At 44.6% G+C, this 72089-nt stretch overlaps 1 protein-coding gene across 1 annotated transcript; it reads left to right on the forward strand.

Annotated features, from left to right (window-relative positions):
* Positions 1–27936: 27936 nt before the first annotated feature.
* ADM (adrenomedullin) lies at positions 27937–30716 on the forward strand. The gene is made up of 4 exons (XM_075567088.1): positions 27937–27977; positions 28497–28607; positions 28801–28941; positions 29266–30716. Exons 2-4 carry the CDS (start codon positions 28510–28512, stop codon positions 29660–29662), a joined length of 636 nt encoding a protein of 211 aa, XP_075423203.1. The 5' UTR covers positions 27937–27977; positions 28497–28509; the 3' UTR covers positions 29663–30716.
* Positions 30717–72089: the final 41373 nt, after the last annotated feature.

The raw sequence follows: 72089 nt of genomic DNA on the forward strand, positions 1-72089 counted from the left end.
AAAATCTATTATATCAACAATTCTTCTAGTGTTGTCGGCCGCTTGTCTACCTCTAATGAAGCCAACTTGATCCGGGTGGATGAGCCCTGGCAGGATTACATTTAATCTATTGGCCAGCAATTTAGCGTAGATTTTTACATCTGTGTTAATTAATGATATTGGCCGGTAACTTTGGCAGCTAGTGGGATCCTTGTCCTCTTTATGGATTACCGAGATTGACGCCTGGAGCATCTGTCCCGGGAAGTGCTCTCCTGCTAATACTCCATTAAACAGCTGGAGCATGTGTGGAGCTAAGACTCCGATAAATTTTTTATAGTACAGGTTGGAGAACCCATCCGGGCCTGGGGCTTTTGATGCTTTTAGGTTTTTTACAACCGCCTCAAGTTCTTCCCTTGTGAAGTCTCTTTGAAGAGCCTCTCGCTCCCTTCTGTTTACTTGTGGCAAGACTGCGTCTGCTAGGAATTTCTGTAGATTACTACTTGTCCTAGCATTGTGAACTACCTTCTCTCCATTATATAGCTGTTCGTAGAATTTCGCAAACTCCCCTACTATGACTTTAGGGTTTGAGGAACTCTGGCCTCCTGCGGTCGTAATAGATTGAATGTTAAAATTTGGTTTCCTATTACGGAGTCTGGTGGCTAGCATAGTGTCCGGTTTGTTAGCTTTCTCATAGAACTTCCTCTGTGTCCAACTCATGTCCTTCTCCGCTCGGGAAGTAAGGAGGAGGTTTAGCTGAATTCTAACATCCTTCAACTCCCTCAGATCAACATCTCTACCTGTCCGGTTATGTAGAATAGAGAGCTCATGTAACCTGTGATAAAGCTGGGATAATTTGGCTTCCTTTTTCTTTTTCCTATTTGCCGCTATGCCGATTAATACCCCCCTAATCGTGGCCTTATGAGCCTCCCATAACAGTGATTGGGATTCCACACTGCCACTATTTATCCGGAAATACTCTGATATTTCAGATTTCACTTTGTTTTGGATCTCCGGGATTTTGATTATTGATTCATTTAGCTTCCAGTTTGCTCCTGGGCTGGCATTACTCAATTGGATGCATCTTAGCTCTACCGATGCATGGTCCGACCAAGTAATATCATGTATGCTTGTGTCGGAAATTTGTGGGACCATCCTGCCCGATACAAAGAAGTGGTCAATCCTACTGTAGCTGTCATGTGGGTGGGAATAGAAAGAATAACTGCGGTCTCCCTGGTGCTGCTCTCTCCATATGTCCACCAGGCTAGTCTGTTTGAGGCCTTTCAGTAATGAGATATTCCCTTCTTTCTTATTATTTTTTTGGGACGTAGATCTGTCTACCTTTGCATTCATGACTGTGTTAAAGTCGCCCCCTAGAATTATTTGTCCCTCAGCCCATACCTGCAGCTTCTGGAAGAATGTGTTGTAGAAGTCTAGCTGACCTTCATTTGGTGCGTATATACACGCTAATGTCATTCTGACCTGCTTAAGGAGCCCGACCAGCACCAGATACCTTCCCTTTGGGTCCCTTTTGATCTTTTCAACCTGGAAGGGGGTGTGATTTTGGAATAGGATAGCTACCCCTTTCTTTTTCTCTGCCCCTGATGCTAAAAAGAACTTACGAAAGCTAGAATCAAGAAATTTCGGATTATTACGCGAGCTGAAGTGAGTCTCCTGTAGGAAGACCACGTCAGCCCCTCTCCTCTTGAATTCAGTGAAAGCGACTCTCCGCTTACGTGGACTGTTGAGCCCTTTGGCGTTTTGTGAGATAAAAATTACCTCCATTTTATGTAGTAGTGTCTGTGTGGACCTAAAATGTAAGCCGGTCTGATCTTACCCCAGACCCTGGACATGTTCTGTTCATGGACTCTGTGGTGTAGACTCCCGAAGCGCCTATTCAACCCGCCGCCTGTTGGGACTGGAGAGGGAAAAAGAAATAACATGAGGGGGGAATACACACATGTAACACATAAATACGTCATGAGAACCGTATTGGTCTTAAGAGACCTCGGGTTCAATGCCCGGAGGAGAGATTTTCTCCCTGGACCCTCCTCCCCCTTGGTCCCTCTCTGTGGCTTCCAGAACTCGCCACAGATCTCCGGGTCAGAACCAGGTAGGTGGGATATGACCCCCCTCCTGGCGAAGACGCACATGCCTGCAGGCAGAGTGGTGGCTGCACCCCTCCCCGCCGGCCGCTCTGTGCGTTACAAAACCTAGCAACTATCTTCTCTTCTATCTATTTTATTAACTCTTATTAACCCAAACTTAATCTTTTAGCTACCTTGAGCTCTAATCGTGAGCTCTTCTCTTTTAACTAAGACTGAAACTACAACTTCACACCCTGCGTTCTGCCTGCCCTTTCAACCGCTGACTGCTTCTACCTCCCCTCATCTATACCTCCCTGTTTCCGGGCTCGGGTACTCTCTCCCCCTCCCTCTAGGATCCTGCCCAGACCCTCGTTGCCGCATTTCTGTTATCTCTCCTGGGAGACCTCCATTTGCGTCGCTCCAGTACCCCTCTGTGCTCACTCCTGTTCCTTTGTCCTCTATCTACTCTATGCTATATATACTCTGTATATGATACTTTGCCACTATACTATGCTTTGTTTATGGCTATTATGCCTTTCTATGCTATCTTCTCCCCTTCGTCTCCTGCCACTAATGGGGGCCTGCGCTACCTCTTCCCCCCCCCTCCCCCCTCCCCCCTCCCGCTCAGGTGTGTCCCCTCCTCGAGCGGCCAGGCAACCTTCTTCTGCACCGCTGTGTCTTTTCTGCGGGGTTCCGCCTGTCCTGTGATCGCTTCCCTGGCGGAGGAGCTCGCGTGCCCCCGCCAGAGGAGATCGCTGCACCTCCCGCTGGTCGCCTCTCATCTGACGTCATCCTGGCGTCCGCCATGGCTCTTAGCCGCGCCTCTCCTCCAACTCTCGCGCTAGCGGGATCCATGACGTCACCGGTGTGGGCGTGTTGGTCTCATTCCGCGGCGGACTGCCAAGACGAGAGGGCTGGATCGGGGGAGGCTCCCTGGGCGGGTCCAGCCGGCAGAGCAGATTTTCCCGCCGAAATCCCCGCCGCCATTGTAGATCTCGCGCCCTTCCGTCCTTCTTCCTCATCAGTAGGTCCATATCCGCCATTTTGGGGACCCATGCGCTGCGGCCATCTGCTGAATGCTGTCAACTTCGGACTCGGGACAACTCTGGAACCTCGGCAGTCTCACGGTAGGGGGATGTCTGGTGTAGTCTGTGTGGCAGGGTGTGTTTAAACTGCGCAACGGGCGCAACTGCAGCTCTCAAACTTTGTAGTGTCTCTCCTTTACGGGCTTTTCCCTCTTCCCCCCTCCTTGCTGATTCTCCTCTCCGGTGTGGGAGAGGTGCCCTGCTTTCCTGGCGGGGAGTCCGTCCTCTTCCCCTGCTGGGCTCCCTCCGCTCCATTGTCCTGTGTTCCCCGCACTCCCAGTTTTTTAAGGAAGGCTGCCCCTTCTGAGGGGTGCTTGAGCACCTGCGGTCTGCCGTTTTTAATGGCTACTAGGGCGAATGGGAATGCCCAGCGGTAGCGCACCTCATTGTCCCTTAGGGCCTTGGTTATGTGCCCCACTGCTCTCCGTCTGGCCAGTGTCAGCGGGGACAGATCCTGGAAGATCAAAAGGGTAATCCCCTCGAAGGTAATGTGTGGGGTGGCACGGGCTATTCTGCTCACCTCTTCTTTGACAGAAAAGTAGTGGAGCCGGAGGATCACATCCCTAGGGGGGTTAGAGGGCACGGGTCTGGATCGTAAGGCCCTATGGCATCTGTCCATCCTAAAGTCTGAGGCCGGGCTGCCTGGTAATATTGAGGCCATCCAGCGGGATAGTAAAGCTTCTGGGTCCAGGATTTCTTCTGGGATCCCCCGAACTCTGAGGTTGTTTCTTCTATCCCTATTCTCCCCGTCCTCTTGTCTGGCTTCCAGCTCTGCCACTCTCTGTTCCAGCGCTTGTACCCGGGAGTTTGTCTCCTTGTGGGCAGTTGAGCTAACGTCCATGCGCTCCTCCAGGTCGTTGGTCCTCGTCCCTATCTGTACCAGATCATGTCTGAGCCCCTCCACCTCTCCTCTGAAGAAAGATTTGAGATCGACTAATAGCCTTGATATTTCTTTTTTAATGACTTTTGTTTGTTCTGCTGCCGCTCTGGAGCCCTCTGCATCCTGGGCTGAGTCTGAATCAGATACTGCCGACATCTCTGCAGTCCCTGCCTTGCTTTGGCCTGTGAAGTAGGCCCTGACATCTGACTTGCGCCGAGTCTTTTGTCTTGTAGCTGCCATCCTTTTTTGGGGTTTATTATCTTAACTGGGAAGGGTTTAGACAGCCGTCGCTATGTTTTTTTTCTCGAAAATGCTGGTTTTGCTATTGTTTAATTGCTTTATTGTGCCGGCGGTTGGAGGAGCTGTGTGTCTATGCAGCCATCCTCAACCAGCCGCGCATGCGCATCCACGTCAATGCTTTTAATGGTTGTGTTGACGATATTTTTAATAATTAATGTCTTTGTTGGTTACTGTTACAATTAATTCCTTGTTGTTTTATTAATGAATTGGTTTGATTGGTTACTGTTACAATTAATTCCTTGTTGTTTTATTAATGAATTGCTTTGATTGGTTACTGGTTTAATTAATTCCTTGTTGAGCTGGTTAGTGCTTTTATTAATTACATTTGTTGGCTACTGTTTTTATTTAGTGAATTGGGGTGTTTAGGTTTTTTTGAATGTTTTATTATTGTGTGTTTTGTGCATAAGTGTATTGTGATTAGGTGGCCATTGTGTGCTATAGTGGCATATCATGCCCATATTATTATATGGGTATGATGTACTACTATAACAATCAGTGGGTACAGGGTGGGTATAGTGGGTCCGGGGAGGGTGGTTAGGCCTCCCGGTGGGTATCGGGGCAGGGTGGGTTAACCCCTTAATTACTGTAGCGGTTATTAACCGCTAAGGGGATTAAGGGGCTAGGGCACATTAGATATTAGATATTATCCTGACAAGGACGCCCTTCATATTGCAGGGGTAAGTAGAACTTAGTATTTAGTTACTTGATTTATGTATGCTGGCTAATGTTGTGTTTAATAATGGGCAGATAATCTATTATCCATATCTGGATAATAGTTATTTTGCCCATTACAGTACTGTATGTGTTTGGTGGGGGGAGGGGGGTGTATTTATTTAAGTGCAGGACATGTTTTATTTTTTTTACATACAGGATTGGTACCATAGGGCTGCAGGTACCCATGGAGACCACCTGAGGGCCCACGGGTACCACTCGAGGACCCCCGGATGCCCACGGGTACCAACTGCGGACCCACAGGAGACACCTGCGGGGAAGAACCCGGGGGCCCTGCGGACCAGCAGAGACCACCCGAGGGCCCCAGACCCCCGTGGGAACCACCCAAGGGCCCCAGACACCTGGAGGGATGACCCAGACACCCGCAGGACCACCCGTGGACCCCATTGGGGCCCATGGAGACCTGCGGAGACCACCCTGAGGCCCACGGCGCCTAGCAGGGACCACCCGGAGACCCGCAGATACCCGTGGGTACCCCCCGGGGTGCACTGTGGGGCCTGCGGACACCCGTCGGCGACCACCGGGGACCCCGTCGGCCTGGGGTATTAATCCTGTGTGTAAAATAATAAATCATGGTTTTATGGGGGGCACAGGGGGTGGGTGGAGTATTGGTGCTTACTACAGTAAATATTTTTACATTTAAATTGTATTCCTAGTGCTTATGAGCAGGGTGTCTCGGGAGCAGAACAGTGTTGGTTTCAGGTCCGGGGACCCCCTACTTCCTGAGATACAGGCCCCAGTATGGGGTGCCGGTATCCCTCTGCTTTGTTTACATCCCACGTGGATTTTAACATGGAGGAGATACCGGCACCCCATACCAGGGCCTGTAACTGGGGAAGTAGGGGGTCCCCGAGGCTGAAATCAACTTTGTTCATCTCAGGAGACCCCCTGCTCACGCACACTATGAATAAAAATAAAATGTAAGCAGCTTCATTACCTTAGCAGCTATCCGCTAAGGTAATGATTTTTTATTGGGGGGGGTGTTTGATACCAGTGTGAGGGAGCAGGGGTCTCCTGAGTTGAACAAAGTTGATTTCAGCCTCGGGGACTGCCTACTTCCTGAGATACAGGCCCCGGTATCTGGTGCTGGTATCCCTCTGCTTTGTTTATATCCCACGGTCACGTGACCCACTGGATTTTAACATAGGGATACCGGCACCCAATAACGGGACCTGTATCTCGGGAAGTAGGGGGTCCCCTGACCTGAAACCATTGTGGTTCAGCTCCGTAGACCCCCTGCTACATTACTGTAATGTTAGAATTTTAATAAAACCCCCACGATCGCCTGTGAGAGGCGCGCAGTTAGAGTGACTGATTCAGCCTATCTCTTACTGCGCGTCTATTACAGAAAGGCAGACCTATCTGTGTTACTCCGATGGGCCATTAGTCTGCAACTGACAATCTCGGGTCCACCACTCAGCGTAACGCGGGATGTACCCAGGTAAATGTTCGAATAATGGCCGCTGCATCTGTAATATGGGAATATATATGGCCTGCAACCTTCTAAAGGTTGATGAATACATTGTTACAGCCGCACTCGAACTATGCCTCAGCGTACTTAGATGATGTGATAATTCATAGTCCCGATTGGGACTCACATCTACAAAAGGTTGAGGCAGTGTTGAGAACCTTTCAGGAGGCGGATCTTAGCCAACCCAGCTAAATGTTCAGTCGGCTTGGCAGAAGCAAACTATGTTGGCTATGTTGTGTGAAAGGGGACTGTAAAATCCCAGCTCAATAAAGTTGAAACCATTGAGAATTGGCCCCGTCCCCTTAAAAAAACAAACAGGTTAGGACATTTCTAGGCATTGTAGGTTACTACAGGCGATTTATACCCCATTTTGCAACCCGGGCTGCACAGCTTTCAGATTTAGTAAAAACAAGGGCACCCGATGTGGTAAAATGGAGCAGTGGTGCGGAGACCGCATTTTTAGACCTACGTACAGCGCTCTGTAGTCACCCAGTCTTGGTAGCCCCGGATTTTACAAAATATTTTTTTCTGCAAACGGACACCTCCGAAGTAGGTCTCGAAGCAGTCCTTTCCCAGTTTGTTGGACTTGAGGAACACCTCTTAGAAAAAGAATGTTTTTAGCCGTTAAGTGGGCAAAGGATACTTTAAAGTATTACCAATTAGGCAGATCTTTTACCCTCATTACAGACCATGCACCTTTACAGTGGATGCATAGAAACAAAGAAAAGAATTCTAGGGTTACCCGCTGGTTTCTGTCATTACAACCCTTCAATTTCACAGTGCAGCATCGGCCAGGCATACTGCATGGTAATGCGGACGCACTTTCTAGTGTGCACAGTCTCGGTGCACGGGCCGCTCCACACGGTAATGTTACGCTGGGGAGGGGGATATGTGACAGAGTCATAGACTTATGCTGTCCCAATGGAATAAAGCTCCCAGGTAAGGAGCCAAGTGCTATTACCAAATATTGTTGGTCTAGTCTAGCTTAGCTAACCAGCTGGGTAGATAGGCTTAACCTAGTTTAGTTAGCTTCCCTAACGGGTATAGCTTTTTGTTTATGTTTTGCTTTACTTAAAGGGACAGAGCACCCATTGTTTTTGTTATATTTTTTGAAAAATAAATCCACCCGTATATAATTTCACCAGAAGAATTGTGTTGTCTCCTCACTAACCACGGTCATCCTGCCACACTATATATATATATATATATATATATATATATATATATATATATATATATATATATATATATATATATATATATATAATATATTATATATATATATATATATATTGGAACTCCTTAGGCTCCCGGATGCCAGCAGTCTTGGCTTCTAATAAATGTTTTTCCAAAATGGATAAAAATTGTCCTGTTGGATCACTATCTAGACCAGGGGTGTGCAAACTGGGGGGCGCTAGATTATCCAGGGGGGGGCGCAGGGGTTGCAGAGGCCCCGCGCTCTTCCCCTCAAGGCATTTAAATGAATGCCGGGGGAGCGCGTGAGGCCTCTGCAACTTCACTTACCTTGTCTTTGGCGACGCGTCACCATGGAAACGTGGCATCAAATGACGCCGCAGGGTCATGTGATGTCACATTGTCATGGCAACGTGATGTCACGTGACCCCGCTGCGTCTTTTGATGCCGAGCGCCAGAGACAAGGTAAGGGAAGGGGGGCGCGAGCAGGGAGGGAAGCAGGCAAGGGGCGCAGCAAGGAAAGATTGCACACCCCTGATCTAGACAATGATAAGAAATGGTATCACCTATTAGGCGTTGCACTTTCAAGTAGTCCATGCAATTCTGCAACACTGTGCCACCTCCTTTGTCCGCTTGCTGGATGATCAGATTCCTGTTGTTGTTCAATTCTTTCAGTGCCTGTCTCTCCAAGCGGGTCAAGTTATCATTAATGACATAATATCTGTTATTACTGCATAGACGTTGGAATTCTTTTTCTACAAGTTTGCCAAAAAGCTCAATATATGGTCCCCGTGACTCATAAGGATAAAAGATCGATTTAGATTTGAACTCTGTATGAGTTCACTCCCTATCACTTTCTTCAAATAAATTTATCAGATCTTGTATGGTATCATCATTCTTTCCCAAAGTGTTAGAACCTGAATTACTTCTTAGATTTTGAATACTTCTCTTAATTTCATCCTCATCGAAATTGAAGAGTTTTGAAATATTTTGCTCTACTTCTATAAGATCCGGTATCTCTGATGATCTTGTCCTAAAATTAGGCTCTCTTAAGATTGTATCCACATTATGTTCACCCATATTTAGCCCAGATAGATCTAATTTAGGTGCAGTTTTAACAAAATGTCTGTTAAGCATCATTTTATGCAATTTTTTTGTAGATCTATGTACAAATTAAATTCACTTGGTTAATTCACGTTGGGACCTGAGACCATGGCAGATATATATATATATATATTAAGTACATAGTTTGCATAATTCAGGAGTGGTGGAAGAAGATAGATATGATAGCAATTGAGTAACAGGTTAATATTAACTCATTGAAAGTACCTTGTGGAGGAGAAAGGTGAGTTGGCTAGAGTAGCTGTGTGTATTAACCCTGGTTGTATATCTAAGTCACTATAAGGCTAAGGCCCCGCTCCCTCCGTCATTGCGCCAGCACTGCAGACAGGCGGGGCGCTGACAGACACAGGCCGCGATATGCGGTCTGTAGGGAGCGGGAGCCGGGGCTGGAGTGGGAGAAAGGGGGGCGTGGTTTAAGCGGGGGGGCGTGGTTTAAGCGGAGGGACCCGCTACCCCCCCCCCTCCACGGGCTCGGGCTGCAGCAGGGAGCTGCTGCGGACTGCCCTAGGTGTGTGATCGACTGGGCTTGTACAGACAGCACTGGGAGAGGGACACTGTATCCGGCTGCAGCAGGAGACTAACTCACACGCTGACACTCATGCACTCACACACAGGCAGGCACACACATACACAAACACAGACAGGCACACACATACACACACAGGCACACACAGGCACAGACAGGCACTCACGCTGCTTTCCCTCCACACTCTCCTCCCCGCTCCCCGAAGCCTCCCCTCCTCCCGAAGCCTCCCCTCCTCATTGGCTCACAGCCACACCACGTGACGCGTCGACGCTAGGAATTACAATTCTCTTGAATCCCCTAGCGGCTGACGCGTCACAGCGTGTAGTGAGCTGTGCAGCCAGGGGGGACCGGGACCGGCTCGGGAGGATTCCCCTGCTGGTGGGGAACTCTCGTGCAGCCGCCCGCGCCGCAGGGCGCAGCGGGTCCCAGGCCTAAGGAATCTGTCTGGACACATAAGATGGCTGCCGACAGGAAATGACCTTTCACCCTCACTGAAGCTACCGTCGCCATCTTGCTTCCTGGCAATTCCTGCTCCTCACTTCCTGACAGGAAGTCAGCGTCTCTCTGGCCCTCATTGCCAGCAGTGGCTTCTGGCCTTTATTAGCAGGCAGTTGCTCCCTTCAGTGCTCGTGCGAAGTACTCTGTACCTTGTTCTGCTTGAGCCCTGTCCTTGCCGCTGTATTTACCTGATCATGCTTGACCTCTGCCTGTACCTGACCACCCCTGCCTCGACCGCGGAATTGGACTTGGCTATCCCTGCTTGCTGCCTACCTCGACCCCGAAATTGGACTTGACTATCCCTGCATCTCAGGCCTCAGATCCCAGGCCAAGGTCGGTGTACTACTCCCTACCTCTGCCCCGCGGGTTCGTATCCTGTATTGCAGTCAGCAATGTACAGTCACGTGCCAATCTGTGTGCTGTTCGTGACAAATTGAATATGGGGACGAATTGAGGGGAGATCTTGTTCATTTGAGGGAACTTTGTGAACGTGAAAAGTGTGCCATCTAGAGAACTGTGTATTAACCTGTGTCCTGTATGCATGTCACATGCTCACAGGTGTGCCGAATGTGACAAGTGGTGGCATAGCTGTGAGATAACAATTTTTATCAATATCAGAGTTTTTTAGTGGCTTGCGTTTATGCCTTTGGGACAAACAAATCACCAAGAAGTGACTGCACTTTGTGAGTCTTGTGAGAGATCACAGCTCAGTACCCCAAAGCTATCGCTTAGTGCTATATTTTTATAAAATATACAAGCAGACAGTTTTGTACCCTTCGACCTTTTTTATTTTTGAGTAAGTGTAGTGAACATGGCGGCTATATACTGATGCCAGACGAAAAAGGCGCTTAGGACTCGGTGTGAGGGTGTGATTTCCAAAATCTGGGTAAAAGTAAAGAGGAGCTGATCCAAATGTTGCAGGAGGATAATAGAGAGCAAGATGCTACACTGGGCCAGGATGACCACAGCAATAGAACTGAAGGCGGCTTTGCCCTGGAGATTGCCCACAATTCAAGGAACCCAGGAAAGTCATGTTCTGAAGACTCCAGCAGTTCTCAGCCTGCCCTGGATATGTACAGGCAAACTACCCTCAAGTACCTGGGACTAGTAGATGATGCAATGCGGTTGCAGCACATCAGCCAGTTCCAAAAGTGTGAGACTGAGAGAGTAAGAGAAAGACAGGATAGAAGTGATAGAAACAACTAGTGGTCTATAAAGTGTTAAGGGGAAAAGCCCTGAAGATACAAGTGATTAAAGCAACTAGTGTTGATTGGGTTAATAGAGGGAAAAATCCTTGAGGTTATGATGGAGGGAGTTGCAGCTAGTCAAAAATAGATGGCTGTGGACGGCTTCCCTACTGCAACATATGTCCTCTGCAGTGAGATGATGCCGTAACTACCTGCCCGTGGGACCAGCAGCGGGTGCCTTATTCACCAGAGCCCTTTCTCTCTCTCTCTTGTATCGTGACCGTGACTGCCTGCCTATTCGAGACCTGGAGTGGGTGCTTTCCCTATCGGAATAGTTGTTCTTCTAAATTCGGGCACTTACTTACCTTTTGCTCACCGCCACCTTGGCGGTTTCATCTATGAGGCTCATACCATTCCAGTGATGCTCATGTTACTCCGGTAACCTCATGTCATTGAGGGTTTCTATACCTGCTTGTATTTAATATATTATAGTTGTATTGATATTCCTACTACTTTTATACTAAAGTTTTTTTTTTCTCATGAGAGTTTGCGCTTGTCTTTTCTATTCCCAGCTGGAACTTGCCAAGCTCCAGGGGGCATCGCCAGTGCCAAGAAGCAGAGAGTCAAGCCCTTCCAAACCCAGTATGGAGCATTTCCCAAGCCTGGGAAAAGATAGGGACCTGGAATCTTTCCTGAACAACCTGAAGGCAGCATCAGTTGCCACATGAACAGTGGGCAACATATTTTATGCCAAAATAGAATGAAAAAGCCCCACGTTTATTCACTGATCTTCCTGCATACCTTGACAAAGATTATGAGACAATCAAAGCATATTTTTTTTTACAGGTTTTTCTATTGGATGTGTATTTTTCTTTTTTCTTTGCACATTGACTGATAATATATTAATCAGTACCCCTTTAGGGTACAGATCAATACATTATTAGGCCAATAATTTGTTTTTAATTTCTTGCTTTGTATTGATGGTGATTTTTTCTATGTATGTTTATTATGTGGATGTAATTGTTTGCCATATTGCTGCTTTATTTTTTTTTAAAAATTGGCGATTGATTTTTGTTTTTAATTAAGGATGTCTTGTGTTGGCTAATACTTTTAATGGTTGTGTTGCCGATATTTTTTTAATAATTAATGTCTTTGTTGGTTACTGTTGTTTTATTAATGAATTGCTTTGATTGCTTACTGGTTTAATTAATTCCTTGTTGAGCTGGTTAGTGCTTTTATTAATTACATTTGTTGGCTACTGTTTTTATTTAGTGAATTGGGGTGTTTCAGTGTTTTTGAATATTTTATTATTGTGTGTTTTGTGCATAAATGTATTGTGATTAGGTGCCCATTGTGTGCTATAGTGGCTTATCATGCCTATATTATTATATGGGTATGATGTACTATTATAACAATCAATGGGTACAGGGTGGGTATAGTGGGTCCGGGGAGGGAGGTTAGGCGTCCCAGGTGGTTATCGGGGCAGGGTGGGTTTGCCCTTTAATTACTGTAGCGGTTATTATCTGCTAAGGTGATTAAGGGGTTAGGGGACATTAGATTGTATTTGCTATGTATTTTTCTTGCAATGGAGGACAGGGATCTTTACCGGATCCTGATGAGGATGCCCTTCATATTGCAGGGGTAAGTAGAACTGTATTTATTTACTTGATTTATGTATGCTGGCTAATGTTGTGTTTAATAATTGGCAGATAATCTATTATCCATATCTGGATAATAGTTTTTGCCCATTACTGTATGTGTTTGGAGGGGGGGAGGTGGGGTGTATTTATTTAAGTGTAGGACATGTTTTATTTTTTTACATACAGGATTGGTACCGCAAGGCTGCGGGAACCCATGGAAACCACCTGAGGACCCTCGGATGCCCACGGGTACCACCCGAGGAAACCCGGACGCCCACGGGTACCAACTGCGGACCCACGGGGAACACCTGCGAGGAAGAACAAGGGGCCCCAGACAGCTGCAGGGACCACCCGAGGGCCCCAGACCCCCGTGGGAACCACCCGAGGGCCCCAGACACATGTGGGGATGACTCGGGCACCCGCAGACACCCGCAGGACCACCCGTGGACCCCATTGGGGCCCACTGTGACCCACAGGGACCACCTGGAGGCCCACGGTGCCTAGCGGGGACCACCTGGAGACCCCTAGACACCCGTGGCTACCCCTGAGGGTGCACTGTGGGGCCTGCAGACACCCGTCGGGACCCCCATCGGCCTGGGGTATTAATCCTGTTTGTAAAATAATAAATCATGGTTTTATGGGGGGCACAGGGGGTGGGTGGGGTATTGGTGCTTACTACAGTTAATATTTTTACATTTAAATTGTATTCTTAGTGTAGATGAGAAACTGTACATAATACAGTTGTACCTCCCTATAGACGTTTGCTGCAGGTAAAAAGCTAGGCCTTACATATAGAAAAGCAAAAAGAACGATTCCTGCGCTCCTACCAATTAGGCTAAGATAAAATAATAATCTCATTAAAAAGGGTATTTTGTTAAACCCTTTGGCCAAAGCATTTGTAAGCCTGCATGCCACGTCAAGGCATACCCGTATGCAAGTACCTAATATATATGTATGTATGTAATAGTTGTCCCATGGACTGGTGAAAAAAGCTTGAAAGTCCTGAAGGGGTTAAATAAAGCATGAGCTTATGTGAGTAGTGCAACTAAAATCTGGCTAGAGCCAGTATCATAGTTACCTTACTATAGAGGCAAACTGGGTGCACAATTTCCCTTGTGTGAATATAATACAACTTACACATATTTCTCTCTGTCAGCCTTATACATTCACCTACCATTCAATAGAGGGTGATGTCCAGACTGACACTGGGGTGTATTATACCTGCACTAATTGGAAAATTGGTAGGGGCTAAGTAACTGCTATGTAAAGCAGATGAGCCAATAAACCTACCCCTATGACGTTTCAGAGATACTATATTTAAAATGCCCCTTTGGAGTATGCAGCAAGGAACAGGATTGCCTAATATTTGTGAGAAACTGTACAAAATACCGCGCTCCTCCCTATAGAAGTTTGCTGCAGGTAAAAAGATAGGCCTTACATATAGAAAAACAAAAAGAACGATTCCTGCGCTCCTACCAATTGTAGATGAGCAGGAGGTCTCCTGAGCTGAACAAAGTTGATTTCAGCCTAGGAGACCCCCTTCTTCCCGAGTTACAGACCCCGATATGGGGTGCCGGTGGGGCTTTTCTCGTGTATCCTGATCCAGGGTTACCCTTAACCCTTGAGGTGGGCGCTTCTGATGTCGGGGCCGGAGCAGTGTTGTCCCAAAGGAAGATTCCGCAAGCTAAGTTACACCCTTGTGTCTTAGTTTCCAAGAAGTTCTCACCCGCCGAACAGAATTACGACGTTGGCAACCGGGAAATGTTGGCCATCAAAATGGCCTTGGAGGAATGGAGACATTTTACTCGAGGGCACTGAAAATCCTGTTATTATTCTCATGGATCATAAGAATCTCCTCTACATTGAAGGTGCACGTCGCTTGGGGTCACGACAAGCCCGATGGTCACTTTTTTTTCTCTCTTTAATTTAATTATTTCATATCTACCAGGGTCAAAAAATGTGAAGGCAGATGCTCTCTCTCGTCAATTTCTTATTAAAGACAAGGCTGAGGACCGAGAAGAGACCATACTTCCCCCATCATGTATAATCTCCGCTAATACTTTTGACTCTTTGGAAGACATCGTGCAAGGTCAGTCTGATATTCCGGAGTGCCTCGAAGTTCCAGAGGGACGCCTTTATACCGCACCAGCGTATCGCAGAAAGGTGCTGGAATGGGGTCATTCATCTAAAAGTTCCGGACACCCAGGTACAAGGAGAACTATTGACTTTCTGGAATGGACCTTTTGGTGGCCCGGGGTACGTAAGGACATAAAAGAATTTGTCACAGCATGTTTGACATGTGCCCAAAACAAGACTCCCCGTAACAGGCCATCAGGGTTACTGCAACCCCTCCCGATTCCGGATTGCCCATAGACTCATCTTTCCATGAATTTCATAGTGGAATTACCCGTATCAAAAGGCAGGAATACCATTCTGGTCGGGGTCGACCGGTTTTCCAGCAGGCCCATTTCATTCCCATCAAGGGTCTACCCAATGCCCTCAAATTATCGGAAATATTCGTCAAGGAGGTGTTCAGTCTTCATGGGATGCCCCAAGTTATTGTGTCGGATCGAGGCTCTCAATTTATCTCTATATTTTGGCGGGCCTTTTGCAAACAACTAGCGATCTCTCTTCACTTCTCTTCCTGATATCATCCTCAGACTAATGGCCAGACTGAGCGGACAAATTAATCACGGAACAGTTCATCCGTTGCTTCATTTCGGCTACCCAGGACAACTGGACTGATCTCTTACCCTGGGTCGAATTTTTCAACAACAATCTTCGTAATGAGTCGACCCGTTACGCAGGGGTGGGGAACGTCCGGCCCGCGGGCCGTGTAAGGCCCGCAAAATCATTTGGTCCAGCCCCCAAGAAGCAAGCCTGCAAGAATGGTTTAAAAAAAAAAAAAAAAAACTCCCCCTCTCCTGATTGGCTGCCCGTGCTGTCACTCTTCCAAGATTTTTTTTTTAGCCCGCCTCTTCCTACAGCACTGCCCCCTCCCTTCTCTCCTCCAGTAATGCCGGGCTCCTTAGGCTCCGCCCCTCTGTCCCTCCCTTTAGGCTCCGCGGGCCTGCCAGTCTCTCAGCAGCACTGGCTACCTATGCTGCTCCAGCAGCCCATCCACGGGCCCCAGGTAACCCACATTCCCCCTTATACCCCCCTCCCAGGCACCTTACCCACCCCAAGGGGGGAGAGCCCTTATTTTTGTGTGTGTCACTGTGTGTGTGTATCACTGTGTGTGTGTGTCACTGTGTGTGTGTGTCACTGTGTGTGTGTGTGTGTCTGTCTATGTCACTGTGTGTGTGTGTGTGTGTGTGTGTGTGTGTGTGTGTGTGTGTGTGTGTGTGTGTGTGTGTCTGGCACTGTCACTGTGTGTCTGGCACTGTCACTGTGTGTCTCTGTCTGTGTGTGTGTCACTGTCACTGTGTGTCTGGCACTGTCACTGTGTGTCTCTGTATGTGTCTCACTGTCTCTCTGTGTGTGTGTGTGTGTCACTGTCTCTGTGTGTGTGTGTCACTGTTTCTCTCTGTGTGTGTGTCACTGTCTCTCTCTCTCTGTGTGTCGCTGTGTGTCTCACTGTCTTAGTGTGTGTGTGTCTGTGTGTCTCACTGTCTCTGTGTGTGTCACGGTCACTGTGTGTGTGCGTGTCTCACTGTCACTGCGTGTGTGTGTCACTGTGTGTCACTGTGTGTGTCACTGTCTGTGTGTGGCAGCAGCCGCCTGAGGTGATTAAGGACCTGAGTATCACCAGGGCGGCGCGGGTAAGCAGCGCTCCGGGGGGAGAGGGTATAAGAGGAGTGGGGGATAGAGGGGCGGTATAAGAGGCTTGGGGGATAGAAGAACGAGTCTGCGGTGGGAGAGACACCTCACTACCGCCGCTCCTCCTCCCCACACCGGGCAGCAGTTGTGGACGGCACCGGCTCCGATCCCACCTGCTCCGATCCCCCCTGCTCAGATTCCCCCCCCCCCCCCTTGCGCACTTACACGGTCCTCCTTCTCCCCACACCGAGCAGCAGTTGCGGAGGGCACCTGCGCCGATTTCCCCCCCCCCCCCCCCCGTTCAGATTTCCCTCCCCCTGTGTGTGTCTGAGAGAGTGTGTGTCTGAGAGTCTTGAGAGTGTGTCTGAGAGTCTTGAGAGTGTGTCTGAGAGTCGAGAGTGTGTCTGAGAGTCTTGAGAGTGGGTCTGACAATCTGAGTGATAGTGGGTCTGACAGTCTGAGTGACAGTGGGTCTGACAGTCTGAGTGACAGTGGGTCTGACAGTCTGAGTGACAGTGGGTCTGACAGTCTGAGAGAGAGAGTGGGTCTGAGAGCCTGAGAGAGAGAGTGGGTCTGAGAGCCTGAGAGAGAGAGTGGGTCTGAGAGTCTGATTTCCCTCCCCCCTGCCCGATTTCTGTGTGTGTGTGTGTGTGTGTGTGTGTGTGTGTGTGTGTGTGTGTGTGTGTGTGTGTGTGTGTGTGTGTGTGTGTGTGTGTGTGTGCACGTGTGTGTGTGCGTGTGCGTGCGCACAGACACCAACCCACAGTCAGTCATAGTCACCCACCACCCAAGAGTCAGTCAGTCACCCAAAGAGAAGCAGTTCCAGCCATCACATTAGTGGTGAGTTCATTAAATGTTTCACCAAATATAGCAGGCTAATTTTTAAGTTGATAATTTTGGATGGCCCTCGAATGATTTTATAAATATCAAAATGGCCCTTGGCAGAAAAAAGGTTCCCCACCCCTGCGTTACAACATGTCAATGGGATTAAAAATGCCCAACGTTTGCTAAAAAAAGGGATGAAAATTAATAATTTGGCACAACATTTTTTTTGATTACCATGGAGGCAAGTCTGAGAAGCTCTGTTTCAGAGGCCTGGAAGTGATCTCCCGAGATCCAAGTAGGGGGGGGGGGGGGTGGGGGGTAGGGAGCTAAACCTTCTCCAGAGAGAACAATATTGGATCTACACAATGCATAGTAAAACACCTTTAGACCTGAATGAAATGATAGAACTTAATCCCGTCCTCAAGGAATAAGGAGAAGTGTTTACCCTAAAGAATAAGTAAATGTTGACCCAAGGGTCTTTATTTCCCATGGCCATATGTCAATTGTCCATTTGTGATCCATTGGGCCTTAGATTTTTGTATGTGACATGGTATGTACATCTTTCAATGTGAAGTCTGGATGTGAATTATTATACCATTAAGGAAAATTGTTATTGAATACCAGATTTCTGTAAATATTGTGTATTGGAAACATTTTTTTTTCTTTTAAAATTGCTATGAAGATGTATTCATACTGTATGTGGTTTCCGGTGCTACTAATGTCTATTATATGATATATACATCAATGTATGATATGTTGGGGATTGATTTAGCTCATTATCTGAGCCCTAGCCATATTGCAACCAAAAGATTATGTGGAGCCATTTAGCCCTCTTGAATTCAAGTACAACCAACTGGGTTCCCAGGTGCTAGGAAAATAGATCAATAAATGGGTTATTTGAGTAACCTAGTAATTTGTTTGTTAACATGGATGAACTCATGTTCTGTTCTATAAAGTTATAGTATGCCATTATGATGTATAGCCACAGGATTTGTTAGTGGTTGATCAGACAAAATGTTTAATTATATTTGTCATCAACTTTTGCACAAGTTGTGCTGTGATCTATGTCATTGCACCAAAATATTTGGCTTTATTCTATTTTACCTATGGTGTAATAGAGATCTAAATCAATGATTATTATGGATGGGCAATCTCTGACCTAATGGACTTTGAATAGGGTAATGTCCTTATTAGGACGGGGACCTAATAGTAGGGACCCAAGTGTTCCAATTCACCACACTTCGGGTGGATTTGGAATAGATAATGTTAAGATGGGTATGTTCAGTAGCTAGAGTGTTTCCGCCCTTCTTCCCCCTCCCCTTTTGTTGCATATACTTAGGTAGCGAGTCTCTCGCATTCTCTACACTCTGTGAAAAAATACGGTGCTATGGTATAAGTTCATGTTTGGACTTTAGGATGATCCCATCTTGTTTCATCCCACATTACCCCAGAGCAGTCCGTATTAATACTGTATGGTATTAGTGTGCTACATACTTAGGTAGGTGTTATGTGTTAGTTTGTCCACCATTATTGTATTGTTTTCAGTTCATATGTTATTAGCCCCAGCACCCTAATTCAAATTGTCAGCTAGAGTGTTTCCGCCCTTCTTCTCGCCTTTTGTTGGGTATGTTTTATCAATCATATGCATGCAAGTACAACACCTAATATACATAATTGGTTTAAATATTAATCATAGTTTTGAATTAATTTTTTTAAGTACAATGTGTTTTTTATTGATGTCTATTAATTTTCAATTATGTTATACTTTAATGTTTGTGTATGTCGCCCTGAAGAGCTAATTTTATCCGATTTTGAGCTAACCAATGGGGGGTGGTGTGCGTGTGTGTGTGTGTGTGTTTTTTTGTTATTTTTAAAGGAGGCACTTTACTGTGTGTCCACTTATTTAGAGAATAAAAATTATTTATTGCTGGGAGGACATTGCATTTTCTTTTCTTCATACACAAACATTTTGACAGTAGAAACCCAATTTGTTCGGCACGTTTATACTCTTCATCATGCGCTGTGTAATACAAAGGCTGAGTGACATCACACTGAGCCTTGAGTGACAGCTTTTGAGTGACATTTAATAAGGCTGAGTCCCCAGTGTCACCGTGGCGCACAGAAGGTACGGACCACTATGGGGCCGGCCTCAGTAGCTGCCTGTGCGCCCTGGCACAATGCACGATGGAGCGCTGGCTATTTCATGGCGGTGGGTCTGCCAATGAGGGCGAACCAGCCGCGTGACATCATGGCCTCGCAACCGCCACCCCCCCCCCCCCATCTTTCCCCCTGCAGCTCCAGCACAAACCGCAACCATGCAAGAGCCGCCAGGTGCGCAAGCAGGAGCTGACAGCGGGGCCGTAGCCTAAGGCTGGGGCCATGGTGCCTCCGCCCGTGCGGTGGCGTGCGCGGCCGTGACATCACCCGCTTGAAGTGGGTGCATTTTTTGACCATGGTACCCGTCCATGGGCATGTCTAGGGGCGCGCCAGTGACGTCACGGAGCGGATTTGCCCTCATTGGGCGAACCGCTCATCTGACCGGCCTGTGATGCCAAGAAATCAGTTTGAACTGATTTCTTGCGCAACGTGCGCACCCTTCCGCAGTCTTAAGGCAGTCCTGTTTGCTCAGCGTGCGGAAGCGTCTGCGGTACCATGGCCCCAGCCTAAGTGTTGCTCTGTAGTCCTGTTACTATAAGGCAACCTCACTAAAGGGAGCTCAGGTCTACACAGATGATATTATCATGGACACATTTTACGTCAACCCTTCTGATCCTAATTTCAGGATATTCATATCCAGGCATATCATGCATTTAAAGATGATTCCACATCTTTTAATCTGATACAAACCCTCAATTAGTGCAATCCCACATAGTTGGCCAGTTTAATTTCTTAGGGGCCAATGAATGGGGACCTGTGTCAATCACGTGTTTTCTTTCCCCTTATCCCACTTTCCTTATCAGAGAGCCAATAAAGATGTGGGGAGAGGTTGCACTCTGGCTGTACAAGCGCTTGCTGATCACACAGTGACATCTTGGCAAACGGAGCAGCCAGAGGAAAATCACACCCCCTCCCAAGTCTGACTTTAAAACATAAATTAAAACGTATATGTGTCAGATTTGGGTAAAAAGGGAAAGAAAGACATTGAGTGGCACTGAGACATTGAAAGACATGAAAGACATTGAGTGGCATTGAGAGTTTGAAGCAGGGGAACCAGGTTCAATTCCCGGTGTCGGCTCCGTGTGACCTTGGGCAAGTCACTTTATCTCCCTGTGCCTCAGGCACCAAAAAAACATAGATTGTAAGCTCCACGGGGCAGGGACCTGTGCCTGCAAACATGTCTCTGTAAAGAGCTACGTAAAACTAGCAGCGCTATAAAAAACATGATAAAAAATAAATAAAAAATTACTGTACCTAGATGGGATCCATGTCATTGGAATTGGTTCACTTTGGTCCTTGGAAGGAGTACCCTTTTAAAGCTGCAGTTCAGTCTTTTTTTTTTTTTTTTTTTTATAAATTTATTTTTTTACTTCAATAGTTTTATGTGTGCAATCTCTAATTATCTACAGAACTGTATAGCTGCAGGTCAATTCGTTCTCCATGTATTGATAGGTCGAAATTTGGTGACATAATTAGTGAAGGGATCTGTTTATATTCTGCTTGTCTGTCAGTGGAAGCTCATGAATATTCATGAGCAATCCTGCACTGACAAGTGCTAGAGGGAGGGCAGGGCTGACAAAGGGGTGTGCCAGGGCTTGTGACAGGACATGAAGGGGCAGTGCCTTAGCAAATGGCTGTTAAAATAGAATACAAGAAAATTGGTCTTTCAAAGTTGTTTTTTTAAACACAGAAAATGCTAAAAGTATTTTTTCTTACTACAGAACTGATTTATTAAAAAAAACACACATGCAGGATATTGACTGAACTGCAGCTTTAAACATGTTTTGTGATATAGCGTGTGTTTATTCTTCATCCACAAACTATACTTTGCTCATACATTTCCTCATTGATTATTCTTCATATAGTCACAAATATATATTTGGCTACTATTGTCACAAAGCATCTAAAGCCTTTGGAACACTGCCCTTTGAACTGTAACTGTGTATGTCAAACTTCATTCGTTAGTCATTAAGCGACTGAATTAACTCCAGGTCAAAATGAGAATCCATGTATTCGATTTCTGCTGCTGATACACAATTTCAAGAGGTGAATATCAACTTCTGATCCTATCCACACCCCAGATCCTAGTTAATTATGTTTGAGTGCTGTGATAATCTCGAAATAACGTGTCTCAAACACAATAACCCTCCTCGTATTCCTGCCATTGCTGTCATTCCAATTCCTCATTTTATTATGTTACTGTTTAGTTCCTCAGTTAAACACAGTATTCGTGTATTTATTTTACTTTATCCAGGATTCCAATTCAATCTCCCATTCAGTATCTAAGACATGCCCTCAGCTCTCAGTGTACACATCCTTGCCTGTTCATCCATTACTCATGGTCTCTGCTGTAATGCATATAACCTTAGCAGACGAGTGTGAAAGCCCTCGAGATGTTTTTTTTTCACCAGCACCATGGACACCTCCCAGTTACATAACCTGGAGGGATAATGTTCCTGTGTGTGCAAAAGCAGCACACAGGTAATGAATGATCTGCCTACTGCTATTTATCTAGCTAATTAGCCCTTGCCATTAATTATGTTGTACTTTTGTGCACGTAGCTTTTTTTTTAGACTGCACTAAGCCAGGTACAATTTCCAGCCCTGATGTTGATCCTTGTTTGCAGTTTGCGAGTTACCTGTGACTGATGTGTCTCTTGGTGGAGTTGTGCTGTACGTGAGATACGTGTGTCTGTGCATCCTTGGCTCGTAGAGGTTTATGGTTATTAGTAGATGACGACGCCTGGGATAAAGAACCAAACATAATTTCAACATGAGAGCATAGGCGGAACCTACACGTGGTGTGAAGGAGCAGGAAGCTGCAGTGAAATTATGTTTATATTGTCTGTAATTGTCATAAAGCGCTATCATTTTAAGAAACGATTCAAGCTGCATTTGCATGACTAAGCTAAGGACACAGAGTTTCCTGTTTACAACTACATCTTATGAATGCATCTTAATTGGGTGAGCAATCGTGCTACTAATTAAACAGCAAAGCATACCAAATAAGGGGGCAATTGGTTGCATTTGCTTAAATCTGCTCGTCCTTACAAATACATGTGGTCACGTACTGTACAGTGTACAGCACTAGAGCAGCATACATTCCAAAGGAGCTGGAGAGCCTCCCACTCACACTCTCCAGGACTTAGTCACACTGCTTTCTTCTTCTTCCTGGTGGATGGAAGCCAGAGCACAGCAGTTATACTCACAGATTACATAATGCCCTGCTAGGCTGTATTCCCTTTTATTGACTGTGTGGATACTTCTCATAGGATGCTATGCTGCCAGTTTGCAAGAGAAAATGAAGAGGTAGGATATAGAGCACATATAAGGTTCCCAGAGTGAAAATAATACTGTGTGTGTGTGTGTGTGTGTGTGTGTGTGTGTGTGTGTGTGTGTGTGTATATATATTATAAAAACACATGTGCTCTATATCATAGCTCCTGCATATATCTTGCAATCTGGCAACTATGACCACATCTTGATGTTCATGGAAAGCAATATGATATCATATTGCTTTCCATGAACATCAAGATGTGGTGATAGTTGCCAGATTGCAAGATATATGCAGGAGCTATGATATAGAGCACATGTGTATATATACTGTACATAGCGTTCCATGAACATCAAGTTGTGGTTGCAGTTTTTAGACTCATTGGACAATCTCTTGTGAATATCACAGGACTCGTGTTTATACAGTATGTAATAGTCACGCAATTTACGATATATACTGTTATGTTAGTTGGGCTTTAGAGATTCGCATGCAAAGCAGAGCTGAAGAATAAACCCAAGGCAGGAGGCGGGAAGTCAAGTATTTTATTAGAAAAGTTGTGCCTTTTACATCGACTAACAGTGAATGCACCTTCAGATAACGTCCAGTTAAATTGTAATGCCAGGGCAGCCAAGGATGTGCTAAATGGATCAAGTTTCCTTTATACCACAGCACTGGCAGAGGTAAATGATACATATTCATTAGAAAGCTAATATTCAGATGCCTTCTATACTTTGGCTTCCACCTATTTAATGAGCATGCCTAAATATATGTAATCTGTCATTAAAACAATGAATGCAAGTTTCGGTTCTTTATGCACAGAACACAGTCGAAACCATTACTGGTCTGATTGCATCACGCTGTCTCAATCTGGACGATAATTTACACACAGCAACACATCAGTCTTCTCTCATGTTGGAAGTCAGGCTGGTTCTTGTCTGTTCTCGTGACTGTGAAACAATACATTGGTATGTGCAACTCTATTACTAATGATGATACAGTGCAAAGATCTCCACCATGTGGTTTCAAATCTGGAGGACCCACCTCATTTCTAGGCACTGACATATTGAAATGATTGACAACTCATAATTCAACCTCTTTTTTTTTAATGATCTTTTTTTGTTTAAGGTTTAAAAAAGTGCTACATTTCTCGCAGTCTTAAAAAAACACCCGTATTTCTTCAATGTTCCCTTTTATTCTTTCAGAGGATAGTTCTTCATAAATGAGTCCCATACTGTAGATATTGACATTACTGTTGTATGTCCCTACTACACAGGCATTTCACGTTATGATAAATTTGACACTGCTTGCAGATATTAATTGAATGTAGCTAAAGGCTAATTAAGCTAAATGACGGTACTGTACATACAGAATAAGCTCGTGCAAGAGAAGACTTTAATTACCGAGACCATTATAATACTTACATGCGTTTAATATTTTGATTCTGTGTTCCTGCGCATGATGTTTTAATAATGGACAATGCAAAGCTATTAGAAAAGTAATTTATATATATTTACATTTCTCAATACAGGTTAAAAAACCCTTGTGTTAAGCTACACGTGCACTTCATCACGTTTAACATATATTAAGCTTTATGAAGTAGTGACATGTAGTGTCTTGCAACTAAAGGAGTGGCAGCACTTAAAAGAACTAGTGTTATACTTAGCGTATTACACTTAAGTCACTTGTGGAGTTAGACTAATAGAGCAGACTTGCTTTGCTGAGTGCTATTTATAATGTGACCATGTGATTGACAGCCTAATTAGTCTGGAAGCATGATCAAGTTTAATGCTGATGAGAACTTCCTCTACCATTGCTCAACCATCTTCTGCTTTCGTGCCAGTTTATAATGAATACATTCAATGTATTCTATTATTCGTTAAAACTTGCACTTTTACAGAATTGATTTGAAAAATAAATAAATGTGTACCTGCAAAACTAACATTTCTTCTGAAATGCTGAACAGTATTCCTGTTCCCAGCTGAGAGTAAAAGTTACAAAGTGTTGGTTTATCCAGAGACGAGAGTGCTATACAAGCCACATAACATCCCATCTTTATTCTCTTGAAGAATAAAGACTTTATCTTCCCAGCTTCTCAAACAGCTGGAGTTATTTGGCACCATGACTGATTAATGGCAATCATAGCACTGGGCGTATTTACAGCAAGACACGGTTAATATATAAACATACAAGGACAGAATAGAGCAATTACATGTAGTTTGACCTACAGTACATCAGAAAGCAAAGACCCTGCACAGATCAGTACTCCGTGCAAGGACAGCGCTCGAGTCTCTACAACACCAAGGAGAGGGAGTCAAGCAGAAGCAAGTGATAGAAAGAGAAATTCAGCAGCTAGGGCCATTCATCTATTCCAGCGGCAGAACTGGTGCACAACACAGCACCGGATTTCTCAAGGAAAATAATTCCCATTGGAAATAGTAGAATGTTTCACTTTAAAAAAAATCTGGTGCATTTTTGCAGGAGTTTTGGTCCAGTTTTGCAGCCGGGAACTTTGATTAATAGACATAGATACTCAGCCTGATGCAATAATAGCTCAGATACTGCAGGACTTCTTCACATGGCGTCCTGTGGTGAACACTACTATTAAGGGGCTTCATTGTGGAGCTCTCAAACGGGTATTATGCGAAAGGGTAGTATCATTCTGAGGCACTAGTCCCATAACTAGTTTTAAAGGGAGGATATTGGAAAGTAGGATTTCATTGCAGTGAGCTCACCCTGATGATCCATGTCTGCAATACCCACTGAAAGGAACAATCCATTCAGGCGTTGGGTGGCCATAGGTTCATATCACCCTGAGCATCCAGTTTCATGTGTTTACCTAAATAAAAAGACATTGAGATATTGTGTTTCTCTCGAGTAATATCTCCACGAGGACACTACGATATCCCAACATACAATCATTGACAGTGGCAATGAAATAGGTTGTTACAGAACAGCAGTTCCCAACCTTTATTGCACTGTGACACCCACAGCTTATTTTTAAATAACGGTGACACCCTCATTCCTTTTGTGATAGTTTCCCAAGCTGCAGCAATGTGTTTTTTTTTTATTATTATTTTTAACAGATCTCAGTGTTTTCATTTTCACTGTAACTTCAAATGCAATGGTATTTCCATTTTCTCTATATTATTTGTAAAGTTTAAAGTTACATGTTTGAGTAGTTTTCTAAATGTACTCTTACTCTCTACATTTTTGGGACATGCCTGGCTTTGGGTTATGGCATTCTAGGCTGTTGCCACATCCTCTCTGGTTGAGAATCAATGCAGTATAGAGGACAATAGCTATTTGGGGGAGATACAAACATGCACCAGGACTTCAATAAATATTTTTTATCATCTACCAAATTGTCAGCTATTGAGCAATACCTCCAAAGAATAAAAAAGTAAAGCTTCTTCCATGTACTTTAGTTTTGGCTTGTTCCCAAATCTGTCGGGAGGGAAACTTTTACATCTAGTCCCTAATCTCTGTCCCAATTAGTTCCATTCCAGGGTTTCTGTCCTAGGGGGGTAGACACGTTCCAATGAGTCAACAGAATGCCATGACAGTTACATACTGTATGCAATTTCATAACATTTCAAAATTCCTTTAGAGCGATGCTGATCTTTAGGTAATAAAAAACAGCTCACCAATTATGGGCTAAGAGGTTGGCGATTTACCCACATAGAATAAAAAACACAAAAAATGATGTAAACGGTGAGCCATGCTTGTCCTGTATAGACAAATTACTGTAGGTGTATCAATCCAAGAGGTAAGTAGATTATTTCCATGGTGGGACACATTTCACTGGAGAATGTGAAAGTTCCACATTGATCTTGTATATGAGCTTCCATCGAATGACAGAACTCTGGTAAAGACCTATGTAGACCAAAATATCTCTGGATGTTCATCTCCAAGAGGGTGTCATATTTTGCCAAAAATCAATTAATTTGACCGAAATCCAATAAATTAACCCCATAGTGGCTGATGGTCAAACAAGTAAGGTAATCAACAGGATACAATGATAACATTACCCTTACTACACTAGCGATTACGTGGTTATGTGAGTGAAAAATGATGTACTTCCCAGATATTCATGATTATGGAACTAGATCCTACTCTACTGTTTTACAGGAAACATGCTGCCTTTTAAACCTATAAGGATGTGCTGTACAGTATGAATTTTTAGATCATACACAGACACATAAAAAGCTATCTTTCTATAGGGGACACGATATTAGAGAAGGGTAGAAGAGAAGGAATATGGAAGACAGTAAGAGAAAGTGATGAGTCAAATGTATCATTGTTTAATATTTAATGGTTACAGCTCTAGAACTGGATTACCACTAGTGAGTAAGCAATGCACTAGTTACAACTGGTAGATGTTTGTGGATGTAAAGTTTTTCAACCCTATTTGCACTGTCATCTACATGAATGCTATGTTACATTGTTCACTTTAGCATAACCAAAATTCCTTAAATAAATGATCCCATTACAAGTATTTTGATATATATTATGTATATATAACACACACACACACACACACACACACACACACACACACACACACACACACACACACACACACACACACACACACACACACACACACACACACACACACACACACACCGTCCTTTTCCTACCTTCCTACCAAGATCTAGAACATGTTTATCGTTTTTGCAATTATTTGTAGTTAATCTGCCTCCTTTGCATAAATGTCACCACATTTGTGCTAATAATTCAATACTGTGCTTACAACAAATATGTATCAAGAATAACATTGCTATCAATTGCCAGCCCTTAATTTAGATGTATAGTAAGATGTCCACATCTTGTCATGTACTTTCCTAGACTGTGCCCCCAGATCATGTACTTGTGTGAAAAACAGCCCTTATTAGGCAAAACCCAAGCACAAATAGGCAGGATTTGCAGAAGTACTCTGGGTTTTAAATAAGCAGCTTACTTACTTTCCCATGTTGGGTCGCAACGATCAAAGCTTATTACAGAGAAATCACTACAAACATTTATTTGGGGACTAGAAATCTTAATGAGTGAGGAATTCTAGCTCCTGTCACTCAAACTCAGCCCCGCCCCTCCCGGTGCTCAGCCATAAAAGGCAGCACTCCAGCGCAGAATGTTCAGTGGTTTCCTTACAGAGGCTCATAGAGCATCTCTCCTGTGCACACACAGATACTGACTTTTGTTCACAGGATTAATTTTGATTTTTTTGGAAGAAGATCTGACTTTGTGGATTAGCATCATATCCAGGTATGTTTTATGTTCAGTTACATGGGAGGACATACTGTACCTTTGTGCAGTAATTTCTCAGGAATGCTAGTCTTTCATTCTGCATTGCTTGTATCTTCTGGGCTATTCATGCAGGATATCCCCTTGCACTGAACAAGTGCTAGCAGCAACAGCAGCCTTTGCTGTGAAAGTGCTTCGCAGAAATTATAAATACTGTTGAGTTCTTGTGATATTTAACTGCAAAACCTAGATGGCATAAAAGCAGCAACATGTATATGCTACAAATGCAAAGTTTCATTTTAGTGAGATAACTGGTGTTCTGAGAGTTTCAATGTCTCTGCAAACACATACACAGCAATTGTAGACTTTGTGGTCTTTTTCTGGTATTTGTTCTATTGATAAAGTAATAAGCAAACAACGAAAGACAACTATTGGAACAGAGAGGCCCCTGAAAGTTGTACTAATGATTAAGTGTTAGTGTAGTGGAAATAATAACTCTGAAACCCACTCTAATGACTTTCTTTTGTATTTTTCCACTAGGATCAAGTCCAAAATGGAACTGGCTTACATTGTCCTGCTTCATTTTAGCTATTTGACCTTTCTGGGCTCAGTTGCAGCAAGAATCGACTTTGCTCCAGAGCTGAAAAAAAAGTGAGTATTATATTATTATTATATATTATATTATATTGTGCCGTTGATGTTTTATAAAAAAAAAAAAAAAAGAAAAGTAAATTACAGACCTGTTGGACCAGTTAAGTGACTCTGATATTCCTAGAAATGTTATGCAGTATCAGTTAGGATGTTTGGACGTTTCACTAACCAGACCTGTTCTGTACATTTCCAGATGGGGCTTAAGTGTGAAGAGTCGAGTCAGAAGAGATTTAAAGACGCCTATTGAATCTCATGCACTGGCAGTTGATGCAAGTTCAGGTTCCCCTTTCATCAAGGAAGAGGATGTAAAGGATCTGTTGAACCACCCCAGCAGGTAATTGAAGATTTACATCTGCATGCTTTTAAACGGATTCTCTGTGCATGTACTTCACAATCTAAACATTGTGTATTTCACAACCTAGGGAGCAAGGGTTCCATTGCTTTCACTGTAAGCATTTTCAGAATGAGCCAGTAACTGCATGGATGGTGGGGATGTAGGAGGGGATATCATGGGTGGGTGAAGGATTTTCAAAACCCCTGGCTTACATTTTAGCCCAACTTGTAGTATACAGGACTCTGTCTACAAAAGGGGGGTATGGGGACTGTATGGAAGGGAATCAGCTCTCTCATGGGCTTATTTTTCTGTTCTGCTTTGCAGCACTGATGCACACATTCGTGTGAAGAGATACAGGAACAGCTTGAACAACTTCCACCACTTCCAGTCCATGAGAGTGGGCTGCAGGTTCGGGACCTGCACAGTGCAGAACTTGGCCCATCAGATCTTCCAGTACACTGACAAAGACAAGGACGGCACAGCTCCAGCCAACAAAATCAGCCCACAGGGCTATGGCCGCAGAAGAAGATCAGTACCCGAGCACAAGCTCCTTCTCCCCATTGTGGAGGGTAAAATAGAACCATGGTGGGTCAGCACCAGCAAGGTTAGAAGCCCTAGTGCCCAACCACAGATACCGGACATCAGAACCACATCAAGTCCCAGCCACGACAGGAAAGCCTGGACCAAGAGCAAGATGTGGCAAACCTTGCTCAGGACTTAAAGCAAGGGGCTGGAGATATAGCAAATGGAAGCGTGAAGGGGGGAACCTCTGCTGCCCTGGGTGGCTTATGGTATTCCTGGGGCACACAGCCCATTGGAACCTCAGAGACATGGGGAGGAAAACAGAAGCCGAAGATGCCTTAAAGTATTGGACATTCAAAAAGAAGAATATGGTTTTGAGGGGGAATCAGGCAGTGACATTCCCAACTCTTTGGGCCAACCATCCATCTCCTGGAAGATAAGAGAGGGGCATCTCTTGGACAATGCAGGAGATACTGTTTTGCACTTACTAAGGACTTCTATGTTTAACTCAGCACTGTAGGGACATACACATGAAAAAGAACTGGATAATGTAGGGTGAGTGTTGGGGATGCTGCTTCCTCTTGGACCAGGCATTGCATGCAAGAAGCTTGCACACCTTGTCGAGTCACACCTGTGAGCTCTCACCTGGACCCGGTGCTGGAGGGGGGCTGGGTGTTGCAGAATGTATATCGGGGTGGATCATGCGTTTGGATCTGCCACATGAAGCCTGGCTGAATTGACAACCTCAGTGTTGGGACCCAAGAGGTCCCAGACTCTATAACCTCTTGCTGCACGAAAGGCAGGCAACATAATGTTGGTGGCATCTCCAGCAGCTTGGGCTTAATTCCAATGGCCCCCTACCATGTCGCCTTGTCCCATCAATGCCGGTGGACTTGTTACAAAGAGACTTATGTTCCAGATTGCCCCAAAAGGGCAGCCTCGATGATCTCTTGGTAGTTCCTTGTGAACTGCATCACATACTTGAACTTCAACCCTTAAGTGCAATTTCTGTTTTTAAACTTGTGTGTATAAGGTAAATATCTATATTTAATGCTACTGTTTATGTTTGTGTTGTCTTGAAAGAGTTATTTTTTTACATTATCTATTATATAAGGGCATTGTGTATCTTATTTTATTAAGATGTCAGTTGTCTCCGTGTGATATATCTGTAGCTATTTTTTTTTGTACTTTCCAGTCTTGTGAGAATTATGTATCATTTTATTATTTTATTCAAATGGGTAACATTTTGAACCATAATAATAAAAAAAAATCCACATTCATAACTTTGAGTGATTTGCATGTTTAATATCCACTGAATATTTACCCCTCCTACTTACATTGAAACTTGTGCAATGAAAATGTCACTTTATAATGATATGGAGACTTACTATATGCTGACAAACCCTCTATTCAGAAAAACATGACACGTACCCTAGCCAGGTCTGCCATGTTGAGTCATTTTGGTAATTGCCATTGCTGGACACTAAATTCATAGTTGTATCAGGAGAGGCCCTTTTCAGCTTTCACAAACTGCTTGGAGTATGTTTGCTGGTCTTTGTAGCAGGTAATAGGGCTCATCAATTGAAATAAGGTGTGTGTATATATATATGTATTCAAATGACTGATAAGAAGCAGTCATACTTTTTTTTAATATATTTAGAGGGTAGAATGCCAAAAGTCGAATTCTGCACCATTATTGCCCCACTGGCAGGGAAGGAGTTAATCGCTTCTTAGCCCAACAGAACGTTCTTACAAAGACAATTGGTTTTTAAGCCTCGTGGCACTTATCCAAATAAAGCCGTTTGGAAAATTCCACAGGAAATGTTAGAATGTGCTATGAACAGACACAATGAATACGGACCCGGCTGTCTGTGCAAGTGTTATTCTTCAACGCATTTCAACTGCAGTACAACCCCCCTCTATTGCGCAAGCAGTGGTCAAATGTCTTAATGCAGAGAGACACACACACACACACACACACACACACACACACACACACACACACACACACACACACACACACACACACACACACACACACACACACACACACACACACACACACACACACACACACACACACACACACACACACACACACACACACACACACACACACACACACACACACACACACACACACACACACACACACACACACACTTCCAAGGTTATTTATGGGAAGGAATTCCAGGGCCATAGTTCAGGTTATAGTTAGACGCCAACCAGAATAATGCGGCTGGACCCTTGCTATGAAGTATCACATTTTCCAGAGCAAACTGCTGACTGCTGCATATAAACCTGGTCCTGTGGCGCCACCTATGTGTGGCTGGTGATACAGCCTGGTCAGTATAAGCATGACTGCTGCATATAAACCTGGTCCTGTGGCGCCACCTATGTGTGGCTGGTGATACAGCCTGGTCAGTATAAAAAGATGCAGTCTTTCACTTGTCTGCCAATCCACTTTGCCAACTGCTCCTCCCCTCCAATCCTCTATTACACTTAAATGCATGCAGCTTCTAACATTGCACGTTTTTAGCCAAATAAACGAAGCTTACATTTTTCTCAAGCGTGGGGAAACACCTTTGCGGCATATTATATATGTCAGAAGTCAGATGTGGAGCGAAATTGACGCACAGATCAATCATTGTGTGACACTTAGTCCCACATTAAAGGGTGCAAAGCTTTCTTCACGCCTATTCATTTGAATAGAATTTAGTGCATGTGAACGTGTAGCACCCTTTCATCAGCCAATGTCAAAAGTATCAATGTACCCGTCCAATGATGCTCCATTTGCATTGATTTGGGGAGGGGAACATTTAGGGAAGCATTATATATTTGAGCAATATGTATCAATAAAGCTTATTTAGCAAACTGCAGCACGTGCACGAAACATGCTTCTTACATATGACAGCTTGGAGACGAACATGGTGCACTGCATATTAATAATGTGTGTTTTTTTTTAAATATAAGGCTGACCATCTGCTTATGACCACTGACCCCAGCCTTGTACATGGAACTCTGTAGGCACAATGAGTCACTGTCCCAAGAAGCTTACAATCTAACTGTGCTGCCTAAGGCTGCAACCAGGCAGGGAGCGGGCGCGCTGGCGCTTGTGTGCTGCGCCATGCTCGGCCGGGCGATTAGTGGGCGGCTAGGTGCGTGCTCGTCTGGGGGCGCAGCCACGGCGTCACGGAGCTTGTTCGCCATCATTGGGCGAACCGCTCACGTGACGCGCTTGCGAGCGGCAAAATCAAATTTGCTTGCTCTGCAAGCATCTAAGTGCCGAGCATGCGCAACACACATTGCCTCAATGTGTTTCAGTGCGGCCAGCGTGAGCGCGCCCGCCCGCTTAGCAACACCCTGGCCGAGGCCTAAGGCCTCAGCAAGGGTGGCGCTGAGTGGGTGGGCACGCTCACGCTGGCCGCACTGTGTGTGGCTAGCGTGAGCAAGCGCCTGTGCATGCTCAGCGCTTAGATGCTTGCAGAGCAAGCAAATTTGATTTTGCCGCTCACAATCACGTCACGTGAGCGGTTCCAGCTCCGTGACGTCATGGCCACGCCCCCAGACAAGCGCACCCCTAGCCGGCCACAAATCGCCTGGCGGAGCATGGCGCAGCGCAAGAGCGCCAGCGCGCCCACTCCCTGCCTGGCCGTAGCCTAAGACACATGGATATAGATTGACTTGCCCGATGGAGAGCTGACACAGAGTTTATCCGCACCGCTGAGCCACTCCTTCAGCCCACCTGAACAAACACTTTCTCTGCATTTACACATAACCTCAGGGATCAGGGCTTCCTGGGCTATCTCATGTCTCTTCACCTATACGCACACACACAACCAATCAATGGTGATACAATAATAGGATTTCCTAACAGTGCAATGTACACAACCAAGTACCTGGACATTTTCAGCCACGTTTCTGCAATCTTTGGATTTGAACCCAACTAAACTACTTAAAATGAGTTACCAACAGACTTCTTCTTCCTAAAGATGAGGGTGTTTGTGATAAAAAAAAAATACATTCATCCTGTGTAATAAAGGGACATAGGTCTTCAAAGGTTGATGTTATAATTTAATATACTGTAAGCGTAGCCCTGTTTCCCCCTAAACAAGAAGGCTACCGGTGCTGCTGCTACCAGTTGGTTCACAGAGGACCTAAGCCTCCGCCACTGGGAGCCTGGGGTATACTTATCGTCTCGGTGCAGCGTCTCCGCCGGCGAGGGATCCCAGCGTTGTGGGAGGAGCCCATCTCTGGAACCAATATCCAAAATAATTACACACAGGTATATTATAACAGTGTTTACTAAACACATGAAAATATAGCATCCAACATAACACGGCCCTGCAAGGCCTTCCCCAACCAATAACAGCTCCAGAGGGGAACCCCCAAAATGCTAGAGTACCTGGGCACTTAACCCCGTAGTGTCCACAAGCCAGTCCCTCCCCCCCAAAGAGTATGTGTGTAATAGCGCGCTTCCCTTTGTGTGTTGGGGCCCGTTGGTGCACGTGGATAATACCTCCCTTGTCTCCGTCCAGACCAGGTTAACAAGCAAAGAACTCCGTGGATCCGCGACGTGATTCTGTATCGCGCATCCAACGGTTCCTCTGCTGTGATGATCCTTAGGCTGACGCCTCTGGAGGGGCCTCCAGCTGGATTGTACCCCCTATTATAGAGTCTCTGATACTGTGACTTTATTCTGCTCATAGGCCTCAGACCACACGTCACCATTAGATGAAATGTCCTGCTGCTGATGTCCCTCACTGAAACACTACTGGGGAAGGGTCCCTATCTCAAGGCCTTTCACTGCAGCATACACCATCTATAGTGAATCGGTGTTCTATCTTGGACCTAGGGGGGAATCTGGCCTAGTCCAGTGGAGCACTGCTCCCTGGACATTACCTTAACCCTCCCTGTCCGGATCCCGACTGACTGCGTGTCCCCAAGCGCGCAAAATGTATCTCCTGCTTCGCGCCGTGATCCTAAGGGCCCTATTGGCTGTTCATGCCATGTGATCTGCAGCCCTGGGGCTGCTGGGAATTATAGTCCCTTCCTAGGCATTTCCTATGAGGCTCAGTACTATCTGGCGCTGCGCATGCGCGGCTTCAATGCGCATGCACGACGGATCAAAAATGGCGGTGCCCTCTATTAGGTACCACTGCGGAGCTCTGCTGACCTTCTCGACCCCCCCCGCCGGCGGCACAAACAAAAGGTCAACATGATTTCTTCACTTATTCATGCTAAATAAATTCAATCCCAAACATTACAAAAAGAAATGTTTTTTTTCATTGCACTAATCCTAAATCTGCTACATATTAAACAAAAGCACTTCTAATGCTGAGAATACATAGCGGTATATAGAATATTTTATTTGTGGCTCATATTAAATAATCCTGCCTCCATAATGTCTGTCTTCCCTCCGCTATAGATAACCACGATGTTACTAATAATGTCCCTGCATGTTTGTATTAATGAACATAGGTGTGAGGACGACACCTGAAGAAGCCATGCAGATGGCTCCATTAAAGTTACAACGTGAACAGGTTTAGAAGGCTTCATTGTCCCCTTTGGTGCATCGTGGTCAGATACGTTGTAACATTCTGCACCCACAGGCCATTTCATCCTATGGAAACTGTGATATTCTGTGTTATAACGGGATGTGTGATGTTATCTGAAGACACAACATCACATGCTACATCTCCAGTGCTTAAAATGGTTGAATATATTAAAATGTAGGTGCAAAAAAGGTTAAAAGTTTATAATGTGGAATGAATATTGACAATGAAAATCAGGACTGTGATATAACTATGCCAGGTTATCATCTGTTTAGAAGGAATCGGGGAGAAGTTGCCGTAATGTGTGGATTGGAACAATATAAAGGCTACTTTAATACAAGGTACTGGTGAAAAGACTCAGACATTTTAGTTAAACCTGCCCGCCAGGGCAGGAAGAGGAATTGTACAGGATTTTAATGGAGGACATCACTGATGCCCAGATCCACAAATCCCCATTAAGTCACTTAATGTGACGTTGACCTAACTTAACATTAAGAATAACAGTGTATCTTCAAAGGCCAAAATCGTAAAGTGAAGTCATGTTTTCTCTCACGTAAAGAGGATAGCATCAATTATAACAGACGTTAGTCATAAGGATATGCAAATTATATACAAATGAGTTTTTTTTTAAGAACATGGCATATCCACAGAGGTCAGTTAAGGTTAACGTAGGCACTTAGCGTTACATTAGTTAGGTCATACTGAAACTTATGAAAGACTTTAATCTACAATGCAGGTAAGTATAGCGTTTGGAGTGCTCAAGGAGAAGCAAACAGGACCTCCCAATGAGTTATGAAATAGAAGCAGGAATAATTAATATGTGGATGACACCTATCCAGAGCCGTAAAGAAAAAAGTAATAAGAGTGCCTCCTATCAGGGGACCGGGATCTTCAGTGTTCAGTCTCATCCTGTTGCCGCATTTACGCCTTGTATGTTATGCCACCGGTGTGCCGTTGGTAGGACGGTGCTCGTCTCGAATCAGGAAGCGGAACGGCAGGGCTGAGGTAGGGATGCAAACTAACTGACCAGAGCCCAGGGACAGAGTCCTGTTAGAGTATCCATAGTCGGTAAGCAGGCAGGAAGTCAGGGCTGGCAGCAGTGGTGCAGAATTCAGGGGACAGGCAAAAGGTCAGCAACAGGTAATCCAAAGAACAGGGGAAGCCACCGGGATAGGCAAGCCACACGGAAGGCTCAGGAACAGGGAAGGCCCAGGAACTAGGAAGGCTCAGGAACTAGTGCCCAGGATGGCCAGAAACACAACAAAAAGTATACAATGCTCAGGCAGGGGCTGGAAGTCACTGGCTGCTATTTAAGCCCTGGAACAGGTGCAGCCAATAACAAAGTTCAGGAGGAGGCTTGCCAGCAACCAAGATGTCCACAGCAGCCAGGTAAGGGCAGGATCCAGCCGAAGCCTGGGCTGGAACCCTTACAGTTGGCTACAGACAATTCAAGAGTCTTGAAAAGAAGAACTGACAAAGTACCACCATAGCAAAAGGGCACAGGGATACCAGATTGAATAAATAGCATGTTGGATATTTTTCCAATCATAATAAACAATGGCAGGTGGGTTAAAATTGGAGCAAAGTACTTTGATACATAGGTGCAGGGTGACAATGCCTCAGTTGAGAGTCAAAATTGTCTTGATACATAGACCCCTTAGTTTATTGCAGTGCTGACTTATCAGTGATGGGAAAATAACTTGGAGGTATAGGTAAGAGTGTGGCAACAACAATTTGATGCTGAAAACGGCAAAATCACCCATAAAAATCCAGAGGTAGAATGTATGATTAATGACACTGCCATGTCAACCACCATAAAGGGAAGGGGCCTGGGAGTTATTATTTCAGGCAAGCAATGTGAATAAGTAAAGGGGCAAGCGAGCAGCATGCTACAGTATGTTGTAAAGAGAGAGTAGATCATTGGTAAGACCTCACCTAGAGTACTGTGTTCAGTTATGGAGACCAGATCTCTAGAACATAAATACTTTGGAGATTGTGCATGCTCCACAGCATAAAACTTACCAGGAAAGACCGAAAGGCCCTAATATGTACAGACTGGAGGGGAGAGGGGGGATATGCTAGAAACTTTCAAATGCACACAGTAAAGGGTTTCAACAAAGTACAGAAGGGAAGCACAGTTCAGAGAAAGAGAAGCGCTAGAACAAGAGGTCATGCTCTGAAGCTGGTGGGTGGGAGGCTCAGGGGAAAAGTAAGGAAGTACTTCTGCACGGAAAGAGTGGTGGATTCGTGGAATAACCGCCCAACAGTAGAATCTGGAATTCTACAAGAGAGAGGTGCATGGGCCCACTAGGGTGGTCTGAGTGGCTTCTCCATGCTGTTAAATTATATGTTTCTACGTAACATATTAAAGTGCTTTTTGCCATGTTCGCATAAGTAAATGCGCCGTTATTACAGCATAACCTGAAGAAAAAAAAACATTTAGTGTAGGAGCATCTAAATCTGAGTTTGTTTTGCTGTTCTCCGTACTGTCCAGTGGAAAGAAGATAACTTTGAAGCTGAGCCAACAGTTCCTTCCTGAGCCTCAAATTTGGATGCTGGGTAATAAAATCTCCACCAAAATAAGACTACATTTCTCAATGCTGATCTGCTTTTCAGATTGGCCAAGGGAATAGCTGTGATTTTTTTCTGTCTCTAACTTGTTCCTTTGGCGTTTGCAGATACTGAAGCCTCCAATCAGTACAGTGGAAGTCAAGAACTTTTCCCCAGCACTGAATCTCCCCTAGGGTAGCATATGGCGCCTGAATCTATGCCATATGGGTGGCTCAACGATTTTTCTTCGTGATTATAATAGAGGGAGTGGGGTCAAGAAGTATTTTTAATTTCTCTAGACACGCATATTCCTTTTTCTATTCCTATGACCTGAACTTTACTTGCATGCTTAAAATATCTGTGGAGCATCGTTATTACACTTCAAGAGCTGCCAAAAAAACAAACATTTGCTGCGCGAACAATGACAAAGAGGGGAATAATGGTGAATATTTTTGCACTCACGTACAGATTTCTGGCCCATTAAGGACCCAAGAGGCAGAAGGTCGTAATAAAAGCCATCACTGGCAAATCTAAAGTGCTATCCAAATATTGTCATTGTTCTCATATTAAAGTACAGTATATCAGTTTCATGTTTAGCAACATCACCCTTAGATGGTATTTTGTCAACACTCAACCATTTATATTAATCTTAATGTCTTCTGGTGAAAGCTAAAAAACATGAACTCCGTGGAAAAGCTAATGTAAACACCCAGAATCATTGAAAATGTTTTAAAAAAAGAGTAAATTGCTCCTTCAATGTACCATAAGCATTGGCCATGTACTTAGGATCACTCACTGTTATAAAGTTTGGGTATGAGGCTGATCTTTCTCTCACGGGGAACAGGACAGAGAGTGTCAACAAATTTGGCTGCGTTGTGGGCTGGAGAGCAGGGGTGAAAATGCTGGGAGCCATAGTTACCAAGGGGTACTGTACTAAGCCAGAAGGATACTTACTTCCAGTTCACTCCAATGGACACTAACATGCCTTACAGCTTAACATCGCCCACAAAGTGTGGTCCTATGTGTTTATGGGAATTTATGCTCATGAGATGCAAGAGTAGAGTTAAAACATATACCTTAAACAAAAAGCACTGTAATTGTATTACCCCAAAATTTCAATGCAAGAATGGCAAGATCCCATTGTGCAGTGCCAGTAATAACTTACACTAACCACCACTTAGCCCAAACACCCATGTTATGAGCAAACCACTAAGGGCTGTTATATAGTGGCCGCGCGTGCTACGCCGTGCGTGCGTGCGCGCGGCACTTGTAATTGGCTGTGGTTAGTCAGCCTTTCTATAATAGGGCCGCGCGGGCACCGAAGTGAGCGTGGAGCCGGCCGGCAGAGGAGAAGACGGGGAAAATAATATTTTCGCGGCGCTGTAGTGTATGTGTGTGTGTATGTGTGTATGTGTCAAATTTCACAATAAAAATAATTTTTATTTATTCAATATGTTTTTTTATTTTAAAAATATTATTTAATAAATTATTAACTCGCACAATCTATACAAACACACACACACACACACACACACACACACACACACACACACACACACACACACACAGTACCTTCCAACCCTGTCGCTCACAGCATGCACACAAAAAGTGTGCGTCATGTGCACACGCGTTCGTACAGGCTCGCGCCAGCATGCGCGCACACTCACACACTATATTACGGACCCAATACACCATCTCTCCATGGTGTATCTGTTCTATAGATCTTTCTTGATCTTTTACTTCAATACTAGCTAACAGCTGTCATGCCATCAATCAGCTTCTTCTCTCTTTCTTCCAAAGCCTTTCCTTTTTGTTCATTACCTTTCCATCTCCAATGTATTCCCTTTGCCGCCAGGATAAATGGGTTACATGGTACAAATGCCTCTTATTACAGTTCTATAATGTTGATTCAACTGACAGTTTACCAACATAGCTTATTTGCATGAGTACAACATTATTTTGAAATCTCAGGCTTATGCATGCGAGAAAAGTGAATTGTATTTGACATCATCCCTGTCATTTTTTAATGTACCGATCATCCTTTGGTTGCTGCAGCAACCATTTACAAAGTCACATCCACTTCCTCTTTTGAAACAGGCTCTAACACACACCTTTTTGAGCTCTGCCCTTTGACAACAAAGCATCACAAACAGATCTGTTGTTGTGTTCCAAACAGCAGACTGTCTATTACTCTGAAAGCTGTAACAATAATGTGTTACACTTATTAATATAATGTTACATCAGCTGCAGCATTTCATAGACTGCAGCAGAAAGTTAGAAGGTGGCCATTTAGATAGGCACACAAGCATGATTTTTACAGTTTATAACAGGAGCAAAAAACGATTGCCACTTTAGGTAAGAATGCAGAATTATACATTGTCATATGCTTTACATATAAAAGGAAAAAAAGGGGGAAAGTAGTATTGCTGCTTCAAATTCTGCTACCATTTACTATTCTTTAAACACTACTGCCATCTATTGTTTTGTTTCTTTAGCACATGTTAGATTACACTAGGTTTTAAAGCTGCAGTCCAAGCAATATCCTACATGTGGTTTTTAAAAAAAATAAATCAGCTCTGTACTATGAGAAAATACTTACAACATTAAAAAAAAAAGAAGAAAGAAAACAACTCTTAAATGTAACATTTTATGTATTATAATGTAACAAGTATTTTTTTGTTTCTATAGCAACCATTTACAAAGTCACACCCCCTTCCTCTTCTGAAATAGGCTTTGAGCCCTGCCCTCTCTCTAGCAGTGCACCAATTGTATCTACTGGGTTGCCTGGTCACATGATCTTCCCCACAGAACTTTGTCATATTAATAGGAAAATGTGTTCCACTGACTGCAGAATATACTCCTCTGTAGCCATTTAGTGAACCCCCGATCTGAATTTTGACCGATAGATCACAGGAAAACGGATCGATCGGCAACTTAGCTAATTAGTTATCATTGTGTGGATTGTATTTATGCCCATATGTGACGGTAGGGGGTAGCCAGGCTATTAAATAAAGGTTTAAGCCCGTTTGGTTACCCCTGATCTGTTTGTTGGATTTATAGAGTGTCAGCTCTTGGACCCAGTGTTGTATATGCATAACCTGTAATTGTGCGGTATTAAAGTATTTTGTGTTTTTACCTTTCCAGGAGTGCCAGAAAGCAGAGGTGGCTGTGGTATGAGTTTCAAGGAGGGGTTTGCAGGGAAAGTGTTGGCAGAATGTGTCTATCTAGAGGAGCCCAGAGTGGCTGGTTCCCCTAAAAATGTACCCAGGAATGCATGTAGACACATGGGCCCTGTTATATCTCCCCTTGAAAATGCTTGTGCGACTCACCACAGGGCTTACCTGCTTCAGCCCAGACCAGAAAGGTAAAAGGGGCATAGGGATGTGAGGTGTCCCTGAAACAGTCAGTAGGTCCTTATGTTAATGGGGACACTCAGTAAAGTCCCCAGTCACCCAGAACCGGTATATGGATTCTGAGGTACTCCAATCATCTAAGGTTGCGAGGGGATTCTTAGAATCCATACTACGTTTATTATAAAGTGTGTGTGGGGAATATGGCTAGGGGGAAATGAAGTGCAGTTTCTTCTTCTGTTCCCTATAAACAGAAAGACTTAGGATTGTTGAAGCGTATATTTTATTAACAAAGTGTGTTAAGTACATGTATGCTTTGTGCACAGTAAAATGAGGCACAGGGATGAAAAGTGTTCCTGTAGCTGCGGGGATCCTTAGGGTTCAGAGGGTACTCCAGCTAGGTAATAAAGCGGAGAGGTTTTTATTAAAATGTAAGTCAGGTTTTGCAGAGTGTAAGGTATATGTTATTAGCAAAGTGTATTGAAACATATGCTTGCGGATTGTACCGAGCTGGTGCTACTCTGTCTCCCTCAGAGGTGTGAGGACCATTTAGGCAGGATAGCTAAGTAGTGTCCACATCCTTAGATCAAGAGACACGATTTACATTTCAAGCTGTTTCCCCAGCCGGTGCCGGAGACCTGTCACCGCGGGTGTCAGGAAGGGAACCAAGGGCAGAGGCCATATTTCACCTGCCCCTGGGTTCAGTCAGATGTTTAGGAAACCCGTTTTTTGATACTGGGTTGTCTCAGATTGGTTGCTAGGGAATTTCCTCACGCTTCTGATAGGGAGACAGAATTCTGTGAATGAAACTGAGAGGTTTTAAAAACCCGTACGCAGCTCAGATTTGGCAGTTTCCAAGTTCTCAGATTTGTCCCAAGTTTTTTTGATTCTCTCAAGGATCTAAAGATTTTCCAGTTTCCAGCAAGAATGAGGCAAGGCTCTGCTTCAGCAAAATCTGCCTGGAATCTTTGCAGTTACAAGACTATTGAGGGTAAACGCCTGGATGTTGAAGCCCCTGCACCAATAGAGTATAGTTTTGTTACCCCAGTCCCAAATAAGTGTGCTTTTCTCTTTATTTTGTGTAACATTGTGTGTTTTCTTATTTTAAGTGAATAAATTAAAATGTATTTCATCATCTTGGTTTGCTCAGTGATATGATCCCGGTATAAAGGTGTAATTGTCTGGTCTCCCGTGACACCATATTAAAGAGGAAAAAAAGAAAAGAAAAACAAAATGGCAGCTTGGACTGCTGCTATAATGTTCTCTACAAATAAGTGCATGCGACTCTAGATTGGCTTTCTGGATGTTTGATGTATGGAACAGGAAGGGAAGCAGGTAATGTAGTTTTGTGCCAGATTAATACATACAAACACACACTTTACATAAAATATTATTTTTGTTTTTTCAACATTATTATTTTTGGCAGGCAAATAATGGCAATATGCAGAAAATTAAAAGTGTTGAACCTTGTGACGCGTGTGACGGGAGCTTTGTGACAGGCTATGAATAATACACCACCAAGAATATAACTGGGTTGAACTGAACGAGACTTAGAAATGATAAAATATAATTTATTCCTTGAAAAAGGTGAACACACGAGATTATACAAATAACAGACAAAATATGACACTTACTTAAAGTTGGGAATGAGGAAATAGTCAGAAATCGTGACTCGCAGTTCATCCAGCAATCTTGAAAATCCCAAAAGACACGAAAGACATGAAGGACAATAGCCATAGGCTGAGCCTGGTTCTTATACAATTATTTCCCATTGAACACAACCTAAACCCAGCCTCTCTCATAAATCAGTGGTGAGGTTGACAGTTTTCCTCAGAGTAAAACTCCTCCCACCCAAGGACGTTTAAAAACTGCTTTTCCTATCTAAATAACTTCATAACTTCAGTTCAGTAGTACTTACTGGCACGCGAGCCTTATTAATACATTCCAGCACGCATGACGCTCCCAATAAGACTCCTGTGTAGTGAACATTTGTCACCGGTGCTATATTTCACACCCAATGCCCCAGCCTGGGTCCTAGCTGTCTACCAGCCAGATGTGTTAACATAGACCAAACCCCCTCTGTACTTTTCACACCCAACTTCAATCAAGCCTTTTGAAGCCCAGATATTTCTGAAAAGACACCACGCACCCTAATGTATTTTCCTAAACTGCAGCTCATTAACCCCCTAAGCCCCAGTGTGTGTGTGGTGCAGACACTGGCCCAGAAACAATACATTTATACAGGGGAATAAACAGTTGTATGGCTGAAGCAAGGCAAAAACACATTACTGAACCCCAGTCCAGTTAACCCCTTGCTTCCCAGGTGAGAGTAGAGGGTGGCCCAATGGGGTGTAACCCCTTTAATCCTGGGCCAAATCCCCTCTCTCTTGACACCTCCCCTGCTCAATAGGTGCCTGGTGCCCCAGCTGCCTTCCCTGGCACTGGGACACCACTGGCATCCTTGAAGCACTCAATAAGTCCTGAGGGATTGGCCTGGCAAAATTGTCCTCCGGCATTGTCCAGTAAATTGTCCTGGCCACAGTGGACAGTGAAGTCCAGATCCTGCTGAGCAGGGCTCCACCGTGGGCGCCGGGCATTCTCCTTTGCCTCCCTCTGCCCCCCACCCAGTGCCTGGTGAACCAAGTCCATGGTGAACGGGCCCCTTTGCAGACCAGGCTGCACACTGCCCAGAGACTGGCATGTCTCTGCACCAGCAAGAGACCAGCTATCAAGCACAGACCGTCGCTTTCCTGTCAACCAAGTCTGGGAAAGAGCTATGTCACTATCCTGTAGGGACCCTACCTGCCCTGGCCCTGTGCCCACCTGTAGCTGCTCTGCTATACCCTTGACTCTCCTCCCTGGCTGCCTATCTACCCACAGCCCCTCCTCTGGGAACCCTGGGGAATCTGTCAGGGGGGTCACTCCTGGCCGGTCAGAACAAGGGACCTCCTGCCTACCTAGCCCATCCCTAGCTTCTGCCAGCTGCCTGACACCCCACTGACCTCCTATCTCCCCCTGCTTAGCCTCCCCTGGGCCCAGCACCTCAGCCCCTGCTGATGACTCCTGCTGCTTACCTCCCTGCAGCCCACCTGCACTCCTCTCCCCCCTGGGCAATCCTAACCCAGACCCTGTAACTACCTGAGTGCACCTACCTCCCTGACCTTGTCTCCCCCTTACCAGGGATGAGCTCAGGGGCACTTCTCCAGATGCAACCGCCTTAGCTCTTGGCTTTCAGGTATTCCTGGGGTGGCACAAGCTGGCCACTGCCCATGATACCCCCAGCCCATAGCTAGGCTGCAACAGGGGGTTGCTGATCTGAGAAACCCCCTGAGGCTCTGCCAGGGTAATGGGGAACTCTAGCTGCCATACTTGCTGCTTTCCCTCCCTGGCTACCACTAGCCCGTCTTCTCTCACTGAGATCTGATGCTGGATACCTACCCGCAGCCTCCCCTCACTTCGCTTCTCCCTAGCTAATCCTAACCTGGATCCTAGGGACACCTGAGTGAGGCCATCTCCCTGACACTGCCTCCCCATTATCGGGGATGAGCTCAGGGTTTCTGGTGCAGATGCACCCACCTTAGCTCCTGGCCGGCAGGTAATCTGGGGGTGGTCTAACTTTGCCACAACCCCTGATACCTCCAGTCCATAGCAAGGCTGCAACAGTGGGGCTCTTAACTGAGAGTCCCCTTGCTGCTCCGCCAGGGTAATGGTGAAGCCTGGCTGCCCTACAAGCTTCCCTTCCTTCCCCTTCCCTGGTACCCCTATCTCCTGCCACCCCTGGTCACCCCTATAGTGAAACAACGTGGTACAGTTATAGGGAAAAATAAGTCAGGGTCAGTCTGTGACTTGGTCTGGCTTACCTCGCTGGTCCCCGCAGAGACCGCCGCCTTCGTTGGTCCCGATTGCAGGGGGACTGGAGTGGCCGCTGCCGGCATCATCTGGGCCAGGCAGCAACAGGCCGCTGTCGCGACAGCGCCCGGGTTGGGTACAGGTACAACGGTGCAGGACAAGGGTCCCAGGTCTTTGTGGAGTAACACGGCTCCCGCCAAACCAGGTAAAATAACCCCCTCCCGCAATCCCTGTCCCTCCCCCCACTCAGAAAGGGCTCCGGCACTTTGCCGGAATCGCGGCTCTTCCGCCGCCGTCGCCGCCCTGGGCGAGCCCCGGGTAGCTGATGGATGGCCGCCGCTCTCCGCCGCTGTTGCCGATGCAGCCCGGCCAAGTTCTCCAGGGGAAGTCCCGCGAAGGGTTGTCGCCCAGGCTGGGTGGGAGCCATCAGAGGATGCCACTAACTGGGTATCTTTTCCGCAGCTCGTGAGCGCTGGCCCTGAGGGGCTTCTTCGCCCGACCGCGCACGGTCCGGGCACCGGGCATTATTGTAGCCCGTCTGTTGGCAGTGCCACAGCGCCTGCCGGAGCTTCTCCGCCACCGGTGGACTAACCCCAGCAAGGGTGATGGTTACGGCGGCTGCAGCGGTGGATTTTTGCTCAGCCTGCCGGGTTTCATGCTCACCGATCGCTGCCTCTATCTCAGCCTTACCGGCTGCTGGTCCCCGCGCCGACTTGATGCACTCCTCCGGTCTTGGTACCGTGTAATATTAAAATTAAGAGAGATATTAATATTTGTCGCTTAGGACCTGCTACACATCATGTGTCTGTAATCCTTATGTGCGAATCAGTCCCACGAATACACATATGTAGCTTTTAGCACGTTCAGCCGAGGACATCTCATAATATTCTTATATTTAATAAGGTCACTCATTCTGATATCTCCTTGCGTAACCGCACCCCTGGCCCCCATCAAGAAATCCTTTGAAGCTGGGCTGTGTGTAGTGAACATTTGTCACCGGTGCTATATTTCACACCCAATGCACCAGCCTGGGTCCTAGCTGTCTACCAGCCAGATGTGTTAACATAGACCAAACCCCCTCTGTACTTTTCACACCCAACTTCAATCAAGACTTTTGAAGCCCAAATATTTCTGAAAAGACACCACGCACCCTAATGTATTTTCCTAAACTGCAGCTCATTAACCCCTTAAGCCCCAGTGTGTGTGTGGTGCAGACACTGGCCCAGAAACAATACATTTATACAGGGGAATAAACAGTTGTATGGCTGAAGCAAGGCAAAAACACATTACTGAACCCCAGTCCAGTTAACCCCTTGCTTCCCAGGTGAGAGTAGAGGGTGGCCCAATGGGGTGTAACCCCTTTAATCCCGGGCCAAATCCCCTCTCTCTTGACAATGCGTCAAACTCTAATTGACACCTGTCAGGATGTTTAAAGCCAGTCCCCACTTAAACAATCATACTGTATTTCTGTGTCTACTATTCAGTTTTCATTCCGATCACTTGCTTCATTATGAAACGATTCACCACATTTTGATCAAACTATTTATTTATAAAATGTTTTGGAAGTAATACATTGAGAGTTACCTCTCGTTTTCAAGTATGTCCTGGGCACAGAGTTATAACAATACATGGTAACATTAAATGAACAGGGTTATACATTATATACTGTATACAATACATTGCATGAACAGTTAAAGATAATATATGTTATAGGTGTATGTAACAGTTACAGACCAGCTTAAAATGTGAGACAGCTTTAGTTGTAAAAGAACAGTTTTAAAAGAACTTAGACTGGTGGTGGCTGTGAGACTTTCCTGTAGACTGTTCCAGTTGTGGGGTGCACGGTAAGAGGAGGAGGAGCAGCCGGATACTTTGTTTAACCTTGGCACCGTGAACAGTCTTTTGGAGTCAGCATTGTGAATTTTCCAACAACTGCATTAAAACCGATATCTGTAATTTACTGTAATTTGCTGTAGCACTCTTTCCTAATGTAGATTTTTGCGCTCTAAACTAGCCACTTACACATGCATTATGTGCTGGTTACAGTGCAAGACCTACGCAGAAGCTAACCAAGCCTCAAAAAAATAATAATATTTTTAATGCCTTTAAAATCGGAATATACATAAAGAAGATATGAGAAAAAGAAGATTCTCAATAAATATGGAAATTTTCGTTAAAATATGACTCTAAACATTAAGTGCATGGAAAGTGACAAACTTTGTACAGTAGCTTATCACTTGAAGACACCATCAATGACTTTGCTCTCCAAAAATCCACAAAGAAAATGTTTTAATATTAAAATGAATGTGATGTGCAAACACTGTTTTATTCTAGCTTTACCCTGTCATCTTTGTATATAACAACGCAAGTATAATGCTGTCATTCATTTCAGTTTCTTGTTTATACAGTATTTTCAATGGTTCCTTCAGTCAGAATAATACATCTATTTCTAATTTTTGGGGCCACTTAAACTTGACGAAACTTAGGGCCTGAGATGGTCAAAGTCCGGCCCTGACTGGTGATTCCGTGCTTTGTCATTGGAATGGGTTCACACACACCATGTGGCACTTGGTTTCTCATATGACTAACCCCAGAAAAGAGAGCCCTGACAGGGTAGGGAAGGGCGGTATTACATTGTACCGAGCCCTCTTCCCTTTTTCCCCATGTTAAGAAGGGGAATATAAGCAGTGGGTGCGCGGGAACAGTGGAGAGACTGCCAATCCCTTCTGAACAAATTATGTAACACAACAGGTGTTGCCAGCACTGCAAATAAAGACAATGAAACGTGGGTATATACAAAAAAGAATAATGTGTTTTACACAGCAAGATGCTACAGCGCAACCTGATGCAATAAACAAACCAGGAATGAAACTAAGTACAGGCACAGCCGGTGGGGGTGGGAAGGAAGGGGAGTGGGGAAGGGAAACGTGATATCACAGACAAGGTGAAGAGAGAAAAAAACCCAACAGGGAAGGAAAAAAATGGAAGGAAGAGGAGGGGGGCAACGTTTTGGGGTAAACATCCCCTTCTACTGGCCCATTCCCATAGCCCCAAAAGGGACTGGCACTTCCCTGCACCCTCACCACAATCCTCCCTCTAATGAAATAAAAACAGACAATAACACACCAACAGAGTGCCAGGTGCGTGCAAACAATTTGTCACAGAATTGATTTAGTCACATAGAACAAATCACTCTGACCTGTATGTCACACTATAAACAACACCTGACACAACCCAATGTACCGATCAATCAGAAAATGAATAAACCCTGTCAAGCAAAGAACAACAGGTTTTGGCTGATGGAAGCATGCTTCCTGGCTAGGCAAAACGACCTTTATGTTAGTAAACAAGAATCACAATCGCTGGCAAGCGACAGATCACCAATAGTGCTGCTAGTAAAACACAGATAGTAGAATGAGGTGAGAATCAATGTTACGTGACCCGGTACACTGCAGGTTGCAAGGTGGCGCGGGTCTGAACTGCTTAACCGTCATCCGGTGATGTCAATTGGCGGAGCTACAGGCGCTCCCTTTCTCCATTCCGATTGGTTGCATGCCGAGCGTCTGATGTCATCCGTCATTGGGATCGCCTACTGAGTGTTCATTCAGCTTCTGGACATGAGCAAAGTGATTCAGGCTGTTCCCAATGGTGCCAAGTGTGGGTGTTGCGGCACGATCACGTGGACTCTCGGCGTCCATGTTGTCAAGACAATCAATATGGATAATATGCACTGTGGGAATAGAGAACACAGGTTAAATCTGAACATAAGACTGGCAGTACACTAATCCAATGGAAATAAAGCAGGCCAATAGAGTATATATTGTAAATCACACAGATCATTATGTTAGGGGATCTATATGTGAACCCCTTAATGCATTGGGGCAACCCTATGGTTATGGAAGCCTCATGGTTGCTGCTGTAACTGTATATGCAGTCAGGGACCCCTGACATCCACCGGTGGGATAGACGAAAAGGGCAGAGATGGGTAGAGACACCTGGGCACGGATAGATCCACTGAGTATGCGGGCGGCACTGACCTGTTTTATTTCCATAGGATTAGTGTATATATGTACTAGGGATACTGTTATATCATGTAGCGGATCAGCTGATATTATCAGCCGAACTTCTAAAGAAAGTGCATTTATTGGTGCACACCTGGGCTATTAAAACTTAGCATATCATAAATGTTTAAATAATAAATAACTACACATGCTGATAGAAGTGACAGTGGGAAAATATGTTATATTTTACATTACTTGCAGATATTAATTTAATGTAGCTAAAGGCTAATTAAGCTAAATGACTGCAAGGCCGCCGACAGGGGGGACAACAGGGACAGTTGTCCTGGGCCCGGTGGCAGTGGGGACCTGGCCGGCACCGCAAGTTGGGCCCGTTCTTTAGCCAGGCCCTTCTGCCGGTCTTCTCGCAGCTGGGCCCTGGCTCTAGCTGCAGGCCTCTACTCTGTCCCATGCCGACGGCCTCTTTGACGTCAGCGTGCCGGAAGCAGGCTTGGCCCTGCTTCCGGCACACGACGGCATGCGAGGGAGAACCGGCATGCTCCAGCTCGGCGTGGGACAGAGTAGAGGCCTGCAGCTCAGGGAGAGCTGGGGCCAGGTCGTGAGAGGACCGACAGCCGGGCCTGGCCAGTGGTCTAGCCCAACTTGAAGTGCCCGCCGGACGGCCCCCCCACAGACCATCCACAAGGTAAGCCTGTTTTTTTAATATGTATTAGGGGGGTGGAAGTAGAAATATCTGCACTGTTTGCTATGGGTTAATTACCCTGTAGATAGTTAGGTTAGCTATGTATTCTCTGTTAGTATATGCCCAATCATCTGTAAAATTATAGTATTCTGCATTGCGTATTATATGCTCTGCATTTATTTCATGTTAGTTAGGATTCGTTATGGTAACTAATTTGTGTGGTTAGTCTTGAAATAGAATTTATTGTATGATAAACTACTTTGTAGATAATGTGTTACACTAAAAGAGTTCCATATTATACGCATATAGGAGTCTGAGGATTCGCCATTCTGGCGGCTGGAGACCCTCTCCTCACCTGAAAATCCCTGCCACGACAGACGCTCAGGATGCACGATCTCTTGGTCCTGTTACGCGCACGTGGGTGGACTACACGCAGTCAGTCTGTCCGCCCGCTGGTTCCGCCTCCGCACAGGCGCGCGGCACGCTCGTTCTCCCAGTCTGCGCCCACCCTCCTGTGACAGGCAAGCCCGGCGCATGAGTGACGTGCACACCGGACTCCACCCCGACCTCAGTGATGCGCACGGAGCAGCGCGCGCTCGGTACCGCCTCCAAGACTCGGGTACGCTCGGCAGAGGGACATGCGCGGTGCACAGGTGACGTGCAACCAGGTCACCAGCCTTCCACGTCGGCGACGCGCGCGACACGTAGCTCCGCCTCCACTTCTAATTTGGCTGTGTAATAGGGCACACCTGTGTGAGGCAACAGCCTATCGGATTCTCCTTCTCTGCTCCGCCCTGGCTCTTCATTGGCTGATGGCTCCTTAAATAGCTGCATTGCTCATTCACTCATTGCTGAGCATAACCATATGTGACGCTGTGCCTTGCTGCAATACTGCCTTGTACCTTGCTATTTCCTGTCTTGTTCCCTCTCCTGACCTGGCTTACGTAGGACCATTCTGAACTCTCTACTCCTGACCTCGGCTATCCTCAACGACTACTCTCCACTCTCCAATCCTGACCTTGGCAAAGTACCCCAACGATCCACTACTCTCCAATCCCGGCCCGGCAAGTATAAACGACTTCTCTACCTTCTATACTCCTGACCCGGCTTGCAAGACCAATCTACACTCTAGGCGCGCCCTCGCGGTTGTGGGTTGGCGTTTATGCAATTCCCTACCTCAGCCCCGCGGTCGTGTCTGGTTTGTGGTGAGCTACATGTTACAAGGAGTAAGAATTATAACTATGAGGCTGTTTTTGCCACCTAATCGTGGTAGTATTGCATGTAAGTTTAATATGATCTAACTGGATTTTGTTATAGAGCTGTCTTTGAGCTCTTCAATGATCGTTTTTTAGGGAGAGATTCTGTCAAGTCTGTCATGTTCTGAGAACTCACTGAGAAATTATAGTCATTTGTTTGAGCTCCGATCAATTAGTAATACGAGCGCAGACCAATAGGAGTTTTTAATTAGTATAATTGCACAGTGTATATATAGTAGGTCATACCATGTAGGCGGTACACTCCTGACGAAGCCGTGACCCTCGTTTTGGCGAAACGCTTAGAATAGGAGTTCTGAGCCTAACAGAAAGCACCGGGCAGACGCGCTCCTGACTGCCTGCTGATCACCAAAGGATCTCCGGAAGTGACGTATACCCACAAGGACACGACAGAGCTGAGACCGCTAACACGATCAGCGGGGAGGCTTCAGATCGTGGAGGGTTCCCGAGTTTCACTGGTGAGCTCTGCAACACAAAAGGCCTGGACGTCCACGGAAGACAACTGGATGATCGTAGGATCCTTTCCATGGTAAAGAAAAACCCCTTCACAACATCCAGCCAAGTGAAGAACACTCTCCAGGAGGTAGGCATATCATTATCCAAGTCTACCATAAAGAGAAGACTTCACGAGAGCAAATACAGAGGGTTCACCACAAGGTGCAAACCATTCATAAACCTCAAGAATAGAAAGGCCATATTAGACTTTGCCAAACAATATCTAAAAAAGCCAGCCCAGTTCTGGAACAGCATTCTTTGGACAGATGAAACTAAGATCAGCCTGTACCAGAATGATGGGAAGAAAAAAGTATGGAGAAGGCTTGGAATGGGTCATGATTCGAAGCATACCACATCATCTGTAAAACACGGTGGAGGCAGTGTGATGGCATGGGCATACATGGCTTCAAATGGCACTGGGTCACTAGTGTTTATTGATGATGTGACAGAAGACAGAAGCAGCCGGATGTATTCTGAAGTATATAGGGATATATTGTCTGCTCAGATTTAGCCAAATTCAGCGAAGTTGATTGGACGGTGCTTCACTTTACAGATGGACAATGACCCAAAACATACTGCGAAAGCAACCGAGGAGTTTTTTTAAGGCAAATAAGTGAAATATTCCGCAATGGCTGAGTCAATCACCTGATCTCAACCAAATCGAGCATGCATTTCACTTGCTGAAGACAAAACTTATTGCAGAAAGAGCCACGAACAAACAACAACTGAAGACTGCTTCAGTAAAGGCCTGCAAAGCATCACAAAGGAGGAAACCCAGCGTTTGGTGATGTCCATGCATTCCAGACTTCAAGCAGTCATTGCCTGCAAGTCATTGCCTGCAAAGGATTCTCGACAAAGTATTACAAATGAACATTTTAGTTAGGATTGTGTTAATTTGTCCAATTACATTTGAGCCCCTGAAATAAGGGGACTGTATATGAAAATGGTTGCAATTCCTAAACGTTTCATACGATATTTTTGTTCAACCCCTTGAATTAAAGCTGAAAGTCTGCACTTCTATTGCATCTCGGTTGTTTCATTTCAAATCCATTGTGTTGGCATACAGAGCCAAAATTATGAAAATTGTGTCAGTGTCCAATTATTTCTGGACCTAACTGTACATACACACACACACAGATCACTAACGTCCTTTTCCTACCTTCCTACCAAGAACTAGAATATATTTCTCGTTTTTGCAATTATTTGTAGTTAATCTGCCTCCTTTGCATAAATGTCACCACATTTCTGCTAATAATTCAATACTGTGATTACAACAAAGATGTATCAAGAATAACATTGCTATCAATTGCCAGCCCTTAATTTAGATGTATAGTAAGATGTCTGCATCTTGTCATGTACTTTCCTAGACTGTGCCCCCAGATCATGTACTTGTGAAAAACAGCCCTTATTAGGCAAAACACAAGCACAAATAGGCAGGATTTGCAGAAGTACTCTGGGTTTTAAATAAGCAGCTTACTTACTTTCCCATGTTGGGTCGCAACGATCAAAGCTTATTACAGAGACATCACTACAAACATTTATTTGGGGACTAGAAATCTTAATGAGTGTGGAATTCCAGCTCCTGTCACTCAAACTCGGCCCCGCCCCTCCCCGTGTTGGGTCATAAAAGGCAGCATTCCAGCGCAGAATGTTCAGTGGTTTCCTTACAGAGGCTCAGAGAGCATCTCTCCTGTGCACACACAGATACTGACTTTTGCTCACAGGATTAATTTTAAATTTTTTGGAAGAAGATCTGACTTTGTGGATTAGCATCATATCCAGGTATGTTTTATGTTCAGTTACATGGGAGGACATACTGCACCTTTGTGCAGTAATTTCTCAGGAATGCTAGTCTTTCATTCTGCATTGCTTTTATCTTCTGGGCTATTCATGCAGGATATCCCCTTGCACTGAACAAGTGCTAGCAGCAACAGCAGCCTTTGCTGTGAAAGTGCTAGCCAGAAGCTATGGATACCGTTGAGTTCTTGTGATATTTATCTGCAAAACTAGATGGCATAAAAGCAACTACATGTATATGCTACAAATGCAAAGTTTCATTTTAGTGGGGTAACTGGTGTTCTGAGAGCAGTGCACATTTCAATGTCTCTGCAAACATATACACATCAATTGTAGACTTTGTGGTCTTTTTCTGGTGTAGCCCTGATAGGTTTTGGGCTTTTATTCTGTCCTCCTTCTGGCAGCAATCCCTATTAAGGATAGGTTTGCCAGGAGTAATCATGGGTTTTCCCCCACACACTTACAGTGCAGTGAATCAGAGAAGGTAGTGCAATCAGGCCTTGTGTCCAATCAGAGGCACGGGATGGTTCTTACTGGATCTGTACTTAATGCACTGCACGTCCTGTATGTAGCAAGTTGTCCTCTACCTTGAGAAAGTCAGGTTTACCCTAACCTAGCTGTCAGGGCTCTGGCAGTTTGACTCCCTTCCTTAGGGGAGCAGAGGGAAACCATTCCTCTTATCCCACCAGGGGATAAGGGAAGAGATGGGACCGCTCCTGGTGGCCAGTGGCTGGGAGTGAATGTCCAGGGGCATCCTGAGGGTGAAAACCCTGAAAGCTGAGCCAAACTGCTGTGCTGAATACAGAGCAAATAAAGAGACCTGTGTTTTACTATACTTCTGTCCTGAGAGTGAAGTCTATTGGGAAGGTTAAGAGATTCTCCTGCAGAGACTTCTCCCCACATCCCTGGGGGCTGCAAGAGATGGAGGCGCTGTCGCCGTGAGTACGATTCGGGCAAGATCCCAGAAGCCTGTCCTGACCATCCCCTATAACACTATGTGGGAGACTCGGGGCCCCCTGTTACCAGAAGGTCTGCACCACGCTACAAGAAGTAACCAGAGTAGTTTCCCACATGATAGGCCCTATGTGAGATTGAGAGGGGGAAACAGGGTTACACTGGTATTTGTTCTATTGATAAAGTAATAAGCAAACAATGAAAGACAACTATGGGAACAGAGAGGTCCCTGAAAGTTTTAATAATGATTAAGTGTTAGTGTACTGGAAATAATAACTCTGACAACCACTCTAATAACTTTATTTTGTATTTTCCACTAGGATCAGGTCCAAAATGTTACTGGCTTACATTGTCCTGCTTCATTTAAGCTATTTGACCTTTCTGGACTCAGTTCCTGCAGGAATCGACACTGCTCCAGAGCTGAAAACAAGGTGAGTGTTATAATTGTGCTTTTGATGTTTATATCAGCTCTCTCATGGACTTTTTCTATTCTGCTTTGCAGCACTGACGCACACATTCGTGTGAATAGGGACTGCAAATTCGGGACCTGCTCAACAGACAATTTGGCCTATCAGATGTACAAGCTTGACGAAGCCAAGGACCGCAGTGCTCCATCACATAAAATGGGCACACACGGCTATGGCCGGATAAGAAGATCAGTACCCGAGCACAAGCTCCTTCTCCCCAATGTGGAGGTACTGTAAAATCGAACCATGGCGGCTCAGCAACAGCAAGGTTAGAAGCCCTAGTGAAGACAGGAAAAAATTCTGGCGCATGAATTCAAAGAGCTAATCTAAAACAGAGCCGCCTGTGCCGAGGTGCCTATGGATGGAGCATCTAAATCCTTGATATACAGTATAAAATATACATTTATTAAAATACAAAATCAACATAAAATACAGATTGTATGCCTGAACCTCGATTAAGCTGAATCAATTATGGATTGCAATTTATACTTCAAAGTGAACGGGGAAAGGGGGGCGATAGACAGCATACCGATTGAGATAAATTTATGAAATTGCAGGGTGCACGGAACAAAAAAGGGGACCCTTATTCCCTCTATAGTACTAATAAGTACACTACAAGCTGTGTCTAGCCTACACTTTATGATGGCTATCTATTTTCAGGGGTGTCTGATTTGACCAGTGATAGGGGAAGGAAGGCTCAGGGGAAGTACCTCTGGGACCCCTTGGGACCAGGGGGAATGGGCCAGATGAAGAGGTAGTCCCTCAAAAATGTCGCCCCCCTTGCATACTTTCCGTTTTCCTTTTTTTGTGTATTTTCCTTGTGTTTCATGTTTTTTCCCCTTTTCCTTTTTCCCCCCCACCCCTCACTTTGTGACATGCCCATTGTGACACTGGTTTTTGCAAACACATTTGATTTATTTCCGGTTTATTTTATTACTAGCTGATATACCCAGCGTTGACCGGGCGTGGAAGGGCAGGGGGCATGGAGTGGAAGGGCGAGGGGGGGGGGGGGAGAAGGGGCGTGGAAGGGCGGGGGTGGGGGGGAGAGGCGTGGAAGGGCGGGGGGGTGCAGGGGCATAGAAGGGCGGGGGGCCAAGGGGTGTGGAAGGGCGGGGGGCCAAGGGGTGTGGAAGGGCGGGGGGCAAGGGGCGTGGAAGGGCAGGGAGGGCAAAGGGCAGGGAGGGCAAAGGGCAGGGAGGGCAAAGGGCAGGGAGGGCAAAGGGCAGGGAAAAGGGGGCAAAGGGCAGGGAAGAGGGGGCAAAGGGCAGGGAAGAGAGGGGCAAAGGGCAGGGAAGAGGGGTCAAAGGGCAGCGAAGAGGGGGGCAAAGGGCAGGGAAGAGGGGGGCAAAGGCCAGGGAAGACGGGGGCAAAGGGCAGGGAAGTGGGGGCAAAGGTCAGGGCAGGCAAAGGGCAGGGCAGGGGGCAAAGGGCAGGGAGGGGTGGGGGGGCAAAGGGTGGGGCGGGGGGGCAAAAGGCGAGGCGGGGGGAGCAAAGGGCGGGGTGGGGGGGCAAAGGGCAGGGCGGGCAAAGGGCAGAGAGGGGGGGCAAAGGACAGGGAGGGGTGGGGGGCAGGGAGGGGCAGGGGGCAAAGGGCAGGAGGGGCAGGGGGGCAAAGGGCAGGGAGGGGCAGGGGGGCAAAGGGCAGGGAGGGGCGGGGGGCAAAGGGCAGGGAGGGGTGGGGAGGCAAAGGGCAGGGAGGGCAGGGGGCAAAGTGCAGGGAGGGCAGGGGGGCAAAGGGCAGGGGGAGGGGGGCAAAGGGCAGGGGGAGGGAGGGCAGGAGGCAAAGGGCAGGGGGAGGGAAGGCAGGGGGCAAAGGGCAGGGGGCAAAGGGCAGGGGGAGGGAAGGCAGGGGGCAAAGGGCAGGGGGCAAAGGGCAGGGAGGGCAGGGGGCAAAGGGCAGGGGGAGGGAGGGCAGGGGGCAAAGGGCAGGGGGAGGGAGGGCAGGGGGCAAAGGGCAGGGGGAGGGAGGGCAGGGGGCAAAGGGCAGGGGGAGGAAGGGCAGGAGGCAAAGGGCAGGGGGAGGGAGGGAAGGGGGCAATGGGCAGGGGGAGGGAGGGCAGGGGGCAGAGGGCAGGGGGAGGGAGGGCAGGGGATAAAGGGCAGGGGGAGGGAAGGCAGGAGGCAAAGGGCAGGGGGGGGAGTCAGGGACGCGTTAAATAACCCATTCCCCTGCGTTTACTCACCTTGCACACGGCCGCGCTCCTCTTCCTCCGGGTACCATCCGCCCTTCTCTTCCACCTCGGGCTCCTCAGTGGCGAGGCTGAGACGCTCTGGTGAGGAGGTGCTGCGCCTTTCACGTGAGAGGCGGAGAGACCCGGAGGAGCGCTCTCGGGGATAGCGGCCTATGTGAGGGGAGAGCCACAGAGAGCGTGCTCTGTGTTGGGGTGTGGGGAGGGGGGGAACGCCGGGGAAGGGTCAGAGCGCCGGGGAAGGGTGAGAGCGCCGGGGAAGGGAAAGAGCGCCGGGTGAGGGAGAGCGCCGGGTGAGGGAGAGCGCCGGGTGAGGGAGAGAGCCGGAGAAGGGTGCGGTGTGTGTGAGGGAGAGAGCCGGGGAAGGGTGCGGTGTGTGTGAGGGAGAGAGCCGGGTGAGGGAGAGAGCCGGGGGGGAGGGAGTGGCCTATGGGAGGTGAGAGCCGGGGAAGGGTGAGAGGCGTGGGGAGGGTGAGAGCCGTGGGGAGGGTGGGAGCAGGGGAAGGGAGCGGCCTGTGGGAGGAGAGAGCAGGAGAGAGCCAATGAGAGCCGTGGGAGGGCGGGCGGACCGACGGACCAAGCAAATGGTCTCCAGACACTCACAAACAAGATTTTCGATTATATTGATAATGATTAAATTTATTATCTGCATGACAATTGTTTTCATCATTTAGCTATTAGACAGTGAGTGCTGGTACTTACGTAGATTTATTAATACTTCAAAGTGAGGTGCAGTCCCAATTGGTGGAAATGTCCAATATACTTTATGCAAAGTAGGAACTGAATTGTGCAAGTATATATAAGATTGAAAAAACTGTATGGTGCTAAGAGCTAAGCAGACAATCTTCAACAAGGAAATATATTGTGAAAAAAATAATGTTCCCGTATGAATGTCCCAAGGTTTAACCATATATTGAAATGTGGATGGGTAGGTGGTAAAACACACTCGCCTGGAGACTGAAGGGACTCACTAGAAAAGTGCAGCATCCCGACGTTATATCTCTGTACCCGCGGGTCCTTGGTGTGCGTTCCGTTGTAGAGATAGACAAAAATGTTGAATGAAAACGGAGCACTGCTGCTGGAACAATATAGAAAAAACTGGGAGAGCGTATTCCATAAAAATATATTAATTATTGGTCATGACAGAAACAAAGCGTGAAAGTGACACCCCACCAACGCGTTTCACGTCGTAGCGCTTTATCAGGTTATACATACCAGTACATAGGGAACATAGTTATAGGTATAAGGTGTAAAACATTAACCAATCAGTAATCCTACCTGGGAGCCTCCACCCGTCACCCTCGGCACTCCGGTCATGACATTAATGCGTTCCGCACGCCCCCCAACAACCGAGTGCGCATCGCGTCATAAGGCCCCGCCCACACATAGGGCGTCACAACATACTGGCCAAGATCCCAGCGCAATCCCTAAGTGTCCCAGCCAGAAGTGTGTGATATCCCCGCATCACCACAAGCTGTTCCTAAAGGTGCGCACGCCGGGCACATCGCGTGCACGAGCCTAAGCGCACAAGCTCAACCAAACAAGCATAACTTTATGCAAAGAAATATATTAAAAATTACACTCAACCCCCCCTTTCCCCAATAGTATTGGGGTCTGCGTGCCCATATAAATCCTTGACTTTACGTATGTATAGTGAACACCTAGACTAAAAACACCACATGGTAAAAAAAACCCTATGGAAACTGCAGACAACTTTGTCATAAAGTGAGGGGGAATAAAATACCTTATAATTACTTATCCTTTTGTTAACCCCTCACTATACATATTCAATATGTATTTCTAATTATAAATGTGTATGAGCGTCATCTAATTAATAGAACACAAGAGGCACATATGAACACATCAATATAGAGATTCTCTCAGCAAAGCTAGTTCAAATAAGCTAACATTTGGTTAAATAATATTATGTAATCAAATCCCTTGAGAAACAGTTATCTAGATATACATTGGTGTGAAAAGGAAAGTACGCCCTCTTTGAATTCTATGGTTTTACATATCAGGACATAATAACAATCATCTGTTCCTTAGCAGGTCTAAAAATTAGGTAAATACAACCTCAGATGAACCTCTTAATGAGGAGTGTGGAATTCCAGCTCCTGTCACTCAAACTCGGCCCCGCCCCTCACGGTGTTGGGTCATAAAAGGCAGCACTCCAGCGCAGAATGTTCAGTGGTTTCCTTACAGAGGCTCAGAGAGCATCTCTCCTGTGCACACACAGATACTGACTTTTGCTCACAAGATTAATTTTAAATTTTTTGGAAGAAGATCTGACTTTGTGGATTAGCATCATATCCAGGTATGTTTTATGTTCAGTTACATGGGAGGACATACTGAAGCTTTGTGCAGTAATTTCTCAGGAATGCTAGTCTTTCATTCTGCATTGCTTTTATCTTCTGGGCTATTCATGCAGGATATCCCCTTGCACTGAACAAGTGCTAGCAGCAACAGCAGCCTTTGCTGTGAAAGTGCTTCCCAGAAATTATAAATACTGTTGAGTTCTTGTGATATATAACTGCAAAACTAGATGGCATAAAAGCAGCAACATGTATATGCTACAAATGCAAAGTTTCATTTTAGTGGGATAACTGGTGTTCTGAGAGCAGTGCACATTTCCATGTCTCTGCAAACACATACACAGCAATTGTAGACTTTGTGTTTTTTTTCTGGTGTAGTCCTGGTTTTGGGCTATTATTCTGTCCTCCTCCTGGCAGCAATCCCTATTAAGGATAGGTTTGCCAGGAGTAATCATGGGGTTTCCCCCACACACTTGCAGTGCAGTGAGTCAAAGAAGGTAGTTGTCTTTTTCTGGTATTTGTTCTATTGATAAAGTAATAAGCAAACAATGAAAGACAACTATTGGCACAGAGAGGCCCCTGAAAGTTGTAATAATAATTAAGTATTAGTGTAGTGGAAATAATAACTCTGACAACCTCTCTAATAACTTTATTTTGTATTTTCCCTCTAGGATCAGGTCCAAAATGAAACTGGCTTACATTGTCCTGCTTCATTTAAGCTATTTGACCTTTCTGGGCTCAGTTCCTGCAGGAATCGACACTGCTCCAGAGCTGAAAACAAGGTGAGTGTTATAATTGTGCTTTTGATGTTTTATATCAGCTCTCTCATGGGCTTTTTCTGTTCTGCTTTGCAGCACTAACGCACACATTCGTGTGAATAGGGACTGCACATTTGGGGCCTGCTCAATAGAGAACTTGGCCATAAAGATCCACAGGATTACCAAAGGCAAGTACCCCAAAGCTTCGGAAAAGGATATGGGCCCAAATGGCTATGGCCGGATAAGAAGATCAGTACCCGAGCACAAGCTCCTTCTCCCCAATGTGGAGGTACTGTAAAATCGAACCATGGCGGCTCAGCAACAGCAAGGTTAGAAGCCCTAGTGAAGACAGGAAAAAATTCTGGCGCATGAATTCAAAGAGATAATCTAAAACAGAGCCGCTTGTGCCGAGGTGCCTATGGATGGAGCATATAAATCCTTGCTATACAGTATAAAATATACATTTATTAAAATACAAAATAAACATAAAATAAAATACAAATTGTATGCCTGAACTTCGATTAAGCTGAATAAATTATGGATTGCAATATATATTTCAAAGTGAGGTGCAGTCCCAACTGGTGGAAATGTCCAATATACTTTATGCAAAGTAGGAACTGAATTGTGAAAGTATATATAAGATTGAAAAAGGTGTGTGGTGCTAAGAGCTAAGCAGACAATCTTCAGCAAGGAAATATGTTCCAAGGTTTAACCATATATTGAAATGTGGATGGGTAGGTGGTAAAACACACTCGCCTGGAGACTGAACGGACTCACTTGAAAAGTGCAGCATCCTGACGTTATATCTCTGTACCCGTGGGTCCTGGGTGTGCGTTCCGTTGTAGAGATAGACAAAAATGTTGAATGAAAACAGAGCACTGCTGCTGGAACAATATAGAAAAAACTGGGAGAGCGTATTCCATAAAAATATATTAATTATTGGCCATGACAGGAAAAAAGCGTTAAAGTGTCACCCCACCAACGCGTTTCACGCCGTAGCGCTTTATCAAGGTATACATACCAGTACGTAGGGAACATATTTATAGGTATAATGTGTAAAACATTAACCAATCAATAATCTTACCTGGGAGACTCCCCTCGTCACCCTCGGCGCTCCGGTCATGACACCAGCGTGTTCCACGTGCCCCCTCAACAGTGGAGTGCGCATCGCGTCATAAGGCCCCGCCCACACATAAGGTGTCACAACACACTGGGAAAAGGGAGACCAAAAAGCGCACCAGCACAAACGGAGCAGGAAGAAAACCAGAACAAAAAAATGATTAAAAGGGCACTTTAATGTGGCAAAAGACCCATCCAATGCATTTCGAACGTCGCAGCGTTCTTTTTCAAGGATAAAACACAATGTGATAACATCCATTATATACCCTCTTACCTGTGGGCCATTTCGCGCCAAAAATCAGAACCTGATGACGTCATAACAGAGCGACTCAGTGCCGATCTAAGGGCAAAAGGAAGTACCAAAGGCAGTGTGGCCATTTTGGATGTGGGCAAACATAGGAACACAATAACAAAGCTTTATTGACCATTCCAGCAGAACAAAATACATTGCTGCTAACTGGACAAGCATATTTAAACGAAATAAAGCTATATTAAACTAAACTAATGCTTAATAAAGGGTACTATTATATCAAGGAAAAACATGAACAAGGTGGATTAAAAAACTAGCTGTGTTGCAACTAAGTTATATACAAAAAAAAAAATAAAAAAAAAAAGTTAAAAATAAAAACCTCTAGACATGATTAAAAAAATGTGCAAGAAAAGTAAATTTAAAGACATATTACACATACATACTGCATAACACAGATTGTGTACCTAAATCATAGGAACCAGGGAAATACAACCATTATAAAATATGAAGTATTATCCACAAGATACATCAAAGAACAATTTAAGCTTACATATTAGCATAATATTTGCATGATAAGGCATAGGTTCAAAGGTTATAATGACAAGAATATAATGTCCAATATAATGACAATTGTCTTATTTAATCTGTATTACCAACTAATTACACCATAATACGTCTATCACAAAAATGTTTACAAAAAATGTGTTAGTTGCCAGTCAATGTTCAAGCCCATAGGGAAGCGCGTTTGGAGAGTGAAGATCCAATACGCCTCCCTACGGTCCAGAAGGTTGATATGATCACCTCCTCTAGATTTAGAAATAACTGATTCAATCCCCAAAAAGGAAAAATTATTAATTCCTCCCTGACCACATTCAGTGAAATGTTTTGAGACTGGATGATTAGTGTCTCTCAATTTTATGAGCCTTAAATGCTCTAACATCCTGACCTTAAGGGCTCTAGTCGTCCTCCCCACATACCTCTTGCCACAACCACATGTTATTAGATAAATCACAAATTGACTTTTACAATTTATAAAACTGTTAATCTTAAATTCCTTATTTGGTAATATATTCACACCATGTGGCGGTGGCAAGGCAAACTGGAAAAAACTTTTGGCAGGCTTCATGTGTTTACATGCACTACAAGAGCCACATTTGAAGGAACCCCTAGTGATAAAAGTTTTTTTGAGACCAGAAGATTTGAGTTCACTTGGTGAAACATGAGATCCAATTGTTCTCGCTCTACGATATACAAAAGTAGGACCAGAATCCACATATTTTTTAAGGACAGGGTCCATGGATAAGACATTCCAATGTTTTGAAATTATAGAGTTTACTTTTCCACTTTGTTTACTAAATTGTGAAATAAAAAGAGGACATTTGTTTTTTGATTCTGTCAGTCCATGTGAGTCCTGTTTAATACCAATTGTCTTAACATTGTTAACAAGGCGAGAATCTCCAATTGGATGTGTGGGCAACAATGATGCTCTCTCTGTATGTAATGCATTTTCAAATGCAATTGCTAAATGTGATTTGGGGTATCCCCTTTCCAAAAATCTCCTTGTAAGCTCCTCAGACTGAGAAAGGAAACCACTCATAGTGGAACAATTCCTTCTCAGTCTGAGGAACTGTCCCCTTGGTATGGCCTTTATGACATGGGATGGGTGGCAGCTGTCCGCCCTAAGAAAGGTGTTCCTGGCATTTTGCTTCCTATAAACATCCGTTTGGATTTTTTTGTCTATGTCTACAAATAATTGTAGATCCAGAAATTCAATGTGATGGAAATGAAAATTTAATGTAAATCTTAGATTATAAAGATTATTATTAAGATAAGATACAAAAGTGTGAAGTGTAGTGACATCCCCCCTCCAAATAATAATTAGGTCGTCCACAAATCTTTTATAAAAAACAATATTGTGACGAAATAAATTAGTGCTCGAATAAATAAAAAGTGCTTCCCACCATCCCATAAATAAGTTCGCAAAAGAAGGAGCAAAACTTGTACCCATAGCAGTGCCAATAAGTTGCAAATAAAACTTACCATTAAATGTGAAAAAGTTGTGCGTGAGTAAAAAGTGTATAGCGTCCAAAATAAAAGCCGATTGAAAGATTGATATTTCTGGTATCTCAATAAATTGGCGGACCGCTGCCAAACCATGGTCATGTTGTATAACAGAATACAGAGAGGTAACATCAAGTGTTACCCACAGGTAATCATTACCCCATTTAACATTTTTGATCTGATCAAGAAGATCACCAGAGTCCCGTATAAATGAGGGCAATTTCCTAACAAATGGCTGAAGAAAACCATTAACATATCTTGACAGACCATCTCCCAAAGATCCAATACTAGAGACAATGGGACGACCTGGAGGGTCGACCAATGTCTTGTGGATCTTTGGGAGATGGTGGAAGATAGGAATAATGGGATGAGATGGAATAATGAATTTAACCTCGTCCTTCGACAGAACTTCCATAATAACACCTGAGTCAACCAGTTCTACAAGGAACTCCAAGAATTGCGGTGTGGGGTCGGCGGATAGTACACGATAGGACCGGCCATCATCCAGTTGGCGTAATGCCTCCCTGATGTAACCATCTCTGCCCTGCACCACCACCGCACCCCCCTTGTCCGCACTCTTAATGACCAATGCAGAATTATTTTTCAAAGATTTTAAAGCTAAACGCTCACTTTGATTCAAATTGTCATGATCTATATAGGATAGGGAAAATCCCTGAGCTAGAAGACGAAGGTCTCTTATAACCAGATTTTCAAACATAGTCAGAAATTGACACTTGACATGAGTGGGGTAGAACACAGAACTCCTTTTTAGGCCTGAATTCCATTCAGAAAATGTAGGAATATTAACATCATCAAACGTTTGTTCAGATAAAAGATCATTCATATCTTGCAGGGTACAAAAATCATTAAATGTATGTAAAGCAATAGATACCGGAGGAACAGAGTCGGATGAGGGGACATCACTCTCGGTAGCGTGTGATGGCCCCCCATCTAAATCCTCATCTCCGGTCGACCTAGTAACATTTGGAATAAAATTGTCAAAAAACTTTTTCAAGGATAATTTCCGAACAAACTTATACACATCAATAGTGGTTTCGAACAAATTAAAGTTCATTGAAGGTGAAAATTTTAGGCCTTTATCCAGTAGTGACAACTCTGTAGGAGAGAGAGCAGTTCCTGAAATATTTATAACATTAGATATATCATTCAAAACTTCTTCCTTTTGGAGGCGGACCTGTAGCCCCCTCCTCCTCCCCCCCCTCCTCCCTCTTCTGATTCTCTTGTGTCCTTTTGAAATAAAGGGAAAGATTTTGGTTGTTGCTGTTGCTGTCTCTGTTGATTAACATTTTGATAAGAAAAAGCATCCTCGGACCTAGGTGGTTGACCCCAAAAGGTGCGTCCACCCCTCCCTCGCCCCCTGGATGGAGCTCCACGACCACGATGATCATCATTCTCAAATGTATTGACAAAAGATACAGAATGAGAGGTAGAGGCAGTTTCTGCATCTGAAACATCAGATTCGCCACTCTGATAATCCACATTCTTAGATTTTAAAATGGACTTATTGGGAGTAGATTTAAACTGAATGAATGATTTATCTTTGTTATTTAATGATTTTTGTACCCTGCAAGATATGAATGATCTTTTATCTGAACAAACGGTTGATGATGTTAATATTCCTACATTTTCTGAATGGAATTCAGGCCTAAAAAGGAGTTCTGTGTTCTACCCCACTCATGTCAAGGGTCAATTTCTGACTATGTTTGAAAATCTGGTTATAAGAGACCTTCGTCTTCTAGCTCAGGGATTTTCCCTATCCTATATAGATCATGACAATTTGAATCAAAGTGAGCGTTTAGCTTTAAAATCTTTGAAAAATAATTCTGCATTGGTCATTAAGAGTGCGGACAAGGGGGGTGCGGTGGTGGTGCAGGGCAGAGATGGTTACATCAGGGAGGCATTACGCCAACTGGATGATGGCCGGTCCTATCGTGTACTATCCGCCGACCCCACACCGCAATTCTTGGAGTTCCTTGTAGAACTGGTTGACTCAGGTGTTATTATGGAAGTTCTGTCGAAGGACGAGGTTAAATTCATTATTCCATCTCATCCCATTATTCCTATCTTCCACCATCTCCCAAAGATCCACAAGACATTGGTCGACCCTCCAGGTCGTCCCATTGTCTCTAGTATTGGATCTTTGGGAGATGGTCTGTCAAGATATGTTAATGGTTTTCTTCAGCCATTTGTTAGGAAATTGCCCTCATTTATACGGGACTCTGGTGATCTTCTTGATCAGATCAAAAATGTTAAATGGGGTAATGATTACCTGTGGGTAACACTTGATGTTACCTCTCTGTATTCTGTTATACAACATGACCATGGTTTGGCAGCGGTCCGCCAATTTATTGAGATACCAGAAATATCAATCTTTCAATCGGCTTTTATTTTGGACGCTATACACTTTTTACTCACGCACAACTTTTTCACATTTAATGGTAAGTTTTATTTGCAACTTATTGGCACTGCTATGGGTACAAGTTTTGCTCCTTCTTTTGCGAACTTATTTATGGGATGGTGGGAAGCACTTTTTATTTATTCGAGCACTAATTTATTTCGTCACAATATTGTTTTTTATAAAAGATTTGTGGACGACCTAATTATTATTTGGAGGGGGGATGTCACTACACTTCACACTTTTGTATCTTATCTTAATAATAATCTTTATAATCTAAGATTTACATTAAATTTTCATTTCCATCACATTGAATTTCTGGATCTACAATTATTTGTAGACATAGACAAAAAAATCCAAACGGATGTTTATAGGAAGCAAAATGCCAGGAACACCTTTCTTAGGGCGGACAGCTGCCACCCATCCCATGTCATAAAGGCCATACCAAGGGGACAGTTCCTCAGACTGAGAAGGAATTGTTCCACTATGAGTGGTTTCCTTTCTCAGTCTGAGGAGCTTACAAGGAGATTTTTGGAAAGGGGATACCCCAAATCACATTTAGCAATTGCATTTGAAAATGCATTACATACAGAGAGAGCATCATTGTTGCCCACACATCCAATTGGAGATTCTCGCCTTGTTAACAATGTTAAGACAATTGGTATTAAACAGGACTCACATGGACTGACAGAATCAAAAAACAAATGTCCTCTTTTTATTTCACAATTTAGTAAACAAAGTGGAAAAGTAAACTCTATAATTTCAAAACATTGGAATGTCTTATCCATGGACCCTGTCCTTAAAAAATATGTGGATTCTGGTCCTACTTTTGTATATCGTAGAGCGAGAACAATTGGATCTCATGTTTCACCAAGTGAACTCAAATCTTCTGGTCTCAAAAAAACTTTTATCACTAGGGGTTCCTTCAAATGTGGCTCTTGTAGTGCATGTAAACACATGAAGCCTGCCAAAAGTTTTTTCCAGTTTGCCTTGCCACCGCCACATGGTGTGAATATATTACCAAATAAGGAATTTAAGATTAACAGTTTTATAAATTGTAAAAGTCAATTTGTGATTTATCTAATAACATGTGGTTGTGGCAAGAGGTATGTGGGGAGGACGACTAGAGCCCTTAAGGTCAGGATGTTAGAGCATTTAAGGCTCATAAAATTGAGAGACACTAATCATCCAGTCTCAAAACATTTCACTGAATGTGGTCAGGGAGGAATTAATAATTTTTCCTTTTTGGGGATTGAATCAGTTATTTCTAAATCTAGAGGAGGTGATCATATCAACCTTCTGGACCGTAGGGAGGCGTATTGGATCTTCACTCTCCAAACGCGCTTCCCTATGGGCTTGAACATTGACTGGCAACTAACACATTTTTTGTAAACATTTTTGTGATAGACGTATTATGGTGTAATTAGTTGGTAATACAGATTAAATAAGACAATTGTCATTATATTGGACATTATATTCTTGTCATTATAACCTTTGAACCTATGCCTTATCATGCAAATATTATGCTAATATGTAAGCTTAAATTGTTCTTTGATGTATCTTGTGGATAATACTTCATATTTTATAATGGTTGTATTTCCCTGGTTCCTATGATTTAGGTACACAATCTGTGTTATGCAGTATGTATGTGTAATATGTCTTTAAATTTACTTTTCTTGCACATTTTTTTAATCATGTCTAGAGGTTTTTATTTTTAACTTTTTTTTTTTTTTTTTTTTTTTGTATATAACTTAGTTGCAACACAGCTAGTTTTTTAATCCACCTTGTTCATGTTTTTCCTTGATATAATAGTACCCTTTATTAAGCATTAGTTTAGTTTAATATAGCTTTATTTCGTTTAAATATGCTTGTCCAGTTAGCAGCAATGTATTTTGTTCTGCTGGAATGGTCAATAAAGCTTTGTTATTGTGTTCCTATGTTTGCCCACATCCAAAATGGCCACACTGCCTTTGGTACTTCCTTTTGCCCTTAGATCGGCACTGAGTCGCTCTGTTATGACGTCATCAGGTTCTGATTTTTGGCGTGAAATGGCCCACAGGTAAGAGGGTATATAATGGATGTTATCACATTGTGTTTTATCCTTGAAAAAGAACGCTGCGACGTTCGAAATGCATTGGATGGGTCTTTTGCCACATTAAAGTGCCCTTTTAATCATTTTTTTGTTCTGGTTTTCTTCCTGCTCCGTTTGTGCTGGTGCGCTTTTTGGTCTCCCTTTTCCCTGTATTGCATTGAGTAGCTGCACAGCCTGCCTGCCTGCCCTACCAGGATGTGAGTATTTGCATATTTTTCAGGGGAACCTGCCAATGAGACATATGGTGAGTGGGTTGCACCACACACCACCTGTCTTCAGGAGGATAGTACCCATTATATGACACAATAGGTACTATATCAATTGTTAGTACCCTGGTACAGTGGTCTGGCTTATTATCATTTTGAGATATACCTGCATTTGAGCGCTTCAGCTATTTTCCATGTCACAACACACTGGGCAAGAACACATCATGATCCCTAAGTGTCCCAGCCAGAAGTGTGTGATAGCCCCGCGTAAGGCGCCCCCACGAGCGTGCCCCCATAATAACGTTACCACAAGCTGTTCCTAAAGATGCGTGCGCCGGGCACATCGCGTGCACGAGCCTAAGCGCACAAGCTCGACCAAACAAGCATAACTTTACGCAAACACAAACAATTTCCCAAATGTAAAGAAATATATTAAAAATTACACTCAACCTCCCCTTCCCCCCAATAGTATTGGGGCCTGCGTGTCCATATAAATCCTTGACTTTACATATCTATAGTGAACACCTAGACTAAAAACACCATATGGTAAAAAAAAACCCTATGGTGGAAACTGCAGACAACTTTTTCATAAAGTGAGGGGGAATAAAATACCTTATAATTACTTATCCTTTGGTTAACCCCTCACTATACATATTCAATAAGTATTTCTTTTTTTATTTCAATGTTTTTATTGTTTTTCACAGAATACACAACATATACTGTAATGAACCTTGTTGTACATACACTGGAGGAACAATGAATACCTGAATCTTTGGACAACTCCACCAGATGTGGGCCATATCTCCTCTTTGTCTGCATCCCCTCCAACACAAATCTGGGGTTCCCGGGGAAGATCTGGCTCAACTTATTCGGGGTTAAGTACCAATGAAGGAAAAGGGAGACCAAAAAGCGCACCAGCACAAACTGAGCAGGAAGCATTGTGTTTTATCCTTGAAAAAGAACGCTGTGACGTTCGAAACGCGTAAAAATTTATCAGCTATTTTCCACATTGCAATAAGTACCAATGAAATAAGATTTTATAAATGTTCTTTTTGGTGGTGGTGCATATTGATGTTTATGAAGCTGCCTCCCAAATATCCTCCCAGTCTTCCCTATCAATCTCTATATTCAAATCTTCTGCCCATTTGAGCATATAATTGTGTTGGGAACAACCTGCTGACCTTGCTAGGCCCAGATACACCTCAGAGATCAACCCTTTACAGTAATATCCTTTCCTGCATAAACGGTTGGAATGCCAATTCTTTGGAGAATTATCTGCAGGAAGCCAAATATTGGCAGGTTTACTGTTTGGTATTTTTTCTCTAGTTCCTGAATCGATAGGATCTTACCTTTTCCTATGAAGTTTTCTGCTACCATCATCTTTAACTTTTTAAATTCACTGAGTCTCTGTGGGAGCCAGCCTGGGGGGAACTCCGGATTATTGAATATGGGTGTTAATTGTTGATGGTTAATGGTTGAGCCATCAGACCATATTTCTCTCTATTTTTAGTCCATATTCTCCATGTACATTTCATTGCTCCTAGCTTGAATACTTCCGAGAAGGTCTCCCTACCCCTCTCAGTCCACAGGGTGGCCGGGAGTGAGAGAGGTCTCGTGTAGGTAGACTCTATCCCAATCCAACAGCTCGTAGTTGGGTCGTTGTTCCACATTATCACTTGTTTGAGTTGGGCCGCCAAATAGTATTTCATGATATCCGGGATTGCCAGGCCTCCGCATTCCTTTGTTGCTAGCAAGATAGTTGTAGCTACCCTCGGTCTTTTATTTTGCCAAATAAATTGGAAAATTTTATTTTGCATATTTTTGAGTTCAAACATTGGGATATCGATAGGGAGAGTCTGGAAGTAATACAGAAGTCTTGGTAGGATATTCATTTTTACCGTGGCTATTCTTCCTAGCCAAGATATCTGGTATCCATTCCAGCTCTGGAGGTCTTTTTTTAGCCTCTCAAATAAAGGCGGATAGTTGTGTTGGAATAATGATTTGTACTCCCGTGTTATTTGAATTCCCAGGTATTTGATTTTGGTGGAGCTCCACCTATAATTGAAATTTATTTGTAGTAATTTGACCTCGGGGTTAAGTAGAGATATATTTAATGCTTCCGACTTATCCATGTTAATTTTGTACCCCGAAATTTTGCTGAATTTGTCTAGTTGTGAGTGTAAATTCGGGAGCGAAGTCAAGGGGTTGGCTAAAGTTAGGATAATGTCGTCAGCGAAGAGGGATATTTTGTCATTTGTCTCTCCAATTTCAATACTGTTTATATTTTTATCCTCTCTAATTGTTGATGCCACGGGTTCGATGGAGAGAGCAAATAGAAGCAGAGACAAGGGGCATCCCTGTCGAGTACCATTCTTAATGTTTATAGGGTTTGAGTCTCCTCCTGGGAGCTTCACGACGGCAGTGGGACTTTTGTACAGGGCTCTGACCCCTTCCAGGTATTGGCCCTTAAATCCGAATTTAATTAATGTTTAGTCTAAAATGTCCCATCTGATCCTGTCAAATGCTTTTTCCGCATCTAGACTCAATAGGATGGCCTTCGTGGATGAGAGATGTACATGGTCGATTATGTTAATAATTTTCCTAGTATTGTCTGAGGCTTGTCTGCCGGAAATAAACCCGACTTGATCTATGTGTATTAGGCTTGGGAGTATGGGGGTTAATTTGTTGGCTAAAATTTTGCTAAAGAGTTTTAAATCCGAATTAAGGAGGGCTATGGGGCGATAATTACCACACTGTAGTGGGTCTCTCCCTTCCTTTGGTATGACTGGTAGATTGGCCTTAGACATAGATGCTGGGATGGCTGTTCCCTCCAGAAACTCATTGAACATATCAAGAAGGTATGGAGCCAGGATTAATTTGAAATTTTTATAATACTGATTGGAAAACCCATCTGGGCCCTGGCGTTTTGCTTGGTTTTAGTTGGGAGATGGCGTCTAAGAGCTCCTCCTGCGAGATTTCTTTATTTAGCTCTGCAAGATTACTTTCTGAGAGGCTCGGAAGTTTGCATGATTCTAAATATTTGGCTATAGCTTCCTCGTTTGAGGATCTGTTTTTTGGAAAGTTTAGGTTATATAATTTGGAGTAGAAGTCTGAGAATTCGGCTGCTATCTGTTTCTCGCAATACGTTTTGGTGCCTGCCCTCGTTTGTATAACTGCTACTTGGGATTTGGTTCTCAGACCTCTTAACTTGGATGCTAATAACCGGTCGGCCTTATTCCCTTTGTCGTAGTATTTTTGCTTGGTCCACCGCAACGCTCTTTCCACTTCATCTATTTGTGTCTGTTTGAATTCAGATCTGGCTTTATCTAGTATTTTGAGTAATTTTTTTGAGGGATTAGTTTTATGCTTTTGTTCCAAGAGTTGGACTTTTTCCGCTAATTCGTTGTACAGTTTCTGTTTTATTTTTTTCTTGTATGAGGCTATGGAGATGATATTCCCTCTAATTGTGGCCTTATAGGCCTCCCATAGCATCGCTGATGACTCTACGGAGCCCTTGTTCAGTGCAAAGTATTCTCTGAGTTTTTGCTTAATTTCTATCTCTACATGTATTTGGTTTAACAGAGAATCATTCAATTTCCAGTTGTATTGACTATTTTTAAAGAAGGGGAAAGAGAGTGTCAGCGATACCGGAGCATGGTCCGACCAGGATATTGATCCTATATCTGACTGGGAGGTTGCCTGGAAGATATCTTTGGTACCCAGAATATAGTCAATCCTTGAATAGGTCTGGTGCGGGGGGAGAAGTAAGAGTAGTCCCTCTGGCCCTGATGCTGTGCCCGCCAAATGTCTGTCAGCGAAAACTCTTTCAATATATTTCGGAACTCTCTGGCGTTTTTTTCCGTGGAACGGGGGTGGGGGGTTCCAAGTGGACTTGTCCTGTCATGGTCAGAGTCTGCTAGCATGTTTAGGTCCCCTGCTAGCAACAGTGTAGTTCCAGGCTGGGGAGCTAAACTGTCACAAAGGTCTCTCAGGAAACCGGCCTGGCCTTCGTTTGGGGCATATATATTGACCAGGGTAATATCTACACCTGATAAGGTGCCCTGCAAAATAAGAAATCTGCCTTCTGGGTCAGCAGTCTCCTTTTTTTAGTGAGAATTTAACATTTTGTTTGAATAGGATGGCCACTCCTCTCTTTTTGGTGGAGCAAGATGCATAGTAAGTCTGGGGGTAATATCTCTGAAAAGTGTTGGGGGGCGATGTCATGTTA

The sequence above is a fragment of the Ascaphus truei genome, chromosome 12 (genome assembly GCF_040206685.1).
Source record: "Ascaphus truei isolate aAscTru1 chromosome 12, aAscTru1.hap1, whole genome shotgun sequence".
NCBI lineage: Eukaryota > Metazoa > Chordata > Amphibia > Anura > Ascaphidae > Ascaphus > Ascaphus truei.

What these genes read in the sequence shown, in the direction of transcription:
- ADM (XM_075567088.1), top strand. Translation starts at nt 28,510, where the DNA reads ATGGAACTGGCTTACATTGTCCTGCTTCATTTTAGCTATTTGACCTTT. An exon ending in GCTCCAGAGCTGAAAAAAAA is followed by an intron (nt 28,608 to 28,800) that starts GTGAGTATTATA and finishes GTACATTTCCAG; the next exon opens with ATGGGGCTTAAGTGTGAAGA. An exon ending in CTGTTGAACCACCCCAGCAG is followed by an intron (nt 28,942 to 29,265) that starts GTAATTGAAGAT and finishes TCTGCTTTGCAG; the next exon opens with CACTGATGCACACATTCGTG.